Source organism: Chrysoperla carnea, chromosome 1, assembly GCF_905475395.1.
Source record: "Chrysoperla carnea chromosome 1, inChrCarn1.1, whole genome shotgun sequence".
In the NCBI taxonomy this organism is placed as follows: domain Eukaryota; kingdom Metazoa; phylum Arthropoda; class Insecta; order Neuroptera; family Chrysopidae; genus Chrysoperla; species Chrysoperla carnea.
The window spans coordinates 87,060,744-87,128,754 of record NC_058337.1 but is presented as its reverse complement, the minus strand read 5'-3'; the positions used below and the strand labels follow the sequence as shown (position 1 = coordinate 87,128,754).

The 68,011-nt window shown below is 30.3% G+C and overlaps 4 protein-coding genes and 1 non-coding gene across 5 annotated transcripts in view; 3 read left to right on the top strand and 2 right to left on the bottom strand.

Moving 5' to 3' along the window:
* LOC123305948 (ATPase family AAA domain-containing protein 2-like) overlaps nucleotides 1–5,283 on the bottom strand; it is a 17,249-nt gene extending 11,966 nt beyond the window's left edge. Inside the window, exons 1-7 of the mRNA XM_044887787.1 lie at nucleotides 5,157–5,283; nucleotides 4,653–4,685; nucleotides 4,346–4,544; nucleotides 4,113–4,284; nucleotides 3,918–4,054; nucleotides 397–492; nucleotides 125–258 (exon numbers count right to left, since the gene is read on the bottom strand). Coding sequence (XP_044743722.1) covers nucleotides 125–258; nucleotides 397–492; nucleotides 3,918–4,054; nucleotides 4,113–4,284; nucleotides 4,346–4,544; nucleotides 4,653–4,685 — 771 coding nt within the window. The 5' untranslated portion in view covers nucleotides 5,157–5,283. The remainder of the gene's footprint in view (nucleotides 1–124; nucleotides 259–396; nucleotides 493–3,917; nucleotides 4,055–4,112; nucleotides 4,285–4,345; nucleotides 4,545–4,652; nucleotides 4,686–5,156) is intronic.
* A 17,728-nt stretch (nucleotides 5,284–23,011) lies between these two features.
* LOC123300849 lies at nucleotides 23,012–37,198 on the top strand. The gene is made up of 10 exons (XM_044883506.1): nucleotides 23,012–23,139; nucleotides 23,463–23,753; nucleotides 26,079–26,396; nucleotides 27,042–27,308; nucleotides 27,592–27,793; nucleotides 33,463–33,609; nucleotides 33,680–33,831; nucleotides 35,138–35,376; nucleotides 35,559–35,754; nucleotides 35,832–37,198. Exons 1-10 carry the CDS (start codon nucleotides 23,085–23,087, stop codon nucleotides 36,116–36,118), a joined length of 2,154 nt encoding a protein of 717 aa, XP_044739441.1. The 5' UTR covers nucleotides 23,012–23,084; the 3' UTR covers nucleotides 36,119–37,198.
* On the top strand, nucleotides 27,394–27,465 carry Trnaa-ugc. Its single transcript has one exon. It is a non-coding gene; the product is annotated as a tRNA-Ala (tRNA).
* An 841-nt stretch (nucleotides 37,199–38,039) lies between the features above and the next one.
* Nucleotides 38,040–60,428, bottom strand: LOC123290394 (multiple epidermal growth factor-like domains protein 8). The gene is made up of 9 exons (XM_044870560.1): nucleotides 59,941–60,428; nucleotides 50,728–51,982; nucleotides 49,086–49,682; nucleotides 45,608–48,777; nucleotides 45,102–45,246; nucleotides 42,999–44,407; nucleotides 41,726–42,024; nucleotides 40,998–41,245; nucleotides 38,040–39,280 (listed from the first exon to the last, which is right to left on the bottom strand). The coding sequence occupies exons 1-9, from the start codon at nucleotides 60,310–60,312 to the stop codon at nucleotides 38,310–38,312; spliced, it is 8,466 nt and encodes a 2,821-aa protein (XP_044726495.1). The 5' UTR covers nucleotides 60,313–60,428; the 3' UTR covers nucleotides 38,040–38,309.
* Nucleotides 60,429–62,469: 2,041 nt separating this feature from the next.
* On the top strand, nucleotides 62,470–64,572 carry LOC123291864 (protein asteroid). Its single transcript, XM_044872299.1, has 2 exons — nucleotides 62,470–62,491; nucleotides 62,552–64,572. The coding sequence occupies exon 2, from the start codon at nucleotides 62,557–62,559 to the stop codon at nucleotides 64,570–64,572; it is 2,016 nt and encodes a 671-aa protein (XP_044728234.1). The 5' UTR covers nucleotides 62,470–62,491; nucleotides 62,552–62,556.
* Nucleotides 64,573–68,011: the final 3,439 nt, after the last annotated feature.

The following is a 68,011-nucleotide window of genomic DNA, read 5'->3' as shown; positions in this document are numbered from 1 at the left end:
TCAATAATTAAAATAAATTGCCAATTTTGTTTCTGATAAAAAAATCTTTTCCTTGAATATATTTCAGAAATGATTATATACACTAAAAAAAAGTCACTAAATTAAGGAAAAATAAAAACAATACCTTTGAATCATCTTCATGATCCGAAATAAAATCACGTTTGAATTTCGGATATCCACGAATCATTTGATGTTCAGTTATCCAACTAGTATTAAACGTATTATATTTAAACTTTCTCTGTCGTTTACTTCGCCGAACTAATTAAAAAGCATACATATATTTATAAAAATAAAAACTTCAATTAATGATTATATTGAAACGAAAAGAAAATAATTATCTAGAATATTTTTATTCATAATTCCTTATCTTAAATAAATTTATTATCTGTATCTTACTTTCAATATCAGGCTTTTCATCGTAGCTATTTCCTAAATCTTGCGAAAATGGAGAATTTGGATCTGCATAACTTTCCCGTTTCAATGGCCTTAAACCTAAAGTAAATAAAAATAATATTTTAAAAACTGATAACAACTTATTCAAAGGAGTGTTTTTCTTGTGCTAATGGGCCATCCAAAAATTACGTCACACCTTGAAGGGGGGGAGGGTATCATTCGAATGTGACATTGTGTGACAAGGGGTAGAGGGGGTCAAAAGCTTTGTGACATCACATTTCAAAATTTGCGATGCCCAAACACGAAATTTATAGGTAAAAAAAAAATTTTAAACATTTACAAACGCAATCTTTATTATATATCTTAATGATAAGGGCGCCGTAACCATCGGGTGCAGCTGTAGCTCAAGGAGCTTAATCTTCGATTTTATTAAAGATTATTCAATAAATATAAGAATAAATGGAAATAACTGTTTTTTTTTATATTATTTTTCGATAAAATTGGAAAATGTGTGACGCACGTCAGGGGGAGGGGTTTTTCAAAATGTGACAACTTGTGACAACGACGGGGGGAGGGGTTAAAAAGTCCTGAAATTTGTGTGACGTAATTTATGGATGGCCCCTAAAGGCTCTTATCCAATTTTTTTGAAACTTTTGATTGTATTTTGATTGGATTGATGCCAAAAGTGTATTTGTGGTAAATGTGATGTGCATTTTTTTCATCTCAATGACGTTTTTATTTTGTATATTTGTACAACATTAACGATGTTCCAGCATGGTATTTGCAGTTTCTATGTTAAAGCAATGGTACAATTTTTTTTTCGACAGAATTTAACGAAAAATTAAATTTAAGAATTTAATAATGCTTACTATTAATTCCCAAAGTTTCAGAAATTTTGACCGTTTAAAATGGGAAATAATTATGCCAACGTCCCAATTTCGATCAATTTACGTCAAAATTAATATCTCGAAAGTGAAAATTAATTTCTAAATTTTTTTTTTAGAATTGTATTGTATAAACATTTTTTTCTACTTTTTCTTCAATATATAATAATATCATAAAAAATAGTTGGAGAGACCGGACATTTTACATGCTTTAAATGGGACATGACCCTCAAAATCGCGAACTTTGTCTTTAAATATCTCGCGATCAAAACGGTCAAAAATTATGAAATTTTAGGAATTCATAAATAAAGCTATTATAAACCCGAGAAAAAAAATTCGGCCAAATCTGTCGAAAAGTGATTTCATGCTGGTACTACCTTAACCAATATTTAAACTTATTATTAACATCCCAATATAAACAAGTGAAAACAAACAATTGACTGAGTTATTTGTTGAAATACCATGTATAGAGAGTGTTGATTACTCTATCACATTACACATACATACATGTCACAAATATATAACTGATAATCCCATACTAATACATACTATAAAATTTGCATCTAATGTGTGCCCTCGTGAGCAAACAGTGATGTTTAAAAAAAAATGTTTCAAACAAAAGTTGTTTATTTTTTTATAAGGAAGATTTTTTACATTTAAACTTTTGTTCTATCTCTAACGTACATCTACACTATCTATCTACAACTATCTCTCTACAAGATGGACCCATAGGTCAAGACCCAATTGGCCTATGTTGCTCATTTACGAACTTGACCTCACTTTTTACGTTCTGAATACGTTGTAAAAATTTCAGCTTGATATCTTTATTCGTTTTTGAGTTATCGTGTTGGCAGACAGACGGACAGACAACCAGAAATGGACTAATTAAGTGATTCTATGAACACCTATACCAAAATTTTTTTTGTAGCATCAATATTTTTAAGCGTTACAAACTTGGGACTAAACTTAATATACTATGTATATTTCATATATACATGGTATAAAAAGTTGTAATCGGTCCGAAAATTCAAATCGAAATTTTCAACATATAAAGATTGCAAAACATTTCATGGTCAGAATGGTGTATTAACATTACTTTTAGATTGATGACTGTGTGTACGCATTTGTGTATTTATGTTCGGGGACATTTTTATGTTCACGATGTCTCGTGAATGAAAGATGACAGCTATATCGGATTTGAGCCAATTGTTGAATAATTTCTGAAAAGTTTCCCAAAAATGACGCGTAGAAATTGAGGCGTTGGGTGGGAGGAGAAAAATTATACTTTTTTTATATTTTTTTTTTTAATTTTTCTGTTACTTTTTAGGAACTAGAAATTTCGATTATTTCTAAAGCTATAGAAAATCACTTAAACAATAATTTATCCCCCGATCATTTTTTCTGTTCAACTAATATTTACGGTAATTGATTCTTTGAATTTTTATATACAATAACACAATAATAAGTTCGAATACAATAATTAATATTGAAGTATTTTAAGCAGTATAGAAAGTTGTTTTCATCATTTGGGAGGCTGAATGTGTGGACCATAGGCTCGCAGTCACATGAACAGCTTGTTTTTTTTATACAATGGGATCGAAAAACTCAAAAACCATTGTCGAGATATTATGCGACTCTGGCTATTCATAATCTGTTCTATCGGTTATTAATTTTTAACCATACATCAAATCAACATTTTTTGGTAAATTGTAACCATTGTCGATATATTGTTTTAATTTTCTGTATTGATAAGTAAACACTTTTGGTGCAACGATTTAATACCGAGCACTCCCAGGTATCACTTTTTTTAAATGAAATTATTTTAATTTTTTTAGAATTATCCTAAGGGCACTTTTATATATATAGTGTGTCCCCGGATAGAGGTAACTATACTTCTAAATTTTTTTATTTTTCATTTTAAGAAAAAAGGTCATTCTTCATAAAAAATTCTGAAAAGTATGTAAGCATATTTAAAACTTCTTAATAATGTACAGGGTAGCCAAAAAATTGAAATCACCTTGTTTCTTTTTGGTAAACTACCCTTCCTTTTTATAAGTTGACAAAATGTTATTCAGAAAAGTTGCTCGCAATTAACAATTATGACTCTATACAAAATATCAAGAAGATCCGTGTACTTTAATTATAGCATCATTTTTTATTTGAACAAAAGTTGTAATTACAAAAATACGTAATAAGAAAATAATAATAAATCAATTAACATGTACTATTCGATAGTATAATTTTTTGTGGACTAGGTTAGAAAATAAAAAAGAAAATTTATTTTCTCGGATAAACATTCACTAAATGCATTTGTCAAAGTTGGAAAGATCTTCTTGAAATTCAGTCATGAATTTGAATCTTCAGTCATAATTGTTAATTTCGAGCAACTTTTCTTACTAACATTTTGTCAACTTATAAATAGGAAGGGTAGTTTATCAAAACAAAAATAGTGATATAAAATTTTTGGCTACCCTGTGCATTATTTAGAAGTTTTAAATATGCCTACATATTTTTCAGAATAAGCAAAACTTTTTATAAAGAATGACTTTTTTTCTTAAAATGCAAAATAAGAAAATTTACAAGTATAGTTACCTCTATCCGGGGACACACTGTATATACAGAATTCTACAAAATATTTACCACTTCGACTTCTTGAGAACGGTTCACTAATTTTATCCGAATTCACTTGACGCGTGTTTCTTCTATTTTCACCAGAATAATTAATTTCTTCCGTCTGATCTAAGCATTTTCTTGTTTTGATAATTCTGCGCCTAGTCCTATAAAAATAAAAATTTGAAAAAAAAAAATTACCACATAGACTGATTGTAAATTTACCTTCGAGGGCTTGAATAAATATTAAAGCCAGACGTGTCAGGATCTAAATCATCAAGTATATCTTCTGAATCATCGTCCAACAAAATATTCCGTTTGGAATAAATAACTCGACGATCTTGACGACGTTCCATATCTAAGCGTTTACTTTGAAGGGGCCTTAAATGTGTTTTACCTACGGAAAAATGATCGATATTAATCTGTTTAAATCAAAGCTTACTTGCTTCATTAACTACCTTGCCGATTATAAGTACGTTCTGAAGAACAAACAAAACGACTACGCAATTCTCTAACTCGATTCGTCAGAACAGAAGTGGAATTATTGGCCCATTTTGGTGTCCAAGATTCTGTTTCTTCTTCGGGTGATGACGCAGGCTCATCAACATCGCTACTTCCACGATCTACACTACTTTCTTCAACGCTGGATTGTTTTGCCTGTTGAAAAATATTTTTGAATAAAGTAATAGGTATCTAAACTTTCCTCAACTTATGTAGAGGTACAATTTTCATGCATTCTATGAAATTTTTTTATACATCACTTACATTTGTCGAATAATGACGTCTTGTATTCACCATCTACAAAGAAAATTATCAATTCATAATAAAAAGATTGGGGAGATTCAAAATACTGTCAACATATTTCGAGAAAAAAAAAACATAAAATGGCTTTAACCATGACTTATATGTCACCAATATTCCTTTTCTCTATGATTTATGTAAATTTAATAACTAAATTAGTACTTAACTATTCAAAAATTTTAATGAATGTTTGCTTGAGTGAAATTAAATTATTAAAATATAAAATATTTAATATTCTTTGAAAAGATTGAATAATAAACTTATTTGAAAAAAAAATGTTTTATACGACTAAACAAAAAAGCTAAATTAAACCTATGTTATAAAAGCTTGAAGAATAAACTTGACATATTAAAAATTAGATTTAAAATTGTTTAAAATCAAAATTATTTAACATATGATTATTTTAACGGTTTTACTTTTATTCGTGTCCATCATAACTGAAATAAACATTGAAACAAAGGTACTTGCTTGGAATAAGGGCAAACCCAAACCCTTGTAATATTTAAGAAAATATGTAAAATTTAAATTTAAGAACTATAAATAATAAGACATTATTAAGCACAATAAACAAATATTCACAGTTTTCATAAAAAATTGCAATAAATTGTTAAATAAAAAGGTTTCATGAACTATGTAATTATACTAGTATATTACTATTGACAGAAACAAGCATAATCTCTACAAGGTTACGTTCTAAATTATACTTTTAAAAGTTGCTTTTAGTTAAAATATTTTAAGGAAAACTGTATGAAAATTCATTACAATTTTCAATTTTAATTCTTCTGTACGTTTTGTACCTTATATAAATTAATATTATAATAATTTGACTTACAAACATCAAAGTTTTACATTTTAATAAACTCTCATTTTTTGTAAGACAAAAATGCCGCCTAAATTGTTTTTTAACTTAACCTTTCTTTTATTTTGTTATTTTTAATATTTTTATTTTGTAAATGAGAAATTGATTTTAATGGATGATGAACTTTGAGATAATTAAAATGAGTTTATAATATTATATACATACAACATTAAAAATAAATGTTATGTTTTAGAACATAACTGATTATAAAACATTGCCATTTTCCTTTGTGCTTATATTATTTATTATATTAGCGCGCTAAAACATTAACATTTAAAAATTCAAACTCTTATCATTTATTAATATTGAAGGAGTTCCTTAGAATTAGTGAAAATACCGACTTCAAATGAGTATGTAAAAGCCAAAAGCACTAAAGGAGTATAAGGACCATTATTTATTTATTTATCTATTGTTTTTTCCTTTCATGTTTGTCGTTTTGGACGTTATATTTTTAATTTCTTCAAATTTAAAATTATGTTGAGAAAATCGATTGTTGCACCTTTTCATGATTAATAAATTAATGTAAGAGTCAAAAACGAACGCAAAAATCAGTCATAAATTTAATCAAATTTAGCCCCCTAGATTTTTATTTAAATTTTGAATTTTCAATCGTTAGCTTATGGTTTGTTCATGATTGTTAACCGTAAACAAATGTTTGTTCTTGAATTGTTTATTTAATAAACATGAATAATGAACTGTAATTTTTAATAAATTTTTTGTTATTATTTCTATAAATATACATTGATATTTCTTCTTTCATAAATTACGTTTGTTCAATCTTAAAATGACTTTTTGTTTTTTAATATTTGTTTAATTAAAAATTTTAATTAGCTAAACCAAAGAGGATAGTATATACTCTTTGAGTTAAATATTTATTCAAGAAATGTTTATTGCACATGCGCAATATTTTCATTTAAAGCGGCCTTTTTGAAAGTTAACCAAATAAAAAAAATTTTTTGGGCCATCCTACTATAAAGTGAACAAAGTACGTATGGTCTTAACTTAGATTTGATCGGGTAGAGGTTCGTAGATGAATGGTTGCTTTAATATTTTTATTTAAAATAGTTATTATAGTATAATTAATAGTAAAATAACAAAAAAACGATTTTATTTAACATTTTTATTTAAAAATTTATATATTTATGTGATAAATACATTTAAATAAAAAAAATGAATACAAAAATAAAATTTGATAGGTTTAAAAATTTTTTTTAATTATTATTAAATTTGATCATCATCAAACCATAAACTTGATGTTGTTCTTCGTAAATTATTTGCAATACGATATTCTTCCATTTGTTGATCAAAAACAACAATTTTTATTATTACAACTTCAACAGCACATAACATAAATAAAACCATAAAAAATGCCATATTTGCGACACTCTTTTGATCGAAACTCCCTGGCGGATAATCTGGATGTGTTGATAGGCCACATATTGGAGATATTATTTCCAAACACAACATAACTGTTTTGTTTATTAAATGGTATTTTCAATTAGACAATGAGCTTCGCATTTTTTGATCAACTTTTTTGTTGCATATTTACAAAACATTATTTCTTCATATCAAAATTTTTCTCTTTTCGTATAATATTATTTTTTAAGTGCACTCTAAAACTGAAAAAGTTTTTTTTAATTATATAATTGTCTTGGTCTGAGAGATGGGCGTGTACATAGATATTCTGTATACAAAGATTATTTCAATAATTAATAAAGCACAAATAGTTGCAACAAGTGAAATTTACAAAATTTAAAAACCCCCCAAAAATTTTCGGGTACGGAACCCTAAACTCGCACTTGAAACGTAGCTAAGAACACTCTTCATTAAATTTCCCTTTTCCTTATAGCCTTCTCCAAACTGAACCGATTTTAAAGATCACGTCTAATTTTTAGTTGTTCCTGGTACGAAACTCTTAACTCGCACTTGAAACACAGCTAAGAATACTCCCCATTAAATTGCATTTCAAACGAAACAAAAAAAATTTAAATCGATTTATCCGTTTAGGCGCTACGATGTCGCAGACAGACACACAAAGCGGTCAAACTTATAACATTTCTTTTATTTTGGTTCGGGGGCTAAAAAATACAAATCTGGACAAAATATCATCTTTTTTATTGAAATATCACAACCTGATCATGATGTTAACCATAAAAAATTTCCCGGGTGATCAAAACCTGTCAAAAGAATAACCCTCTCTCTTCTTTACATTTAAAGCTAAACACCAGCAACAAAAGGGCTATATTATGTAAAAATTGACTAATATCATTTTACTATGCTGTTCTTGCAAAGATTGCAAAAAGCAAAAATTGTTTTAAAATACACTTTGCACATACAGGATGCACCATTTTAATCTATGCATCTGAATAACTTTCCAGAGGCGCCACCTCTTAAAAAATGACCTGAACAAAAATTGTAGAGTTAAATGGAGTACATTATGTTCTGGCATCAGATTGGACCTAGATCTTCTGGTTTTTTAAATAGCCAATTCAGATCCTAAACGGTAAGAGAATATAAACGGTGATAGAATAACACCAACTTAGAAAGTTGAACCTCATAAAAAAAATTAACAATTTTTGTTTAAAAATTATTTTCCAAAAACGTTAGCTTTCGGACAAAATGAAACTTAAAAATATGCCATTATTACATTCGAAATAATCGAAAGAATATACGCTTAAACTTTATCAATAATTGTAGGTCAAAGTCATAGACACAGGCGAATGTCCTCTATTGCCCTTGAAAGCTTTTGGGTAAAGTATTTTTCGTTGTATAAGCGTGTTTTCTTTCGATTAAATGTAATAATGATATATTTTTAAGTCGCATTTATTCCGAAAGCTGACAATTTTCGAAAAAATGGTTTAGATGAAAAATATTACTTTTTTATGAAGATCAACTTTCTTATTTAACGTGTTATTCTATCTCTTACCGTTTAGGATTTACCGTTTAGGCTACTAAAGAAACCCGAAGAACAAGGTCCAATTTGATGTCAGATTGGAATTAGAAATTTTGATTCTATTGTTGAATTCTAGTTCGTACACCCGATTACATTTTATCAATCATAATAATCGAATTCTATAAAGTATATTTTGAAAACAAAGCAATTTTGGACTAATAAAGCTTTTATAAATATTCTGGTTTTATAATTTCGTAAGAGCAACACCCGTAGATATTGATGGAAAAAGTTTAATTCATTATTTATAATAAAGCTTACAATTCTCTATGATAATATTGATATAATATAATCTATGAATATGTCGATATTCACTCAAACATTGTTACATTTTTAAATCACTAGTTAAAAATCATTCAAACGTTTTTTTAAAATATTTTGTTTAAAAGACACAATTCAACAATTTACATTAAAAAATTTAAAATAATAATATCCCAACAAATAAAATAATGAACACATTTATTTAATGAATAAAGGTAAACTACATACTAACTGATATAAAATAATTAAAACAATGTATTACAAATAAATTAAATGCCGGTCTTCACTGTACATACATAAGTACGTCACAATTAAACATAAATTACAATAAATACACTTTATAATTTAATTATAATTAATAATATTTATGTAAGTTACAACAAACTAGTTAAGTAACGTATTTGAAACAATTGTTGTACAATAATACTAGCTGCATGTGTAGTTGTTTTATTTATTATCCATATTGATTTGTACAATAATACATAATTTTTTTTTAAGCATTCGTATGATGAAAGATTAGCAACCATTAATCAATAAAGTAGGTATGTTTAATTTTTTGGATTTTAATAAACGTATTGGACAAACTTCATCCAATCTTTTGCTGTTAAAAACTATATGATGTGGTTATGGTAAGTATTTTTATGAATTACAGGGTCATCTAGTATGCTTATATATTTTGAAATTATTTGTTTTTTATGAGGAAATAATCCAAGTTCAAGATAATATGTCTGAGGATTTTATCGTTTTCATCAAATATCCACTTCAACAGCCTTAATCGTTACTTATTTTATATTTTTATCGATAGTCGAGTGTTTCCTCAGAATTTCGAGGTATTTATGATGTTGTTCCAATGAATAATCCAAGTTTGTGACTTCGAGTGACGAACGCAACTTTGTGAATAATCGAAAAAACCTGTAAAAATTTCAGCTTTTTTTCAGATTTTGACGATTATAACCCTATAGGGGTAGTTTTTAAAGTAGATTTTTCGAGATGATTTTAAATTAGACCTTCCGAGAAAAAGCTATACAAAATTCATCATTTATTCTAACTTTGCAATTTTTTGCAATATTTCAGGCATCACTCGAACTACGCTAGCTGGAGGTAGTTCCACTTACTTCTGACGGAGTGTGCTAGCGTTGTTCTGGGTCAAAAATATTTCAAAACGACATAATATTGCAAAAAATTTCGAAGTTCGAAAAAAATGTAGTCTACTTTAAAAACATATAGAAAAAGTACTTCAAAAACTACCTGTTTAGGGTTATAATTGCCAAAATCTGAAAAAAAGCTGAAATCTTCACGGGTTTTTCGATCTTTGAAACAGTTGCATTCGTCGGTCACAAAATTGGATTATTTATTAAGACAACATCACAAGCAAGTCTGCTAAAAATCGAACTACCGGATTTGACGTTAACTCTGATGTATAAAATTACGTCGATAAATTTTGAAAGGCTTTACATCTCGGAAAGTAATCGGTCTACAAAGTCCACTCTCATTTCATATTGTAGCAAATTTAGCTTACTCTAAAAACTTTCTGGAAATATTTCATCAAAAAACAATTCCTTTAGGGTTGTAATCGCCAAAATACAAAATTTTCACGGATATTTCGTTTTTTGACAAAGTTGCGTTCGGCGCCCGATGTCACAAACTTGGATTATTCATTAAACCAACATCATAAAGAAGTCTGCAAAGAATCGGAACCACCGGATTTGATGCAGACTACCCCGTACTTTAAAACGACAAGGTTACTGTATTAAATATGATGTGCAGATTACCATAACAATATTAGATAGCTGTATGTCATTGTCTCTTATACTCTGTGTCCCTGAATGATTCTGTACCTATAGGTATATCTTGATGATACATTCAATTCACTTTCTACTTTTCTGTATTGTATTATATATTATTATATAAGTATTGCATAATTCCCTTTTTATCGTTGTTTAAGAAAAAGTATTTCTGTACAAGTTTTTTTAATATAGGTACCTAAATATTGTGAAATAGCAGCATAGCTTCAAGTGAGAGTGAAATAAAAAAATAAATTAACTTATTCATTGCATCATATTTATAATATTTTTTATGCTATGCTCGCTATGGCTAACCGTTTTTTTGAACTTATATAAGGTTATTTGTTCAAAAATATTTTAATTTAGTAACAGATGTTGCGTGTGGGTACTCTTTTATTCAAAATAATATGTACCAATCATAATGAATAAAATACTTTTGCATATACATACAAGATGATTTGTAAAAAAGTAACCACCATTGTAGGGGAGTGGTGAAAGTGCTATATAATGATCCCTCAGGGTAAAATGATCCCTTGTTGATTTAAGCGAACCATTAAAGCCATCTATTATATTTATCGATAGATGGCTTCCACATGATCACATAAATCGTTCAACAAAGACTTATGACAAAAATATTAATTTAACTGCTTATGGTCTATGGTAAGACAAATTTCAACATAAAATTTCTTTTTTTTATGTTAGTTTTCGCTGGCTGGCTGTTGTATTCTTGGCTTGTGTTGACTTTTAATAATATTATAACACAGAATGATCCCCATTTTGTGTATAAAATTATAGTAGGTAAAATGATCCCCCATCATGTGGCGGGTCTTGAATGTTTTGATTTAGATTATTCAATGCAATGTAAAAGAACAATTAATGTTTTATGTGAACTGCTTGGTAAAAAATGCAAGTGGATCATTTTACCAAACTATTCTTATAAGTTCAATAAAACGATCCCTTTTGAGAAATATTTAATAGTTCTAAAAATTTGAATAAATCAAAAGAAATTGGCGTACTAATATTGCAAGAATTTGAATAAAGAACCCAAAAATATTTTGACCCCAAAAATATCAATTGGGTCTTGACCTATGGGTCCGTAGGACCCATCTTGTAAACCGTTAGAGATAGAACAAAAGTTTAAATGTAAAAAATGTTCCTTATAAAAAAATAATCAAATTTTTTTTTTTTTTTTTTTATTTAAGGTCACTTTTAACGTCTAGGTCATTAGCGATCGCAGAGACTTATACATTATTTACATGTGATAATCAAATTTTGTTTGAAGCATTTTTTCGTAAACATCACTGTTTACCTGTGAGGGCGCAAATAGGGCTTAAATTGTATATGTATTATATAAATTGTATATGTATGTGCAATGTGATAGAGTAATCAACACTATTTATGCATGGCATTTCAACAATTAACTCAGTCAATTGTTTGTTTTCACTTGTTTTGAATAGAACTACAGTCAAAATCAGTTATAAAGACGAACTGGTTATAACGACGAAATTGGAAGATTTCGGCTGAATACCTATATGAATTTATACATGCATGTATCGACTATAACGACATCACTTATAACGGCATATCGGCTATAGCGACCAACATTCATTGGAATTATAAGCAAATATATCAAAGTGTGTTCCTGTTTTATCATGAAAGCCTCCGCGTACAAAAAATGAAATAAGTACTGTAATTCCATTCCCCTAAAAATGCGTTGGTTCGTGTTTTTGCGTTTATTGATTTTCTATGCCTATTCAAAATATAAGAATGGAAACTTTAAAAAAAATCATCCTGTGTACATATAACATATATGTATTTACAATAATATAGACTAGAAGATACTCTATTTTCTCGCGTCTGAGAGAACTGAAATTTGTAACGGTTTTGATGGAGTAAGAGAAAATTCTTGAAGTTTTGGCATTGCTAACATATTGAAAAATTCCATTTTTGTTTTCGAAATAATAAGAATTATGTTATTTCTTTTATGTTTAATGATTAGTTTATAATTAATAAATTTTATAATAATGAATTTAGCATCGAAAAAATGAAACTGATGTTTTAATGAAACAAGGCAATTTCTGGTTTTAAAAAAAACAAACTACGTTTTCAAAACACACAGTTTAATTTTAGTGGTTCGATCTTTTAATTGTGCTTTAAAATTCCTTATATTTAGTAAAAATAAAATTCGAATCAATTAAATTGTACTTTGTATTAAAAGGCTTGAAAATACACTTTGAAGTTCCAAAGGTTGGCCTCAGTAAAATAACTCAAGTGTATATACTCCAGTGTAGATACGGCCTGACCCAAAAGTTTGGGAAACTTGATTTTTTTTATTCATTCATTCAATAGGGGGTTATTATAGAGACCTTAAATTTGATTTTTCGTATTCGCAAAATTATTCGTACTTGCTGCCATTTTGGAAAAATAACTTTTTTTGCGTTTTGGCCCATATCTTGCGTTCTATTTATTAAAGTTTGATGATTTTGATGACATTATTTATTAGCTCATTATCTGATATATTTTTATTTAATTTATTATGTATTTGATTAATTTAAATATTTAAAATCGACGTACGATTAGAAACAAATAACCCCCTCTTCTCTTTTCAAAGCTTATTGAGCCATCTGAGCTTCGGGGCCCTAATGCACTGGACCACTTTGCCCTATGTAAGCCACGCCATTGTTTCAAACTTTAGTGACATGAAAATGAAATTTTAATTAAGATCTATTGATTAAAAAAAATTAGAAAAATTTATTAGATAAGTTTTTCTATAAGGTAGTACAAGCGCCAGGGCAAGTTTAGCCTTAGTTCAAATTATTTATACCTTATTTTCAACTTTGATGATGAATTTTGTTATAACTTCATAAATGTAGACCAAAAATAAGAAAAAAAATAAAAAAAAATAAAAATTTTTCGATTTCTGCCTTAGTTTTCGAAATATCGAAAGCAAAATATTAAAAAAAAAAATGTCAATTTTCTATATTTTGAAAATTACTCCAGATATACTTTTGTCTTATAGGTATTGTCAAGTTATAACATAATTCACCATTAAAATTACCGTCCTCATACATCCTTAATTAGTCGGTCACAACGGGTTTTTTTGTTTTAAATTATTTGTTAAGGTTTTAACTTTAATTATAATAACCCTCTTTTTTTAATTTCTTCGGACTATTTTTGGAGAAATCTATGAAAACATATCATCCACCTACCGTTTTCCCATGATACCGGTGGTAAATATGCCTACTTTTGAAATCATTTATTTATTTAAATAATCGGACAACCCTCCCTAAAATTTTCAGAATTGATTTAGACTTCAGTACAACTTCATATAAAATTATCAAGTCAAATTTTCTATTTTTAAAATCTGAAAAAATTGATATTTTTTTTATGTTGAAACAAATACTATTTCAAAAAATTTTTATTAAAAGGTTTTTAACACCCGAAATATTTTTTTATTTTTTTTTTAAATTGTATTTTAAAAGTTATTCTTAAAATACGTAAACTGAAAACTGCATATTTTTTCAACACTATAAATTTTTCTAGGGTGGATAATGAGTTTTTTCTTGCTCCTACTCTAGTTACGCCAATGCCCGTATACGTTTTGGGCATTATTACTTTGATTTAATGGTGTGAACACACACATAATATTTAAATAAAAGGGTTAACATTCATTGACCGATAGATGAAGGAAGGTGTTGTTTAACATAATTAATTCGATTACAAAATACTTTCACTTATATTTTATGTACTTATAAAGTATTATGTAGTCTAGGAGAAGCTGGCGTAAAAGATACCTCCATATGAAATGTCTAAATTAGAATACGTGGTAGGTGGTGGTATTAACATAATAAAATGTTAATATAAAGCTCAAAATTTTAGGAAGAACGCATTAAAAGTTTTTTGATCTCATGTAGATACTATAAACGATGCTCCTATTATTATCCTTTTCTCAATTATTAGTAGAATTTATCAATTAATAATAGTCAAAATTGCAATTTTTATAATAAGCATTCTTGTAGAAAATAACATTTATACAGTTTATTTTTGTAAGTTTAATATTTACCGATGCACCTTCAACCAAAAAATTATCATCATCCCTTATCATTTTGTACCAAGGGTTGAAAGAATAGGAAAAACATTTATTTTTATTTTATTATCTTAAAAAGTGAACGCATCAAGTACAATAATTACTTTGCATGATACAACACTCTCCATAAAATTATCTTTTTCTTTAAAGCCTTCTCCAAACTGAACCGATTTTGGGAATCATCGCCTATTTTTTAACTGTTTCGGATACGGAACCCTAAACTCGTACTTGAAACATAGCTAAGAAACTTCTCCATTAAATTAGCTTTTAAACGAAACAAAAAAAGTCAAAATTGATCCATTCATTTAGGCGCTACGATGCCACAGGCAGAAAGACACATATAGCGGTCAAACTTATAACACCCTTTTTTTTTTGGTTCGGGGGTTGAAAACGAATTTTACCATTGACAAGCTGCACATAAAAAGAAATACAATACATAAGGGCTTGCAAAATGACCAGGACTTTGATACGGGTCTTTTTTATTTGCTTCATTAAATTACCTAACATCGATATTTTAAAATACTTACTGATATATATGGTTGCCATCCCTGGTCGCCATATACATATATCTAGTCTCATCCTTATAAGAGAAAAAGATTATTAAGGTAGTGGAATCAATGATGCCCCGGTCTCACGGTTCTTATTATAGCATAAATTTAAAAAAGTAAATGTTCAATGACTTTCATTTCATATTTCGTTCGCATACGTGAAAATTATCACAGACAAAAAGGCAACCCCACCTAGACACAAATGCACCGCCATTTTTACGTTGGCTTTAAGTTTTCAGTGACGTAACAAAGTGAGTGCATTTTTTTTTATAACTTGGGCGTGTGAAATAATTAAAGGAAAATAGCTAAAATAGTTAAAATTATTTTATTATAAGCAGTGCATTTTCATACCAAAATGTTTATACAATGAATGAAAGGAAATATTCATTTTTTTATTTGATATAATTACTTTCTTACCAGGAATTTATTACAATTGAGTAAGGTTACGTATGATGATGGCCCGATGCGAGGTTTCCTTTCTAAGATTATAAATTTTGTATTTGATTGCCCTCCAAGCAATCATACATGGTTCAAAAATATTATGATTGAAAATATATTAAAATAAATTATGTATTCTAGCAATTTTGAGTTTTAATAAGACTTAAGATGGCCCACAATCCCTTTTTTCACACAATTCACAAAATTTTAAATTATTACAATCTTGGGTTACGTAGCCTTTATATGGTTCAAGTACCTTAGATTCTAAAAAGTAAATCTATTTTAATAAGCGTATTATGGACACATTTTGCTTCAATCGATAATTTTGCGCCTTTCTTACCCATACTAAACGTCTTTTTAGTGAATAAACATTAAGAGTTAAATTTTATTATTATTAGATAACCAGTGATGTTAGGTAATATAAACTAAACTCAAATTGGTTTTTCGTGGTTTTAGATTTATTTTCTAGTTTAAAGATTTTCCCAAAAAAATCACGTTTTCTTAGGATCGTCTTTAAATCGTGTATTCGTTGTGTGCGTAGTCATGGTAGGGATAATAAAATCGATGCCAGCGCTTTAAGTGAAAAATTTTGGAGATAAAGTGGGCTGTTATGACTAATTTGCAATTATTTACATGTTAATGATATAGAAACTGTCAAATTAAAATGATTGAAAAACACTAATTAATTAAACTTAATGCATTAAAAATTGTGAAAATAAGAAATCAAATTGTACAAATATTATTTTTCAAATGTTAATTATCGTAATTATTTATTTAAATTTGTGAAACAAGAATATTAAATTTTAAATGTAAGTTTTCAATGCAATCCACACAATTATATATGCATCCATTAATTCTATAATTAAAGTAGTGTATCGTTGTCATGGAAACGAAATTCACGCTCGGAGCGAATATGATGCATTCTCATTAATGCCCTATATAAGAAGGTAAATTAACATATAAATCCTATATTGAAGTGTTTTTAAAGGTATGCTTTAACAAGAGTTATTTTCTTAAGATTAATTTGGAAAACTAATTATAGTTAAAAACATGACAAATATATTATATTCTACTATAAAGGAAATTATAACAAACCGTACCCGGTTTTCCAAAAACATTTAAATTGATGAAATGAATGGCATTTGTGTTAAGAAAATTAGTATTTCTTTTATAGCTGAATTTTCGTCTAGTTTTCCCAAGTTCTAACAGAATCCACCTCAAAATTTGAAACGTAAGTCTCAAATATTTGCATTCACTCGTTTTTTTGGGTATGTGCTTAATATAAGCTTTGCAGTTTAAAAAGGTGTTTTCGCCTAAATTTTATGCATTCTAAGTAGTTTGAAAATGGAATTTGTATTTTTATTATATTTACCACATTTCATTGTTTGTAGTTCTTTATGTCTAGCAAAAATTTTATCAATTTTATTTTTAAAAATCGTTGATTATGTAAATAGTTTCCAAAAAAAAATAGTAAATTCCAAATGTTTTTCAGAGAATTCCAGAGATAGAAAAAATATTTGTTTTTTGTTTTTGAATTACTAGTATGTTTATCGATAAGCACGTTTCAGGACTACGGTTACGATTTACGACTATATTTTTCTTCTAAGGAAATGGAGCTATTGTTTTTTACTGGTGGATTAAATCAGGCAGGCCGGAAGTTGATCCGGGCCGGATCCGGTGGCATCCGGTGGCAACACGGCAGTTCCTAGATGGAAAATTGGATTTGGGACGGATCAGGGCCGGATAAATAAAAAGTAATTAAGAATTTTAAGGTCGGATCAAAATAACCTTAGTGGAATCCTAGTAAGAAGATCTTGAATTGAATTCATCCGGGCCGGATCTATTGGACTGAATGTTAAGCCTTAAATGTGCAATTCTGATCAATTTTTGGTCAGGCTGGCCTGACTAAAGTCGGAATAAGAAAAACCTTACATGGTTTTATCCGGCCCTGGTCATGTAGTTGTATTAGGGCCTTAACTAGATTATTCTTTTCCGAATTTGATCAGGACGGCCTGAGTATGATCTTAATAAGAAAATCCTGATTTGAATTCATCCGGGCCGGATCTATTGGACTGAATGAAGCCTTAAATGTGCAATACTGATCAATTTTTGGTCAGGCTGGCCTGACTAAAGTCGGAATAAGAAAAACCTTACATGGTTTTATCCGGCCCTGATAACGTAGTTGTATTAGAGCCTTAACTAGATTATCCTTTTCCGATTTTGATCAGGACGGCCTGAGTATGATCTTAATAAGAAAATCCTGATTTGAATTCATCCGGGCCGGATCTATTGGACTGAATGAAGCCTTAAATGTGCAATTCTGATAAATTTTTGGTCAGGCTGGCCTGACTAAAGTCGGAATAAGAAAAACCTTGCATGGTTTTATCCGGCCCTGATAACGTAGTTCTATTAGAGCCTTAACTAGATTATCCTTTTCCGATTTTGATCAGGACGGCCTGAGTATGATCTTAATAAGAAAATCCTGATTTGAATTCATCCGGGCCGGATCTATTGGACTGAATGAAGCCTTAAATGTGCAATTCTGATCAATTTTTGGTCAGGCTAGCCTGAGTAAAGTCGGAATAAGAAAAAGCTTACATGGTTTTATCCGGCCCTGATAACGTAGTTGTATTAGGGCCTTAACTAGATTATTCTTTTCCGAATTTGATCAGGAATGGTATAAACAATAATTATAATTATTATTTATACCATTTATATATGTAATATACAAGGTATACTAAGTTTAGTCCCAAGCTTGTAGCGCTTAAAAATATTGATGCTACCAACAAAATTTTGGTATAGGTGTTCGTTCATAAAATCACCTAATTAGTCCATTTTCGGTTGCCCGTCCATCCGTCTGTGGGCACGATAACTCAAAAACGAAAAAAGATATCAAGCTGAAATTTTTACAGCGTACTCAGGACGTAAAAAGTGAGGTCGAGTTCGTAAATGCGCAACATAGGTCAATTGGGTCTTGATCTATGGGTCCGTAGGACCCATCTTGTAAAGCGTTAGAGATAGAACAAAAGTTTAAATGTACAAAATGTTCCTTATCAAAAAATAAACAACTTTTGCTTGAAACATTTTTTCGTAAACATCACTGTTTACCCGTGAGGGCGCAAATAAGGCGTAAATTGTATAGTATTTATTATTATATAAATTGTATAATATGTATGTGCAATGTGATAGAGTAATCAACACTATTTATACATGGTATTTCAACAATTAACTCAACCTCTACAACAATTAACTCAGTCAATTGTTTGTTTTCACTTGTTTTTATATTGTATTATTCCAGTCCTACGCACAGGTAATATTAGTTACCTCTTAGGGACTTGTTGTAAATTTTCTTTCTGGAAAATATATTATTATTATTATTATTATTATTATTTAATCCGACATATTTAAAACCATATGATCATGGTACAATACATTCCAAAAGATTGGCCCCAGTATCGAACCCTGCGATATTATGTTTATAAACTACGATCGTCCGGATTTGATTATTATTTTCCCCTCAGTTTCCCATCGAAATGCATTTATTACGTCGCATCTTATTAAACTTAAAGATGATTATTGCACACAGTCTTTTTCAAGAAACGAAGGAATAAAGTTCAAAAATTTGACCAGTAAGTAGGATTTGAATGCGGTTTTCGGCATTCGATTTGTTAGAGCGTCAGGATATTTTGTGACCTAGTCTGATTTATAAGAAATTAAAAATATGCAATTAGCATAATTAATATGCATTTTATAATTGCATTTTAAATTGACCGTTAATATTAAATTCACAATTCGGTTAATAGTGATGAAAATTATTTCAAACTTGTTAATCGGGGGTTTTTGGGGTCTCTGAACAAGAATATCGTGGAACTGATCTCGGAGGTACCTGGTGCAACAGTATCCCTGTCGTCTCCAGAAATTTTCGAGAAATTCGTCATATAATCAGTCCAAATTCATTATAGGAGAATTTTTGGGAGTCGCTGAACACGAACTTTGTGACAGAATTAGTTTCAGAGGTACCTGGTGCAACGATATCCTCGTCGTCTCCTGAAGATTTCGAGAAAATTGTCATATAATCAGTCCAAACTCGTTTCTAGAGAGTTTTTGTGGATCGGTGAACACGACTATCGTGACAGAATTGGTCTCAAGGGTACCGTCGCTTTTTGGAGTTTTCGTCACGATATTCTTGTTTAGCGACCCTAAAAACCCACGAGTAACGAGTTTGAAATCATTTTCATCACTATTAACCGAATTGTGAATTTAATATCAACGGTCAATTTAAAATGCAATTAAAAAATGCATGTTAATTATGCTAATTGCATATTTTTAATTTCTTATAAATCAAAGGTCACAAAATTTCCTGACGCTCTAAAGAATCAAATGTCGAAAACCACATTCAAATTCGACTTAATGCTCAAATTCGAGCTTTGATCATTTTTGTGCTTCGTTTCTTCATCCAACAGGCGAAGATACGGATAAAGCTGAGCATCTTTTATAAAAGTTACAATAGATACTTTTTACGTATATTATATTTGTTATCTATGATAACTCATTATAACCATTATACTAACTATTTGTAAATGTATTTCAAGGTTTCATTTTATTATTTAATAATAATTTTTATACGAATGATTGGAAATTGTTTTTTTTTTTTAAATTTTTTTTTTTTTGTGTTACAACATTCATTTTTAAATAGATAACATTTTGCATTTTGTTTCATATGCAAGTTTAATTGTCATTCTAATTAGAATTATAATATGAACTACCTACCACCATGTTTAGATCATAAATACAAATAATTTACATCACAATATATATTTACAAATATTAATTAGATTTATATTAATTGTTTATGATTGTATATATGAATGTATATGACTAAAGTAAGGTGACTATCAGTCATTATATGCAATTCTAGTGTAATAATTTTCATACAAACATTAATCAACATTTTAGTCTGTTTGTATATATAAACAAATTTTGTGGTAGGTTCACATCCATACATATACAGAATGCTCGATTTACATCTAGGGATCTAAATATCACGAGTATGACAGAATACATGCATTAAGCAATGCATCTAAGTGAGAGGTATTATATACATTTGTTGAAGCTTCGATATGCGTTGAGATAGTTGTAAGACGTTTAGAGAGTGGGAGTTTCTTAGTTGAATAGATGAATTACAACAAATAAACCACGATACAAGTCACTTTTGCAACTTCATATAACACAAGGTATTATACTCTTACTTAGATGCATTTCTTAACGCATGTACTCTGCCATATTCGTGATATTTATATGTCTAGATGTAAATCGAACATTCTGTATATATTATAAAATATTATATATAGAGAACGCGAGGGATCCGCTAGCCTGTAAGTGGATGCGATATGATGAATGACAGAGAAGACTGCCAGTGTGTTTCCCTGTGTCCTTGTCATAGTCATATGTCATAATTATATGATGCTATAGAATCTCTATGTATGATGCATAGAGATTTTGTATCTCTCCAATAATGTAAACAATATGTAGCCAATGACATATAGATTAGACAATGATACATTAGAACTCACGGGCATTCTTCTCTCTCATTCATCATATTGTAAGTTTTGGGCCATGGAGATCTCTAACTTAATATTCTATGATATATATAAAAGAAGAAACTGACTGATCGATAACGCTTACGCAAGCTGAAGCTGCTGGTCTAGAAGCATAACATTTTGTACAAACGTTACATAAATTTTGTTAGTGGGCATTAAGAAGGGATTTTTCGTAATTTATTCCCTAAGGGGTTAAAAAAGGGATGCAATTTTGTAAATGAAAAACCTATGTAAATAAGTTTATAGACAAATATACAGGGTGTCTACTTAAGTTGGCTACCTATGTAAAACTTTTTTATTAGAAGATTTTCGAAAAGAAGTTGTTCTTTATAAAAAATCTCTGCTTTCGAAAATATTAACATTCGGTTATTCACTTTTCATTTCAAATATACAGAGTATCCACAAATTGAAAAACTTCGATAGGAATGTTAATGGTCGTTTAGAAATGTAGATTGTAGACCATTTTAAACAGATAATAAGGGAAACGGTTCAAGAAATCATTCCCGAGATATGTAGAATTGTATTTAAACAATTTTGTAAAATAACAATTACATGTATGGAACACGAAGGTGGATACGTTGAGGCGAAAACGAATTGAAGATAATTGTTGTTACTTACGTCAACAAATAATATGATATTTTAGAAATGTTCCGTAGCACAGCAGCCAAAACTCGGAAAATAATGGTAAAACTAAAAAAAAAAGTTCATACAAAAGTACTCTTCAACTTTTAAAATAGCCCGGGAGCTCGTGACAGTAAAACTGTACTTACAGGGATTTCGAAATTTCGCATATATGAGTCATTAAATTGTAATCTCGAAAACGGCTCTAACGATTTTCATGAAATTTAGTATGCAGGAGGTTTCGGAGGCGATAAATCCATCTAGCTAGGTTTCATTTTTAGAAAACGTCGTAAATATAATTTATAAAAACACGGTTTACCAAAAAAAAAAAATAGTAATGTCGAATAAAGCTCGGTCATCCAGGTACTTAGTTATTTATTAACAGAGGAACTTGTCAAAATTCAGATATTCACATCTCTTTATTACGGCTCATCAATAAAATATATCTACTATTTCAGTGAAAACTTCTTCGACTCTTGAGAAAAATACAGAAAAACATTTTTTAAGAGACGTTTTTATGGACAATTTTACGTTGTTCAAATTTGCTTATTTGTTTTATTTCTATATCTCACAAGGGTTCCGATCAAGGTAATACTTTATTAAAAAGTATGGTCTTGAAAAAGTTAAGTATGAACATTTTAATCAAACTTTACCTAAACCCAAAATTCAAATTGACTACCATATTTGCAGTTCATAATCATATGAAATCTGCCCAGCCCTGGCTTAGACAGATACATGTTCAATTTATTTTGCAGACAAATATATTATGCAATGGATGACTGCACGCATCATACAAATTCATGGCTACTAATTTGTGGGTGTAGTAATCATAAAATACAATGCAATATACTATCTCTTTAATCATAGACTTTTAAAAATTTGAAAATATTTAATAATACAAATTAATATTATAAAGAAATAAAAATGTATTATATTTACAAATACTTACTAAAAAAAAAATTATTATATTACGATCCTGAATTTTCCTTCAATAGAATATTAAATGTTAAACTTATGACTAACTCGCGACCAATCAGCAAATAATTAATTGCATAATACCTTTACATTGACAAATACTAATGAACATTGTAAAAAAAAGAATTATTTTTCATTATTATAAGTGAATCCCAGTCAACGCGAATACATACATTCATTATATACGTATATACTTATTTAAAATATATTTAATTATTTAATTTAAAAATAATGAGATTCAATTAATAATATTTTATTGTTTACCAGCTGAAAATGTGTGTATTAATCACTGTTACATTGATACTAATTACAATGCAACTCACTAATGGTACTAATTATTTACATAAATGAGCACTTTTTATCATTTTTACACCGATTTCACTTTAAATTTGGATACTTAAAAAATTCATTTTGAAATTTAATCATAATAAATTGATTTTTTTGAATGATAATTTAAAAAATAAAAATTTTTAGTTAGTTTTACCAATTTCATATTTTTAATAAAAGAAATGTAACGTGTTTCGAATTTTAGAAGATGATCATATAAACTCGAAACATGTCACCACAAGTTTTTGTTTATAAATAAAACACACACAAATTGTATGTTTCATTAAATAAAAGATCCAAATGCGTTTTTGTTTTAAATTTTAGGAAATGGATGTGGAATGGAGAAAACAACCTTTTTAAAAACGTTTGGTTCACGACCAAGTGAAGTACAATTTTATACGTTGTTGTATAAAAATAATGAAATTACAGGCATTACGGAAGAATGTTTATTACATTGTAAAAATGATTTAATGTGTACAAATGTTATTGTGTTTTATAATAATTCAGAATGTTTTCAATATCGAAATACCAATGATTTTTATTCGTTTGAAACGAAGGAGTTTAATCTAATAAGTGATCGAAATGCTGTGTTTTTTGAGAAAAAATGTCTTCCAGGTAGGACAAACTTTTGTTATCGGTTTTCTAGTTTCACAGTGCTGAATTTACGAGCTTCGGGCCTATGTAAGGCCAGCTTTTTTACCATTTTTTACACGAGCTCAAGGTCTCCACAAACTTTGATTGTAATGAAATTATTCGTGAAGTATCTTAAGAATCATATTTCATACAATTTTGTACTAAAAAGTAGAAAATAATTTTATCTATGAGTCACTCATACCCGACTATTTGTAAAAGCTTGAGGCGCTTAATATCAAGAATGAATCGATAATTAGACATGTGGAGTAGATGAAGCGGTCCGATTCATTTTTACAAATAGTCGGGTATGAGTGACTCATAAATAAAATAATTTTCTACTTTTTAGTACAATAAAAGCTTGTCCCTTAAAAAATATTTTTGATTAAAATTTTTTTAATAATTTTACTTATATAACTTTCAAAATAAACAAAACGTCCTAAAAATTAATTAATTAGTTGAAATAGGCTCATTTAAAAGTTACCTTCACATTCATATTTTTCTTTATAAAATTGACCTATAGATTATCGAAAGATTTTTAATGAAAACTTAAGAATCTTTATATGTATTCACAACTTGTTTGAATAAAGCAATATTTAACTACAAATAAATCTTAAAAAATAATATCTATATGAAAAATTATAGATGATATTGATTTAAAATACATTTTTATTGTTACTCACTCAAATTCAGGTTTCTTTTAAATATTTAATCTACAAACTTTTATGCAAAATCAACTTACCTATATACAGGATTTTCCTAAGTTAAATAGCTAAACTGAAATATTAGGTATACATAATTTAATTTTTATTTTTTAAATTAATTTAATAAACTTTTAAAATATTAATAAATAATTTTATGGTTAATGTAAAACAGTATAATAGCAAAGATAAAACTAGATTATTTAGGTATTATTAATTTTTACAGCTCTATTTAATCCAAGAACAGCCTATATAGTGATTTTACAGGAAGAAAAATTTTAACATTATTATTTTGTAATTTTTAACAATCAAATTTTAACATTCGGTTTTTGAAATAAATTAAATAATCAATTTTAAACAAAGAAGTCCAACCTTAGTTTTTGAAAAAAAAATTAACAATATAAAATTTTTAATATTTTTCAATTCTGCCGGCAAAATTTTCAAGTTCAAGTCATAAATATATTTCTTATTTTGTAAAAAAACCATTTTTAAATTTCTGGTTACCTTACAGTTGCAAAAACCACAAAAATTTTTTTATTTAACAAAACAACGATTATTGAATTGCTAGTAAATTTTTCTTTTTTAACAATTAAGCGAAAATTCTCTTCAAAAAAATCGTGTTCAGAAGGAATTACGTAAAAAAAATTCTGACTCTATTATCGCTTTATTGCCACAACTGCTAAAGAAAGTGAAGAGAATGGCACAGAATTCGCTCATCAATAGAGTGAATCCATAGTGAGAAGATATAGATTTTCCGCTAAGGGCGAATCTATACATAGATAAAACCATAAAAACTAGTACAAATGCTGGTATTGTTAAAGATATTGACAATAGTAATATGGCGCCGATTTCTTTCTGTATCTCAGATCTATAATATCTTAATAATTTTTTTAACACTCTGTGATTTATCATAATTTCAAATAGTTTAGCTATTTATATTAAATAGTTGATATGAATAGTATTTTAAGTACCTACAAATGATATCTAATTTTTATCGTTCTATTTAATTTTATAAATTATTTCATTTTACTTTGCTTTTATATCGTATATTATCTATTAAAATTATTTCAAATTATGTTGGAATTTTATCTGTTCAAAAGTATGAAAAACGCTGCCTTTTCCATAAACTTGAAGTCGAATACAACTTTATAGTTAGTCGCAGAAACGAAACACTAAAAACGATACAAGTTCGAAAAATTTGAACAGTAAGTCGGATTTGAATAAATAATATGCATTTTATAAATGCATTTTAAATTGACCGTAAATATACTAAATTCACAATTCAGTTATTCAAATCCGACGTTTTCAAACGTATTTAAATTCGACTTACTGTTCAATTTTTTGAACTTCATTGCTTCGTTTCTGCGATTATAATATAATGCGATTATAATGTTAACTTTGGGCTTAAAATACTTAATTATCGGCATAATGTTAGGAATTAATTGATGGGCACCACTAGCTGTACACATATTCGAAGCCTCTAGGTCTAAAAAGGCAAAAGGTATTTCCCTATGCCCCCAACTTTCTACGTTACCTTGAACTAAACGTTAATTTGAACAAAAAATTTTATACATAAAATATTTCTTTAATTTTATTTAAAATTTCCTAGTTCCAGAAAATTGTTCTTCAAAGTTATGGGCTTTTGAAAGAGTATTAAATTACACCCTTGTGAGCAATGGTGTAACACTACCTGGTTTATACACAGAATTGGAGTGTGTGCAAAAGTGTTTAGTCGAAACCCGTTTTCCATGCCATTCTATAAATTACAAATTGAAAATTGATAGCCAAAATGCGATATATAGTAATGTAACACAAAATATGGGCACTTGCCATTTAAATGATGGAAATGATCGACATACGCTACCAAATGCATTTCGAGTTAGTACTTATGGAAACGATTATATTGAAAATCAATGTTTAAATATTTGTAAGTACAGCTATTCAGTTTTTATCCAATCGCATTTATTTTTGACAGAACAAAAAGATGTGAAATTAGATAGATACGATTAAAGCCACAGTAAAAAATATTCGATATGTGGAAAACATTATAAAATGTTTACCAAACAGTATACACATGCATGTGATCGGATTAGTTGATGGGTATATAATATTCGCTACATGTTAATCACCGGACAATCCGTTCACTTGTTTGATTAACCCAATTAATCTATGAAACGGATGACAAAATTGCTATCAGATGACAAAAAATACGTTGTTATAGAAGAAAACAAGTCAAGAAACATAGCGTTTTTTGTTTACGGCTAATCAATGGTTAACTTAACCGAAAAAATTCGCAAAAGTAAAAAATAAAAATTTTTTTTTTGCGAATAAAAAAAAAGTTGGACGCACAATACAAAAAAATTAAATAGGAAAGTTCTATTCAGACAAAAGTTGTTGGGTTTAAAAAGTGGGTGTCATCCTTAATTCTCCGTAATATCTGTTTTAACTATTTTTAGATGGCATATTTAAGGAGATATTTAGATAAAAATGGACCACCTTGCGTGTAATTCGCTCAAAATTCAATAACTAAAATCATAATTTTGAATATATTTTTTTTAAATGTGTATTTTAGCTACTGGCGAACATTGTTTTTATGAAGAATATAAGAACAAAATCTTTCCAAATACAAATATACAATTCACAGTGCCATCCAAAGAATTATGCCAAAAAAAATGTGATATGAATACAATATTCAATTGTTATGGATTTAGCTTGGTTCCATTCAATACATCGTCCTACATTTGTTTATTACATAGTGAAGATTTATATTTAATTGGTCCAAATTCATTATTAACAAGTTATAATTCACAATATTTTGAACGATCTAAATGTTTAAATTGTAAGTATTAAATTATTTTTTGAACGCTTGTCTGAAATAAACCTTCAACAGAAATTGTTCTTCTAATTTCTATACTACATCACAAGGGGATGTAGCTCAGTGGTAGAGCGTTCGCTTTGCATGTGAAAGGCCCGGGGTTCGATCCCCCGCATCTCCAAATTATTTTAATTTTTGTACAATGATTTCTTTTTTTTTTTTAAATTGTAATCGGGAAATCGAAATTGAAAAGTTATATAATACTTCACGAAAATCGTTAAAAAAACTTCTTTCGTATCTTTTTCAGTAACAGTTTCGTGCACCGATGTGGATATGTTCATTAAATATACTCCTGATCGAAAATTTGATGGACGAATTTACATGCAAGGATACTCAGAAGTAAAGGATTGTAATGAATATGGCCACGGTAATACAACTATTGTACTACATATTGGAGTTTTGAAACGAACATGTGGATTAATAGAAGCAATGTCGTCAGATAAAAACAGGTTTAATATTTCTTTCATGCTTTTCAAGTCAAATACAAAATCTCATTTTAATCTTATTATTCGTACTGCTAAAGTAAGCAATCCAAAACCAATAACAAGTGAAATTTACAAAATTTACAAAATCCCCGACAAATGCGATTTATTCCTTGTAAACTGATTTTTGGAAACTTAGCTATAAAATGTTCCCAATCGAGTTGGTACGACCGTTTAGGGGCTACGATGCCACTGAGAAACATACAGACGCACAGATAAACACTTTAAACTTATCCTTAAATCCTTAAATCAATATCAAAGTGATGGTCAAGGAAACCAGATGAGATGAAAAGGAGACTTAGAGAGCTAGCTATCATTTTTTCGGATAAATTTTTGGAAATGTTTTAATTGAAATTGAAATATTTGAGTTGACTTTGTTCTTTTGAATTATTGTTTTGAATTACTTAATTATTTTACCATTTCACTTTTCGAAATGAATGGAGCCAGGTTTATTTGACCATTCATTTCCATAGTAATTATTAATATGTTAAAAGTATATGTCATGCCTTTTTCAAACCGAATCGATTTTGAAGATCATCGCCAATTTTTTAGTTTTTTCGGGTACGAAACCCTGATCTCGCATTTGAAACATAGCTAAGAACACTCTCCGTTAAATTACCGTTCAAATTAAACAAAAAAAAATTAAAATCGGTTCATCCGTTTAGGCTATCTTTTTAGGATGCCACAGACAGACAAACACACAGATACACACACATAGGCGTCAAACTTATAACACCCCTTTTTTTAGTTTTTTAAACTAACTTTTAATTGGGGATTAAAAAGTAAAATAAAAGAATTGGTCAAATCTAATCTAATCTAATCTAGTGCTAAAGGATTATTATCTAGACAAAGTTGTAGGGGGTGGCAAGTTGTTAAATTTTAATAAAAATCCGCAATAGCTGTTATTTAGTACTGAGAATGTCAAAAATATTATAAAAATCATATAGCACAGCAGTGCGAATCGTAGATTAATTTAAAAAAAATGGAAAATCGAAAATTGAAAGTGTAATGTATGCTGTATATGTGAAATGTGTATGCTTTTGCTGTGACTATATATACAGGACGTAAAATAGCCCTTTTTCACACCCTTATATCTCAGAAACTACTTGAGCTATAATGTTGAAACTTTCAACTTAAGTAGATATTTACCCTGGGACGCCGTAAATCAAAGCTCACGTTCACGGCTCTCATCGTTTCCGAGCAATAACGCGTCAAAAAACGGCCACGCCCCGAAATTTTGTTACTCACTGACATAAATTCACAGCAAAACTGAGAAATGGTAGAAAGATGCGGTTTTCATTAAAATAAATTAGAGAAAAATCATACCCCAGAAAAACTTCCAAATATCAAAATTTTTAACGGGAAATGGGAAATTTCGCTAATTGAAGGTGCATTTTTTCCCTATTTAAAAATACATGGGAAAATATGAACCAATCAGAAGGCTAGTTTTTTTTCCTATACAATTTGTATGGTAAAACTTAAATACGCTTAAAAATTTGTTATTTATATAATTTTAATTAAATATTGATTAAATTTGAATAAATATTATATAAATATTCAAAAATTAATTGTGTATTTCAATATTTCCAACTTAAAATATTATAAAAATTAAATAAAATATATCTTATTACTAAGACCCTATGAAATTCAAAGTACCATGTAGAAAACATATTAAAATTATTATGTTACATTAATTAGGAAAATTTTAATTTGCTTTTATAGCGAAAACTGTAAGAGATAGAACAAAAGTTTAAATGCAAAAAATGTTCCTTGCATAAAATTAAACAATTCTGTATGAAAAATTTTGTTGTAAAGGTAATTGTTTTCCCGTGAAAAGCAAATAAAGTAAAAAATTAAATTGCAATTTTCGGAAAAAACGGTAAGAGATAGAACAAAAGTTTAAATGTAAAAAATGTTCCTTACATAAAAATAAACAACTTTTGTTTGAAACATTTTTTCGAAAAAACAATCATTTTCCCTCGAGAAAGTAAATAACCAGTCCTGTTTTTTTCGTTAATGCAAAATCCACCTATTTTTGTCCTTAAATTTAAAAAAAGTATAAATATAATTTTACAAGAAGTTTTAAACCATTTTGCTTAAATGGCTTGTAGTGTTTACTACTAATTGTTGCAATGACAACGAATTTTATTTTCTTAAAAACAATGGTATTGTTATGTTCAACAATAAATAATCTTGCAACCCAATTTTGAAGCCGACACCCTCAATCGATTACGTTGAAATTTTGTAAGCACGCTGACTTTGAATGACATTGAATTTTTATGGTTGACTTGATCAAATTTTCTCTTCGCTTCCGCCATATTTTGTTAAATGGGGGGGGGGGATGTTATTACTCAATTTTAAAGCAGATATCTTCAACCGATTGAGTTGAAATTTTGTATACACGTTTAGATTTGATAACAAAACATGGTAAGGTTAGTGGCGTTATTATTTTTCCATCACTTCCACTATAATTGATTTATCTATAAATGATTCAGCTATACCGATTCTAAGGGACTTCTAAATTATAGAAAGATGCGATTTTGGACATTCGACAGAGACTTGCTTAAATTGAGGGTCAACCTATGCGCAGTACTATTACATGTAATCCTCGTGTGCGCACAAGCAATTTTTAAGGCCTACATGTGCGCAGTAACAAAATATAAATTTAGCGTATGCGCAGTTGCAAGATTCAAGATAAATGCATGCGCACAACTATAATTATTGATTAATCTGTGGGCACTTCCCGGATATAACACCCAAATATGCGCACTAACAAAATATAAAGTCCCTGTATGTGCAGTTGTAATATTCAGGATCAACCCATGCGCAGTATTATTACATGTAATCCACATGTGCGCACATGCAATATATAAGGCCTACATATGCGCAGTAGCAAAATATTAACCAAGCTAATGCGCAGTTCTAAGATTCAGGTAAAATGCATGCGCAGAACTATCCTTTGTGATTAATTTATGCGCATTTTCAATATTTAAGGACCAAATATGCCCATTTACAAAATATAGGGTTCCCGTTTGCGCAGTTGTAATATTTAGAATCAACCCATGCGCAGTACTACATCATGTAATCCACATGCGTGTACTAGCAATATATAAGGCCTATATAAACGCAGTAACAAAATATAAATTCAGCGTATGCGTAGTTGTAAGATTCAGGATAAATGCATACGCACAACTATAATTATTGATTAATCTGTGCGCACTTGCCGGATATAATACTCAAATATGCGCACTAACAAAATATAAAGTCCCTGTATGCGCAGTTGTAATATTCAGGATCAACCCATGCGCAGTACTATTACATGTAATCCACATGTGCGCACTAGCAATATATAAGGCCAACATATGCGCAGTAGCAAAATATTAATGAAACTAATGCGCAGTTCTAAGATTCAGGTAAAATGCATGCGCAGAACTATAATTTGAGATTAATTTATGCGCATTTTCAATATTTAAGGACCAAATATGCCCATTAACAAAATATAAGGTCCCTGTTTGCGCAGTTGTAATATTTAGAATCAACCCATGTGCAGTAATATTTCATGTAATCCACATGCGTGCACTAGCAATGTATTAGGCCTACATACGCGCAGTAACAAAATATAAATTCAGCGTATGCGTAGTTGTAAGATTTAGGATAAATGCATGGGCCGAACTATAGTTTGTGATTAATCTGTACGTACTTCCAATATATAAGACCCAAATATGCACACTTACAAAATTTAAGGTCAATGTGTGCGCAGTTGTTGTATTCCAGATTATCCCATGCGCAGAACAATTATATGGGATCAAAGTGTGCGCAATACCAATATATAAGACCCAAATATGCGCACTTACAAAATATAAGGCCCCTGTATGAGCCGTTGTAATATTCAGGATCAATCCATGTGCAGAACTATTTTATGAAATCAAGCTGTGCGTATTACCCATAAATAAGGCTTAAATATTTGCAGTTACATAATATCTGTCTGTCCATATGCACATCTGTCTGCCAACACGATAACTCAAAAACGAAAAGAGATATTAAGATGAAATTTTTATAGCGTACTCAGGACGTAAAAAGTGAGGTCAAGTTCGTAAATGATCATTATACGTCAATTGATTTCTGGGTCTGTGGAACCCATCTTGTAAACCGTTAGAGATATAACAAAAATTTTAATGTAAAAAATATTCCTTATAAAGAAATAACCAACTTTTGCATAAAACATTTTTTCGAAAACATGACTGTTTACCCATGCGGACGCAAATTAGGCGTAAATTATATAGAATGCATTATATAATAATCAATATCAGTTATATGAAAAGGAAATTTTCATTATAATATTTATAAATAACACTATTTTGATGACATCTTGTTCGGCATATTTCTTGACGTACGAGGCTCAGTATTCAACAGTAATTCAATGTATGCATAATGGTGAGTTAAAATTGTTACAAACACTTTCAACTTAAATACTATTGCCTGGCAAAAAGAAGTGATATCCCACCAAAAACATAAATGTGTAAAAAGGCGTAGATGAATTCCAATAAACTCAATTACGTCAGCCCAAAAAAGTTGTGAAATCCCGTAGAGAAAAAAATTATTCGAAAAAAAATTATAAAAATGGCATAAATTTATTGAGTAACTTTTCCGTAAAGAAACATTAAAGTATTACATTAGCAACTTTTCGGTGACTTCATACCTACACGCACCTGTATAGGAGAACAAAAGATAATCGTTAACCCCCTACTATCTCCCTCCTCCCCTCTAATGTTATGACGTTATAATTTTTTCACAACTTTTATTAAACATCAAAATTTAAATTTAAACAATCAAAGTATTCTTTAGATTAAAGTCAAGCACCTACTTAACAAAGGCCTAATTTTTTTACTAAAGTACGAAAATTGTTGGTTTAAATTTCTTGTGTAAGTTTCTCCTTAGTACGTATTTATTTAATATTTTACTTCGCAAGTTTTCGGAATACAAAAAACGAATCTAAAAATAAAAAACTTGCGAAGTAAAATATTAAATAAATACGTACTAAGGAGAAACTTACACAAGAAATTTAAACCAACAATTTTCGTACTTTAGTAAAAAAATTAGGCCTTTGTTAAGTAGGTGCTTGACTTTAATCTAAAGAATACTTTGATTGTTTAAATTTAAATTTTGATGTTTAATAAAAGTTGTGAAAAAATTATAACGTCATAACATTAGAGGGGAGGAGGGAGATAGTAGGGGGTTAACGATTATCTTTTGTTCTCCTATACAGGTGCGTGTAGGTATGAAGTCACCGAAAAGTTGCTAATGTAATACTTTAATGTTTCTTTACGGAAAAGTTACTCAATAAATTTATGCCATTTTTATAATTTTTTTTCGAATAATTTTTTTCTCTACGGGATTTCACAACTTTTTTGGGCTGACGTAATTGAGTTTATTGGAATTCATCTACGCCTTTTTACACATTTATGTTTTTGGTGGGATATTGTTTTACGTAGATATTCTTTTAATATTTTGATTATCTGCAATATAACAAGGCTTTGTCTGTGATCAAAGCGTCAGGATTAGACTAGAGATCTCACACTGTTTTTGCAATATATATGTAGGCCTAACAAATAAATAAAAATAAATATTTTTTGTAGATCCCTTGTATACGGCTATTTAATAATTCAATATAATCCTTTAATTCAAACTCAAGGTGATCGATTAGTTAAAGTTGGATGTTTAATCAATAAGGATGATCAAGTCGATAATGTAACTCTCGATTCAACGATTCACTTAAATTCGAGGTACGTATTATCTTCTAATAACTAATATTCAAACAAAAGAAATCAATTAAATTTAGGTACTATAATTTAGTTTTCCCGATCAAGGCGAAATAATCATTGCTAACAGTACAATAAAACCAGTAATCAGAATAATGATTGTTGATCCGATAACCAATATGGATGTTAATGAAGTACAAATTGGACAAGAAATTCAACTTAGAGTTCAAATTGAACCAGCAGATGGTAATATTTATTATTATAACTAATTATTAGACTGCAAAGCCCATGCTAAAATTTTTCGGATGAAATGACTCACCAGGAATCATGTTGAAAAAGATGCTCCTATATGTAAAAGTAACTTTAAAAACCATGTCGTTAATTTTGCGCGGTACAGGTGAGTACAAGTGAGAATATGAATGTCACATCCCTTAGTGTCTCACCCCTGCATCAGCAAATATAGCATAGGTATATTTGAAGCGAATTACATAAATGCCGTACAGAAATAAATCCGGTAACCGCGATAACTTTGGTACCGGAAGTTAAAAAATACTTTTAATCTCCCGTCAATTTCTAAAGCACCTATGTTCTTATTTCTGTACAGCATTTATGTTATTTGCTTCGAATACTTATGCAGAGTTAGTATCCAACAACGCCGTTTATATTGGCTGGTGCAGGGGTGTGACTTATCCATGTACCTTGACCTCGCAAAACTGACGCCATGGTGCTTAAACTTACTTTTACATGTAGGAATATCTTTTTCAACATGTTTCCTAATGGTTAATTTCATTCGAAAAATTTCAACATGGGCTTGTGGTCTATGTCTCAATAGTGGCGGATTGAAGAAGAGGCATTAAATCATATGCTATTAATACCATCGTAATGAGATTCTTTATCTTAGGGATGATGGGATTATTATAACATCTGCAAACAAAACCAAAAGATATAATTTTACGAGATATTGTTTCTAGCGCGGCCTTCTAGATATTCGCACAGAGATAGCTTTCTACCCGATTAGGTTATATCACTTATCAATATGATTTACGTTAGAACATTATTTGCCTTTTCTATATGCTTCAATCTATGCGTACTTTTTCCCGCATATATAATCATCGTATGGGTAAATGAAAACAATCAATTTCTTTGTATTGAAGTCCATTTTCTTTAGGAAAAGAATCACAAACTAGGTCGCTATATTACTCCACCCTGTAATTGAAATAAATGATTATTTTTTTACCATTGCTTGAGGATAATGGTTGTTAGAGTAACCAAAATAATATATACGAGATGGCAACTATGGATCTAATTGAACTTGATGTACAAAATCAATGCGAGAAATAAGAACCACGAGATTTCAACAAATCCATGTTTATAAAAATTATAAAAATTGATTTTAAGTTTTATAGTCGAGAATATTTTAAGGCCTTCTTGTAGAAGAAGCCTATGAGATTCGTCTGCTAGTTCCATTCGAGTAGCAATTGATTTTTGCCTTATTCCGCTTAAATTATCCAATAATTATAAAATAATATATGAAAATTTAATTAATTTACAGGGCCTTACGATATTTCACCAGGAAAACTTTGGGCAATAGGCGAAAACAATTCAGATTCGATTCTGTTATTGGATGATTCAGGATGTCCTGTACGACCAAATATATTTCCGGGGTTTATTAAAACACGATACCCCACCAAATTACTTTTAACATCTAATTTTCTAGCTTTTAAATTTATAACGTCAAATACAGTGAAATTTAAGATTATGATACATTTTTGTATTCTAAAATGTCCTGAGGTTGGTACTTTAAATTTTTGTTTAATAACTTTTAAATAGTCAAACCTGAACTTTAGGTTCTTTCCCATTGGTTTCCAATTAAATAATTTCAACAAGAAATCTATTTCAGTTTTTAATAAATTGCTAAAATTGCCATCTTGTTTACTGTTAATATTTTTCTTTTTTGTATATTTTTATTATAGGTAAACTGTACTTTAAATCGACAAATACGCAATACAGATTCTGACGATGATAACTTAATGAATGATGATAAAAATTTCAGTCCATCCTCGAACGATACCGATGCCATGATACCTATTGAATATGTAATAATTGTAAATCAAAATATTTCATCGGATAGGTATATGGACGACGGAAGAATTTTAATAGCTGGTTACGGTAATCCTAAATTAATAGAATAAAGCAACAGTTTCAAATAGTTTTTATTGTTTATAATTTACTATTTTATGTTTTAGATATTGGTCGAAACGAGGTTTGTTTGGATTATTATCTTTTATTGGGTCTTTTAATATTATGGTTTGTTATTCAACTGATTATCTTTGTCGGTTGTATTATGGTCGTACGAAAGTATAAAAAACTTTATGGTATGACTTACATTGAGCCAACATCAGCTTTGAGCGATACACAAAGTAGAGCACAAAGTAATTGTAGTTGCGGAACACAAAGAAGCAATAATTCTCAGCGAAGGCTTCAATGGGATGACCATTTGTATATTGGACCATCTTCTTCCATTTACGATTAGAATTCATTTAACAAAATTGCACATATAATCCATTTTAACAAAATTCACTGCAGTTAAAGTTATTGATGAGCTAATTGCTGTAACGTGCATTAATTATGGATATGTTTTTGGAAATATCTGTCTCTAAAATCTTTTATCGATAATATGATTCACAATTAAGAGACAGTTTGAAATGAAATTATCTCATTACATGGACAGTTACAATTTTTTCAAAGAAATTCAAAATGGGACTTTTTGTTTATGTGTATTAATTTGCAAAATTAGTATCGTTTGAAAATTAAGTAATTGGACACGAGGAATCACATGACCCTTTATATCGTAAAAAGGAACACAAGTTTGGCTAGTAATATACTTAATTATATAAAATAAAGCGGAAATTGCGTTATTCTTCTTTCCTTTTCTTAAATAAAACTTGTCCATATTTGGATCTGACTAGTACGCGTTCCAGATATATTATTATATTGTTGTTTATAAAATGATTGTCGCTACATTATGTTATTTAGTACAAGTTATCATACCAAAGTTTCATTAAGATTCATACAAATGTTCCTCTATAATAAGATTTACAACGACGCATAATTTTGTACATAATTGAAAGAATGATGTTTAGATAAGCAAAAATGCTGACGGAGGCTCAAGACAGAATAACGCTTCAACTAAAACACTTTCATTTTCGTCCAGAATAGTTTCTTTCATAAAAATATTTTATTCTGATTTATTTTCTCCGATTATTTGCATCAAGTTTTCATAACTTATTTAATAGATTAGAAATAAAAAATTTCTATTTGACAACTGAATGCTTCTAAAATTTCCTTGAGCTTACAGTGCTCCAAGAATGAACTATATCATCAATAACTGTTATACTTCCCTAACTTTATAAGAAATACTATTAAAAAAAAGATTTGTGAGTTACTACTGATACTTGCGCAGATTTTTATTTGTTAGGTTTTTTTTGTGTTCGATACTATAAATTAAGAATCTATAGTATCCTGGTTCATCCGTTAGTACATGGTAAGAAAGTACATTTATGTGTCAGCATTGTGTTAAGTCTTAGCTCTAATGAAAGGAACATCATTTACATGATCCCATTTACTTCTACTTTTATTTTTAAAATTTGTATTAATTGTTGATAATAAACTATTTATTAAGAAATTTCGTTATTTTTTATTTTAAAATCCTTACATTTAAAAATAATAAATTTGATGCTACTGAGATTCGGGTCCATTATATTCCCTCATTCAGAAACTTCGAAAAAACGAAAGTAGATATCTCAAACAGTGCAGTAGAGGAAAGATACATAAGTATCTTGAAGAACAACGATACATCGTCATTGATGAACAACATACATCTCCATATGCTCATGCTTATATATAACCCCGATGGGAGCTGCCGTAAGTTTCTATTCGGAGGTACTCGATATTCAAGAGTCGTTTATAATGACATACCACTGAGTGATGTCATAATTTACTCAGTTAGCCAGGCTGCAATTAATTACATTATATCAAATGTGACAACAAGATCAAAGATAGTGGTGAGCTGCCTAGAGATGCTATGACAAATGACAACTTTTTCGAGGAATACGACGCAAAAGTTGGAAATATGACGAGCAAGAAAAAACGATAGAGTATCTGGTGTGTCTATGCCTAGCACAAGGAAATCGGCGTTCTATAATTTTTGGGGAAGGTTTTCTACATGGCTTTGGAGGAGAGGTGGAAATGGACATCAAGAAAATAATGAGCTTTGATAAAACCTGAAAATGCTTCAAAGGTTTAAGAGTGGTGATTGGGTTTTTATTCTAAGCATACCGAATGAATTTTCCAACCAACCTACCTACTATTCAACTTTTATGTGGGTCAAAAAAAGGATGACATTAATGTGGCCCATCTGGGACAAAGATTAAAAAAGATAACACAAACAGAACTTATGTAATAAAAATTATTGAAACAATCTTTTAAAATTTTATTAAATGTTTTTTTACGTAACAAATCAAGTGAAAAAAAAATGTATAAAACAAATAACATGTCATGGATTTTTGTTGTTGTTTTTTGTCGTTTGTACTAAGGTGTACAATAATATTCCTTTAAAATATATTATTTTTAAAAACAGGTATATCTCACATTTAAAATTTATAATAATAATTAATGAATTAATAATATACATATATAAATAGAATATATAAAATATCTTGTGTTTAGGATGGTGGTAGCGCTTGTTGAGCACTACGTCGTCTGAGGAATGCTCGTCCACCAGGCGGGAATTGTCTGGCGAGTAGGATGAGCGAGGAGGCTAAAGCAAGTCGGACGGGAGCCTGTCGCCCACCTGGAAGTTTTATAAACACTGTAGCAACAGCAGCAACATTATCTTCAGTCGGTTCAATCGCAACAGGACGTACATCACCCACTGTTGTATAAGACGCACGTCCTCTACTTTTTAGGCGACGTAACGCTACCGGTGTACGGGGACCAATGATTAATGATACAGAAGCAAATGGACGTTTTGCCATATGTAACATTTCAACGACATGACGTCGTCGTGCTCGACGTATATCAGCAGCTTGTTTTGCTTTCCATGCAACCACACATGCGGCCAAAAATAAGAAAAAACATGAGAAAAACACAGAAAAGAATACAAACAAATCAATATGTAATTGATCTTGTCGGAAAAAAACCATTCCATAACTGGCACGGCCTGAATGATCACCATTCAATGCTTGGAGTACTAAATAAAATTTAGTTGTACTTAATTCATGTTTATGTTGAGGAAGTGTTAATACTAAACGATCACGTAGACCACGTACAACTAACATTGTATTACGACGTTCAATAGTTACGTAGGTACTTAATCCACGAATTTCACGCTCGATCCATGGAAAATCTGGTTGATTGTTTTTATCAAATGATGAATTATTACCATGGGCAATTAGTTCAACAAAATGTTCTTCGCCTTTTCGTCGATATCGTGGATCTAACTCGACTTGATGCATACCCATTGAGTTATTGTAATTGACAATGAATGTATCCGATTGCGGACTTAAAAACAAATCCAAACTTCCCTGTGTCACATCAATAATAATTCGTATATCAACATTCATAAAATGTGGTTGTACTGCAAAGAAAACTGTTTCGCCTGGATTCAATGGTTTTGGTTTCATTTTACATTCATCTAGAATTTAAAAAAAAATTATAAGTGACATCTAGTTGTGTTTAATAGTATTCAGATATGAGAACAGGCAAAGCTTTGGAAAAACGACACTATGTACTACAAGTATTAAAAAATACCTGATCAATTAAAACCTAAACTAATAAAATTATTAATTTAAAGTTTTTATCCAATGAAATGCACTGGTTAACATTAACATTATAAAATACCCCTCTGCTGATGGGACAATTTGAAAGTTAAAAACAAATGAGGAAAAGTGTAAAAAATTTCAATAAAATGTGTTTCAATTTGAAGCTGGAATTTAATTAGGAAGATCCTCGAGGTATAAAAAATCATTAAAATTGGTTCACAATCAGAGAAATATCTGTTAAGACTCAGATTTTCTGAGCCGGAAAATAACTCAGTTGAAGAACAGTCGATACATCATATGTAATCCCGATGGGAGGTGCCGTAAATATATATTCAGAGGTGTTCGATATTCAAGAGTCGTTTATAATGACATACCACTGAGTGATGTCATAATTTACTCAGTTATAGTCATAATTTACTCAGTTATAGCCATGCAATTAATTACATTATATCAAAGGTGATAACAAGATCAAAGATAGTGGTGAGTTGTCTAGAGACGTTATGCTGTCGGGATCAACTTGAAAAAATGAGGAATCACAAATGACAAATTTTTCGGGGAATACGACGCAAATCAAAGAAATGTGATGAGCAAGAATAAACGATAGAGCATCTGGTGTGTCTATGCCCAGCACAAGAAAATCATATAATGAGCTTTGATAAAAGCTGAAAATGCTTCAAAGATTTAAGAGAGGGGATTGAGTTTTTATGGAAGTATTTTACACAGAAAGTTCAAATCTCTGAAGTTGAATGGGTTTTTTGTATATTTGTTAAGCATTCATAGTACATTTGTGGAGTTTTCTATGCCAGAATTTTTATATTTGATATTTTAATCATGGTAAGGTTGTAAATCGTGGTAAGATATTTGGTTGCTTTTTAACGACTTTAATAAACCCTGCCAAATTTATTTAAATTAAAAAAAAATCGGATGCCTGTAGTTGTCCATGATTATTTAATAAAAGTTCCATTTTGGATGCGAAATGATTGTTTAGCAAATAGTTTACAAGTTTAATCGGTGTCAAAGTAGTTCTATCGGCACCCGCTAGTTCTGAAGTTGGGTAGATTTTCATGTAAAATTTTTTAATTTTAGGTAAAATTTTTTTATTTTTACCAATTTTATGGTCATAGAGAATATAATGCTAAGCTGAAATTCTTGAAGCAGAAGTTTTAATTCCATGTACGATTTTATTCAAAATAAACCTTCTCAGAGTTTTGTATTACAAAAACTAATTTTGATCATATTTCAGCTTAAAAAAATTACATAAAAATATCTTTAAAAAAAGCTTATTACAAACAAAACGCAACACCATAATACATTATTTATTGTAAATTGAAGTAATAATATTTTTGTTAATTTAAATAATTGATAATTTTTGTTTTATTAAAAAAAAAACTAGCAAAAATTTTGTTGTTAAATTCAAATTCAAGCGAAATTTATACCTTAATGTATATATCTGTAATTTGTATATAGAACTGGTTTCCAAAAATAGGTTGCAATCAGTAATCTCTGTAAAGCATATAAACCCTTTTCTTATATTACGAAGTGATTTTTTCTGCGGGAACTACTAAAAAAATATTATACAAAATATATTACCAATTGGTTTTGCATCGAAACACATTTTATTATCAGCAGTCATTGTTTTATAACATTGATGTCCTCCGGTAGGCGTACCAACATATGTATCACGACATTTTGCACACTGTACCATCCAACATTGTTGAGCTGCATTTTTACTTGCTTGATTTCGACAACCTAAATTGTCACTCTCCGTATTATTTTGACAATTACAATTTTCCCCAGTTATAGCGTCACATGTGTCACCGTGGCCATGGCATTCGCAACTAGAAAAAAATTTAAACAGATTTTTATGAAAATCGCTTGTACTTTTACATTCGTGGATAATTTACTTTTTTGCATACGCTGGGGAAAAGTCTCGAAAACCGGAAACTCATTATCATAGTCGGAGCGGTGACATCACAAGAGCTTGGAGAAGGTCATGTGATGATAACCTTTAATTTGATCTTGTATACTCTATCTCATTAAAAACGCTCGAATTAAAACATTCTAAGTGTTACTATTATAACATAACATATGATGAGTACGCTTAGAATGTTTTAACTGTTGTGATTTTTATGGAATCAAGTATACTTGATCTTTAAGGTCATTTCAAGGGCAAGTTGAATTTTTAAATTATAAATAGAATTTTTAAATGTGTATAAGTGGTTGAATTCGCATTTGACTATAAGTATATGCATGTGTATATTAACTGCTACCAGCCATAAACAATGAAATATGTCCATAAAGTCTAATAATATACTTACGGTCGGCATGGATCACGATGATCATCTGAACCTCTAAATGTTCCAGTTTCACAATCTTCACATTGATTGCCACTTGTACGATTTGCACATCGAACACATTTCGCTTGAGTTTTTGGTCCTTCTATTAAATACGCTTCCAATTCCGGTATAGACATATTCGATGGAGGATCAGGAAGAGTACTATTTATATCCATACAAACATTTGTGTGTCCATTACAATAATCAAAGCATGGTACACATTGTCGACCATTACTAGGATCACCAACAAATAATGGTTTACATTTTTCACATTGTGATCCCTAGAAATAAAGAATTAAACCCTTAATAAATAATCAAAGAAAATATATCTAATTTTAATAGCCCAATTAGAGTATCAAAAAGCAAAATGACCTAAGATTGTAACAAATTGATTGAGTTAAAGACGCAGAAACTAGCTTAGTAGTTACTAATCACGAAGCCGAAGTTGAAGAGTAAAATAATTTTGTTATAAAAAATTTTTCTATTCGTTTCCTGATAGTTCTATAATAATTTTTGCTGTTTTCAAACTGTTACTTCTTTTGATCCTATTGTAGAGATTGAAAGTAAACTAACAAATTTTTAATGCAGAACCTCGTTTATTATACTCTGTATATATGAAACATTTATGTATATAAGAGCATATTAAGTTTAGTCCCAAGTTTGTAACGCTTAGAAATATTAGCGCTACAAACAAAATTCTGTTATAGGATTTCATAAGATCACCTAATTAGTCTATTTCAGCTTATCCGTCTAATCGTCTGTCCCCACGATAACTTGAAAACGAAAAGAGATATTGAATTTTTATAGCGTGCTCAGGACGTAATGGAAACCAAGAGATAAAGAAGATAAGAAATGTTCCTTATATTTAAACTTAAAAAAAAGAAACTACTTTTGTTTAAACATTTTTTTGTGTACATATCATTTTTCCCCACGATAGCGCAAATTAGAGCAAAACATTGGTTTCCATTTTTTCCAAAAGTAGAAAAGATTTGGTTGAAAGTTTGTAGATAGCTTGAAATAGAGAGTCTATTGATTCTAATTTCATACCAAACACATTCCGAAAACAAAAAATATGGAGGCCGGAAAGCCATCGTTTCTAAATTCTACGTAGAAAATTTTTGGGACATCTTCAATTTAAGTTTTTATTGTGATGTTTATTTCTCGAAATATTAGATTTTATGTTTCAGAGTATCTATGTTTCGAAAAATTTTACCGTCATTTAAAAATATTTTAAAAATTGGAAAAAATTACTTACCATTGTATTATTATGACATTCTAAACACTTATCTAATTTATCTGGTCCAACACAATTAGCATGGCCATTACATTGACACTGTATACTACAATTGGCACCTACATATCCAAAATCACATTTACATATATTTGGTTCTGTGCACACACCTCGAACACATCCTTGCGAACAAACTGGTACACACACAGTCCCATTACGTTTATAACCTGCAGCACATTGACATTTAAAACCAACATCTAAATTCACACAAACTTCAGATACTAGATCACATGTATGATGTCCATTGGCACATTCATCTTCTGGTGGACATTGTACATAATTCCATGAGAAATCAGCATTTGTTATATTCTCATCCGGTTTAACATTCGCATATAAAACATCACACGAAGATAACGCTGGGTTCTCAACTAAACTATCTAATGTACCCTCTGTACAAATACCATCTCCTTCTTCCCCTTGTCGAGCACACCAACCACAGTGTGCATGTCGTAAACATGTTGAACATTTATCAAAAGATGTACATGGCTCAGGGCAGTATTCAATATCACTTGGATTTAATACTAATCCACAAACACCCCCGACACAGTAGAGGGGTTGATAACTAGGTGATATACATTCCATTAATTGATTTGACCAATGGCATTCTCCAAAGCCACCTTCACCACTAGAAGCGTTTAAACATGTATAACATGTCGTATAGTCACCGCAACGTGGAGGACATTCTTTTTTCTGTGATGATTTTTTATCTTCTGGAATACAGCTCCATTCGGTAGTATATTCAATATTACCTCCACCAACATTTCCATAAATTGATTGTTTGATTTCATTTGCATGTGTTTTTTGTGCCCAAACACATCCTTCAATCTGTTGACAGTGTTGGCAATCGGTGGCAATACAATTGCGTTCTGGACATTGATTTACACTTGTGATATTTACGTCAGAGAATTTACATTCTTTTTTTGTACTAATACATTTATTATCACACCAATAACACTGTGATGACATGTCTCCGTAGACGGACCATGTCGCTATACATGTGGTACATGTTTGAAATTGACTACAATCACGATTTGCTATATCGGCAGTGCAGGATTTACCCGATAAACTTGTTTTTGTACCGTCAATAAACTCACTACATATTTCAGCATCTTCATGAATATTTGTATGACATTTGGTTACATTTTGTCCAGTTGTTGAATATATACCACAAAATCCACATCCGGGATGTTCGAGACACTTTGATTTACGATAACTCCATAAACTACATATATCAGATGGTAAATGTATTTGACTGACTTGACAATGTTGTCCAGTACCCCATCCGCCTACGACGTAAGCTGCCATATTTTCAATGTCTAATGTCATTGCGTGAGCATATGTTGCTGGAGGGACGTGCCCAACTTGTTCTCCATCTATGGAAAATTAAAACACTATGTATTATAGTCTCGACGAAACAATTAAGGAAGACAGATTAAGTTAAATAGTTCTACAAATTGTATTTGTTTTGTGATTTAGATAGTTCTACAAAAATAAATGTATGGGAATATTTGAGACTACGGCTTCATGTTCTATTAGAGCTTAGCAAAATTAGACGAGGAGACCACAAGGGGTGGATCTACACTACAAATTAAGTAGCGGGCGTAAGCAGTCACGCCTAATCATTGTCAGAAACTACTGCAGCTACGACCTGGATAACGGTAATATAACATTTTTCATCCATAAGTGCAATAAAGAAAATCATATATGAAATTATCTCGATAAGATAAAAGAAAGGATTACAGCCCTAGATAAATTAGGACAAACTGTTAGCCCTAAAAAACTGTTGAAACACAAAAATAGTCTGTTATTCATCATGAGCGAATTCACAGGAAACTATGCAGTTAGGCAATTTTCCATTATGATAACGGGATACTGTTTTCTAAACAACTTAGCTAGAGAAAAAAGTATTGCGAACGTCAAAAAAATAATAACTTTTACACAAAGCTAAAATGCTGCTAGCCAAATGATTATAAAAGAGTTTAAGGATTGTCAATCCCAACCCTTAAACGTGGCCTAACCTATCTGAGATGTTATTTTATTTTACATGATTGTATTGAAGTTTCTTACCATGTGATACAAGACGAACCCATAAATTACAAGCATAAACATAAGCTAATAATATATCGTTACTGATATTTGGCTTAGCTCGACCACCAAAAACCAACATGAAATCATCTGTTGTTACTGCTGAATGTAAAAATCTTCTTAAAGGCTAAAAAATACATTACAAATAACAACATTTTAAAAATTAAATAATTTTGACAATAGATCTTTCCACAGTTTTTCCACCAATCAAATAAACTGATAATGTCTAAATAAGTTTTCTATGTTCAAGCATATGATCCTAATAAAAGTCAATTTTACTTACTGTAAGCAATGAAAAGAAATGTCCAAAGCGTTTTTAAAAACATTTTTAGAAAGTATAACTGACACATTAAAAAATCCATGCTTTGGAGCAACTAGACTTTTAAATTATTAATTTTTGATAATTTTATTTAGTTTTATTATTATTATTATTATTATTATTTTATTTTTGTGGACAAGATCCTTTACCAAAAAAGAATTAATCTTACCATCATTTGATACGGTGGATTAAATAATAAACTCCACACTTTTGTTGGATAATGAAACGTATACAAATTATTGGACAATTCCACAACTCCATTTTCAAATGAATAACCACCAAAAACGAAAAATGTCTGGGAAGGACTATGATATACAGTACTATGCCCAGCCAATCCTACAGGTACGGCACCTTGTGTTTCAATTAATAGCCACTGACCTTTACTTATATCCCATTCCCAAATATCACCCAAAAATCCACTATTCGGTGAAAATCCACCAATTAAAATCAATTTTTCTTCATCGTCAGTCAATTTTAATGTTAAGGTATGTCCAGCCAAATTTGGTGGCCATTGTTTATTATCGTCAGGCGTATCCACTTCACTCCAACGTTGATTGTGGATATTAAACTGCCAAAAATCATTTAATGTGTTGTTCAATTTACGACCAGTTAAACCACCGTAAACATATATGGACTGTTGAGATGGTACAATTTCTGCAGCATGAAAATATCGCCCTAAAGGCATTTTTGCGTCGGGTGTCGATTCTACAGTAACTTGCATCCATGTAATATTTCGTGTGTCAAACAAACGCAAATCATTTAATGGTCCATGGGACAAGGAGTATCCGCCAAACATCCATAACGAACCACGTCGATCGGCAACTAGCGTATGTCCAAAACGAGGTAAAACATTACGTAAATGTTCTAAATTATCAGCTAATCGTTGTGTATCGAATAGTTCGGTAAAAACTAATTGGGTATTTGATAATTTCACCGAGCAATCGGCTCCACCCCACCCTTTATTACACAAACATCGACCATAGCTTAAATCACACGTACCTTGGCTCAGTTCAGAGCTACAATTATTCACGCACAGCTCTTTTTCACACTTTGAGCCCCTAAATCCATCCGGACATGCACATTGTCCGTTTTTACATATTCTTGGAGCAGGACAATCTTCATCGCATACCAAAATTTCATATGTAGCACTAAAACCTTCTTCTGGAGTACTTTGTTTATAATGTACAGTTAGGTAACCAGATCGACCTTCAACTAACAACGGTGGCTCAGCATCTTGACTACAAAATACTCCTACCAATTGATTTTGCTGTCCATTGACATTCCCAGTCAAATCAGGCAAACCGTCATACACATAAATTGCATTACGGCCACATGTAACATTCAACTCGCTTGCATTTATACTTAATTGAATGATCGTAGATTTTTTCGTGTCAGGGCTAACAACCCATAAACATTCACGGGTGGGTTCACCACGTAACGGTTTATGTGACTGTCGCGACCCTATACCTTGACTTTTAATTCCGCTTAACATACCACGAGCGTGGCATTCATAATAACATTGTCCTCCATTACGAGGATCCCCATAATACTTATCTTTACACTTTTGACATCGATCACCTTCAGTATTTCCCTCACAATAACATACACCAGTTATTGAATCACAATATCCGAGATCAGCAATACCGTGCCCATTACAATCACAACTATGGCATCCTTGTGATGTGGTTGCATTACCATAACTACCTGGCAAACATTGTTCGCAAAATTCTCCTGTTGTCCAATTTTGGCAGGCATCACATTTACCGATACCTTGAGTACACGTTGAATGATTATTACATCCACAATTTATCGAACAATCTGGCCCATCCCATCCTAGATCACATTTACATGTATAATCAGGAGCACCTAAACATTTACCATGAACACATACGTTGTAACATGTCCGTATACATGAAGATTGACCATCACCGTAGAAACCACGTTTACATTGGCAACTGTACGAGCCATGAGTATTTGTACATTCAGCTTCTGGGTGGCAGTTATGCAAGCCTAATCGACATTCGTCTACATCTGGACATTGTGCATAGGACCATAATGCTTCGGCTGTATTTAAAACCTCAGAACATTGTGTGTAGGGTTGATTAAAATCTCCAGATACACATGCACCCTGAATGGGGTTTGTACGGCTATAACACCAACCACAACTTAAAGATCTCAAACAAGTTGAGCAATTTAAATTATGTGAACACGATTTGCATTGTTCAACAGGTCTGGGAGATGTCACACCTGTTGATGAGTCTGGTGAAACAGTTAATAATGATTGATCCAACCATTCTCTGCATAGCCCGAACTGATATTCACTTGTGTATACGGAAAAACTAAAACATTGCTGAGTTGCTTCACACCAAACACATCGACCACGTTCGTCTAAACAAGCTGAACACGTTTGGCGAGCATGGCAGGCTACTGGGCATGCGTCTAGAGTTTTGACAGCCCGTGGTGCACGTCCTAATCGAGCACATAATGCATCTTCAGCCCACCATTCACATAAGCCCGATGATATACATTTTTCACATGAAATATAATTCGAACAATTCGCACAAGAACTTGGCTGTAATGTTAAATATCGCCAATCACCGTCCACAGCACAACTTTCAGTTTCATTTTCACTTCGCAACAAACATTTATTATTTAATTCACACCATCCGCAAGAAGAATCTGTTAAACAATGTAAACAGTTATCGTATTGATTGCACGTACTGCCATCCGATGCAAACGGTTCTAAATACTCGAATGTAAATACTTTTGGTGTATCTTGTGCTTGAAAATGCATTAATTCCATTTTACTTTGTTGATGTGTACTATAAGGTCCAGATTTATGCGATTCGAAATCAACAGCAAAACGTTGATCTTTTTCCACAAGGGGTATTTGTGATGGCCATGATTCATTTTTACAAATATTTCCACTGCTTAAATCGGCTGTTAAATTTGTGGAAAATGTATTAGTACCATGCGTTAAACGTAATATAGCACTTGAATAACTGACACATATACGTAATACTTCTGTATTCATTGGATATGGGAATGGAGGCCGTAAAAATCCACGTAATCTCGCAACCATTTCCCCGTTTAATGCTAACTCTGTTCGTGTTGCTGATTTTGATGCAACATTAAAATCAACTGTGGTTGCATTTATAATTGCTACATAATCTGGTTGTGACCAATTTGCTGGATATAAGTATTTTAAGAATGTTAAACCGGGACGTTTGTCTAATTCACGACATTGTCCCGGGTATATTACTTCGGTACCTTTCATACCCCACCAACCGGGGACTTGAGCTGACGTATCTTCACGTACTCCGCAAACGCCATAATTATCTAAAACAAAAATTTATATATAATTATCTTTAAAAGATTGTTGACTTTTCTATTGGTTATTTCTTGGAATTTTCTCTATGTAAATCTCTATTCTATTAGGGGAAAGTAAACAAAAATTCATCCAAATTAAATAAATAATAATTTCATCTAAAGTTATGGAAGAAAAACGATTTCAAAATTTCAACTTCTATAGCGCCAAAACGGAGCAACTTTTATTATAGCAAGTGTAGCTAAATCGACTTATTTTGAGCTAAGCTATATGTGGTAAAGCGTTGTGAAGACCTTTTAAAGACTTAATGACTACTTACCATCTTTATGATGACACCTTGCGTTCTGTACACACCAAGTACAGTGACTTAATCCCAATTTATTAGCAACGGATAACGGTGTTACAAAAGTAGATAATGGATTCCCATGTACCAAACATGAATGACAATCACCTAATGCAGGACAAATGCCTGGACATCGTGTACTTTGTAAATTTGTGGTACAATTATTTGCACCCACCGTACGACCATAACATAATTCATCGGCTGAACACCAACCACACTCAGGATCAGCTGAACATTCAGCATAGCTACGATGTTTTGGGCATGCTGCTTCCCAATCGGCTGATTTACCCTCACGTTTACCAACACTAGGTGGTACAACATATGCAAATAAATCACCATTTACATTACCATGATATCCACCGACAAGAATTAATGTGTTACCACCACGTATACTTGAAGCATGCGCAAACATTCCTTGTTTCTTGGGATAACGAGAATCATTGTTACGTCCCAGTACATCTGGATTTACCCATGCATGGCATCCCAAATGGTACAAATACATTTGATTGTCATAACATATTTCTTCCTTATTGTGACGATGTGAATATCCTCCAAATACGATTAGATAATTTCCTAAAAAGTTAAGAAATTTTACATATAAAAAGCCTGCTAGTAAAAAAAAAAACAACTGAACCTGGTTTCAGGTTGGCAACCTTGAAATTCCGATTTAACAAGCCACAAAATTTAAAAATACCCAAAGTTTTCCCGCCTACCTCTACCTATATAAGGTGGACCATCTTAATCTATTATGGCTAATAGCTCGTTTTGTAGTTAAGCAATCAAAAAATAATTTAAATAAAAGTTGCAGACTTTGATGGGGGGACATCATGTTCTGACATAAGATTGGGCCTAGTTCTCCAGGTATTGCTTTAACAGTCAATTTAGATCTTAAAAAGTAAAAGATAGAATAGTACTTTAAATTAGAAAGTTAATCCTCATAAAAAAACGAATATTTTTTTATTTAAACATTTTTTTCGAAAATCTTTCTTTCGCTTTCCGAGAAAATGCGAGAATATGCCGTTATTATATTTATTCGAAAGAAAATACGAGATATAGAAAAATTTTTTAAACAGAAGTTATCAAGGACATTAAAGGTCATTCGTCTGTGTTAATAACTTTTAAGCTCAGGTAAATTTTCATTCATTTCATCATTAGAAAATCAAGGTCAAATGACTTTAAAATTTAAATTTCAGATCAAAGTCATGAATACAGGTGAATGTCCTCTATTGTCCTTGACAACTTTTGGCTTAAGTATATTTATCTGTAGTTAGCGTGTTTTCTTTCGATTAAGTGCAACAATGACATATTTTTCCGATAGCTAACGATTTTTAAAAAATGTTAGTTAGTTTTTTATAAGGATCAACTTTTTAATTTAAAGTGTTATTATATCTCTTACTTTTTAGATTCTAAATTGACTATTAAAGCAACCTGGAGAACTACGTTCAATCTAATGTCAGAAAATGATGACTCCATCAAACTCTGTATCATTTTTAAAGTTATTTTTTGATTGGTTAATTAAAGAACAAGCTATTAGTCGTAATATATTAAAATGGTTCAATCTGTATAGTCTACTATCATCAATTTCAGGAATGCATTAATTGATCGTTTTAATATTTACCTATAATATTTGCCGTATGAAAAGCTCTCTCCCTGGGCACATATCGTTCACGTAAATGTTCGCGTGGGTAATGTAATTCACTCCAATGACGATTTTCAATATGAAACGTTAACATACGGTCTGATAATTTTGAAAATCGTGCTACACCCGCTGCTACTCCACCATAGACAATTAATGAATTTGTTGCAGCATAATAAACAGTTGAATGTGCCACTAAACGTATATCCAAATTTTTACCACCACGTGAATAAACAATTTCCCAATTTTCATCAATATCAACATTATTAGTTTCTAGATCGATAAAAACACGTATTTTAAAAAGTGTGGACGAAAATTCTCCATCTGAAGTACTTCCACCAAACAAATACAGGTAATCATTTGCCAATGTTAAAGTGTGTCGAGTTAATGCCGGAGGTTGTAATTTTGAATTAACCGCTTTTAACTCCCATTTTTTCGTTAAAATATTGTACATCCACAATTCATTTGATAGATTACCACTAGATAATTTACCGCCATATACGACAAAAGTATTTAAAATTGCACACGCTGCATGACCATATCTTGCTTCTGGACGTTGGATATCGTCTTCAAGTATACTCCGTGATTTTCGTTGTTGTCCTAATATATTTGTTAAATTACTGTTAATTGAATATATAAACGATCGAAAAAAAGTATTTCGACCAACAACACCCCAATTTTGTTCATTTTCTGGACGAATTTTTTCAAATAAAGCCGATATCGATGACGGATCAGATGGATGTGATGAATCAGAATTATGTACGTGCAACGGCTCTCCATTTTCATCTTCCCAACGACTTGTGTGAAAATTATACACTTCTAACGAATCTAATACTTTATTCAAATTATATCCACCAAACACATACAGTGAATCAGTATAATTTATATAAACAGCGGTATGAGCAGCTCTTGGTGATAAACCGATGCCAGATTGTGTTAACCAATGCCATTTATTACCATTTGTATCATGTTTATGTAAACTGCATGCTTGGCCTGAATAACCATTTATACACTTACAATGAGTTTGATTACAGTGGCCTCGATTTTCGACGCTACCACAACCGTCAGGACATAATTCACGCGAACAATCTGTACCACCCCAATTATTGAAACAATAACATTTATGATCAACACATACGCCATGTGTTGAACAATTATTTGGGCATTCCGTTACAGAGAATTCAGCACGAAAACCATGTAGGGCATAATTTGTATCACTGTAGAGTAATATCAGCATCTGGAAAAAAAGTATACATTTTATTAGTTATTATCATTTAACAACTTTAATACAGGTCATTCTTAGCATAAATTTTTAGCAAAAAGTATTAATGAATTTCTGCGTTTTTAATGGACTCGCCACATTCGGTTTTAGAAAAAATGTTTCAAACAAAAAATTGTCGTATTTCCTTCGATAGCTAACGATTTTCGGAAAAATGTTTTAAATAAAAAATGCTAATTTTTTTATGAGGATCAACTTTCTAATTTAAAGTGTTATTCTATCTTAATATAATTAATAAGCCGCAAAAAAGTGTCGAAAGTGGGGAAGCAGCACCGATTTGAATGAAACTTTTTTTAACATGTTTATAGGACTCCAAGGAACATTCAGTCAACTTAACCTAGTCAGAAAAGATTCATAGGGCTCTAGCGGGGGGCAAATTTGCCCACATATTTTTGAAATGGTTATTTTGGCTAAAAAACTGTTATCTAGTAGGTATTTTTGGTCGCTGAATACGAATCCGACGTCATATTACACTAATTCTGTAACGTATTTCAAAAATCATGCCGTTTTTGACCCAAAATTCCTTTCCTTCTTTTTGTCACAGAAACGGAAAACTAAGTATTACTAAACTGTTTTCTAGGAGGTATTTTTGGTAACTGATTATGAACCTGAAGTCAGGTAAACGGATTCTGTCACGTATTCCGAAAACCGTGCCATCTTTTGCCAAGAATTTTTCTTTTTTGACATAAAACGGCAAACTTTCCAAACTTTGCTCAATCCGATGTCCGATTAAATTGATCCTGTCCATCTTCCGAAAATCGTGACATTTTTGGACGAATTTCACTTTTTTGGCACAAAAACTGCAAATTAAGTATTTATTGTGTGTATTAGGAGGTATTTTTGGTTGCTGATTGCGAATCCGATGTGTTATTAGTTGTACTATCTCTTACTTTTTAGGATCTAAATTAACTATAAAAGCAACCTGGAAATCTCGATCTAATCTGATGTCAGAACATAATGTCCCCCATCAAACTGCAACTTGAACAAATTCGACGATAGAGTACAATGAATCTGTCAAAAATTTCTTAAGTATGTGATTAAAATCGGAATGGCAATGTTCGGTATAATTCGAGCTCTTGGGGACAACATTGTAGTATTTATTTCTGAAATACAGGTATAACTAGTTGTTTATCAAAGGTGTTTAAAAAATCGTGAAAAGCAAGTAAGTTAAATTGCTTTTCAAGCAAAAATATGAGGAAAAACCATTATGAAATTTTTTGGGCTTGATAAATTTTTTTCTAAATATGAAAGTTATAAAATTACAAAATTTTCTTTATCGTCTAGTACTTAAAATGTATAAAAAATATTTAAAAAACCTTGGAGTAAGGTAGTTTAATTGAAAACTAATTATAAATGCATTGTTTTTTTCATTATTACCTATTATTATTATTATTATTATTATTATTATCGTGACGGTGAGGCGGCCATATCTAGCCTTTGGCTATATTTGTGTAAATTCATTTCCATAAAGTGATTTTTTTTATGTTCACTAATTGACATATACCTATACTGATACCTACCAATATGATATGCTGTACAATATTTCAAATGAAATATAGCACAAGCAATAGAGAAAAAACTAATTAACTCATCTCAAAAATTTTAGCACCTCGGAGACAAATTGTCTCATTTAATAAGCCATATAGCAATGAAAGGGTTATTTTTTCAGTGAAAGTGTGCATTACTTTTAATGATATCATACTCTTTTCAATTAAACGTACGATTTTCGTGTTATCAAACTGTTAAAATTAGCTTATACAATAACATGATAAAAAGTATATATCATAAAATGTAGCATATCTCAGCTTATTTGGATGCTAGAAAATCGAATAAACAAGTGTAATAAAAAAACAATTGACTAAAAAGTTAAATTGTTGAAATACCATGTACAGGCAGTTTTGATTACTCAATCGTTTGTTTTTTTACGTCATGTAAGTAACGAAAGATAGTCACTCTTACACACAAAGTAATAAGATTTTTAAAACAGCGCAACGGATTTTGATTCGGTTTTTTTTAATAGACAGAGTAATTCAAGAGGAAGGTTTGTGTAACATCAAGGTTTGAGAGATTAAAAGAAATTGTGAACAAAAGGAGGGTAAGTGACGGCATATGAAGTGAAGGTTATAACACAATAATATTTTTATTTGAAATTGAAGTTGCGCAACGAAGTGAGTAGTTCACAGCTAGTACTTGATACAATACAATACATGTATACATACAATATTTGTTCTAACCTAATTAGCGCTTTCACGGGTAAACAATGATGTTTGTACGAAAAAATGTTTAAAACAAAAGTTGTTTATTTTTTTTTATATGGACATTTTTTTCATTTAATCTAACGGTTTACTAGATAGGCCTTACGAAATCCAAGACTTTTATCTATGTTGCTCATTTACAAACTCGACCTCACTTTTTACATCCTGAGCATGCTATATAAAAATTTCAGCTTGATATCTCTTTTCTTTTTTGAGTTATCGTGTTGACAGACGGACGGACGGTCAGACAAACATTTAGACACACAACCGGAAATTATGATCATCTATACCAAAATTTTGTTGGTTGTATCAATATTTTTAAGCGTTACAAACTTGGCACTAAACTTAGTATACCTTGAAATATTTCATTTATACATGGTATAAAAACGAAAATGTACAGAATTACAGTCAGATACATTTTTTACATTTAACTTTTAATCAATTAAAGTATAGCTTTTAAATTGTTTGAGGAAAATGTTTTACAAATTTTAATTTTTGAGTTTCTAATTTTCTCAAGCTCCACGTGAACAAATTAAAAATATTATTTTCAATTTTCAGCGAATTTTTTCAAAATTTTTAAGCTCAAAATCAATATTTCTTGAACTAATATTAAATTTAAAAAAACAACATCATTAACATAAGCAATTAAAATATAATTTATTATTTATTTATGCATAAACAAAAGCGAGATTTCCTTATTTCTGCGCAACATTTAAATTGCAAGATTTATACAAATATTAATGATAAAAATTATCACAAAAACAAACACAACATTGGAAATGATTCCGCTAGAGCACATTTTCACATTTGACATCCTATTTTTGACCTTAGTCATATTATAGTATATTACATATTTAGGGAGTAAAAGTAAAGAATGTCTCAGATCTCATGTTCATTGTCGCCCGAAGCGAAGCCGAGGGTGACAAACATGAAATCTGAGACATTCTTCGTTTGCTCCTGTGGTGTGTATACTATCTTTTCCCCGATGGCTTCGGAAAGCGGCAACTTTATTTTGCCCAGTGGGCAGAAAGTTGACACTTTCTGCACTGAGGTGAGAAAATCAATTTGTACATGGTTTAGAACACATGCTTTGAAACGAATTTTTAAATTTTTTTAATGTAAAAATTTAGAATGAAAATCCAAATAGAGAATGATGAATTTTTCTCAACTTTTTTTTATAATCTACATACTTTGAATCGAATCTATAGCTATAAAATTTTTTTCAGGAGGCTTCCTTGACCTTTTTTATACAATCAGAAAGCGTTTGGTATGTAATTTTGATCAATCGTTACACATTCGAAAACATCACACATTTTCCTAATTCTTATCATTTATAGTTTCAGAAAAAAGCTGAGATTTAATTTTTACAGGTATTTATGCACCCTGTGTAGAGCCTCCATTTATTTCCCAGATATTTCTGTAAGTGGAATCTAATTAGAAATAAAATACTGCGATTGGTGTATCGAAACACGCCATAACTATGACTTCGAAAAATTTTTTTGTAACTGAAAATTTTTTGGCGTCTGACCCCACTAATTTTGAAAGAAACGCATTCTTTATTATGTACTGATTGAATAACTATAAGACCTTTTTTTGATCGGTTCATCGGAAAACTTTGTAGGACCACTTCGGGAAAAAAATACAAAATTTTTATATCAAATTATTCCTAATATTGCACTTTAGTAATATTTAGAAGAAAATTTCGATTGGTCGATCGGAACACGGCCAATGTCGACTTTTTAATTGACAATTTTTTGGAGTCCGACCCGCTAATTTTGACAGAAATACATTCCTTATTATATACTGATTGAATAACTATAAAACCTTATTACGATCGGTTAATCGGAAAACTCTGTAGGGGCACTTAGGGAAAAAAATTTTTCTATTTAATCTAAAAGATAGAAACTGGTTGCTACAGGTTACTGCACGCCAAGTATCGTTGTTTGTTCTAAAAACTCAAGGTCGTAGTAATATCAAAATAATTAAAATAACAGCTTTTCATTTTATTGAACGAAAATGCGAGAATAGCTAAGCAAGTATTAATTATAAAATTTATAGGATATTTAGCAACAAAAACCTTGAAATTCATAAAAATAATAAATGTTTTGATTTTATATAAAAATGAAAGATTTTCTAGATAATAAAAATAATTCAAAAATCATAATTTTTATTTATATATTTTTCTCTTTAATTAATTAAATTAATTATTATTAGTCACTCAAATAGCATAAACTTAATATTAAAACAATCGTTTTAATTACATTGTGAAAAAATTTGAAATTAATTGAGTAGAACAAGCATTGGATCAGGAGTTTATCATAACGAAGTCATTCAGCACTGGTCTTATAAGAACTAAATCCAGTTCTAGCTGTGCCTTTACATTATCACAACTTGAAAGAGATCTTCAATCAGTTTTGTTGGTAGAGGATGTTCGCAGAGTGGAGTTCTTTCACCGTCGCATCGTCGATAACTTACTAATCGGTCTCAAGGAATTAGGGAATATTTGATTTTTATGCTGATGACATAGCCATTCTTGTCACAAAGACGATGGCACTATCTATGATTTGATGTAACAAGTGCTCCCTTACGTGGAGCGTTGATGTATGGACATAGAACTTTTTGTCAAACCGGGAAAAACAGACTGTACCCTGTTTACAACGAGACGAAGAATTACTTGACGAATAATCAGCATATCTGGCATTCAAATGTCACAAACCGTAGCTAACCAGATATTGATCATCTGGTCGTCATCCTAGATGTAAAATGAAACTGGGGTGATCACCAGACTAGGCAAGGCAAATAATGTCTTCCAATGTGCAAGAGCCAAGATCGTAAAGCAAATGCACATATTTAACTGTGTGTATAGTGGACAAGAACGGAGTCGTAGCCAAAAAAAAAGAAGACAAAAAATGACAAATGCAGGTCATGTGAGTTTTATGAGCAGATTAGAAACTGTGCCACATACTTGTGAAAATTCCGCATACTCCGATTTAAAGTTAAGAGCGAAAATTTTGGGAAATTGTTTCTTTTCGCGAGGATTGGGATCGAGATGTATCTAGCTTTCCACGTTCTCCCGGACCGTTTCTTAACACGGATGTGTCAGGGGTCGGAGATATTTCTGATGTGGAGAATTATGGAACTAGAATAAAGGAACCGATTTTTTTTTGTCAATACGTGACGGTTTTTCAAGCAAAAATTTTGGGTTGTACCAAAACAACAACGAAACTATGAATCATCTATGGAATCACCAAAAAACGATTTTATAGTTCAATGATTTATTCGGGAATACAAAAATCATGAATTACATATTCACATTTTCTCAGATAGCCAGACCATATTTTGACCTCTTGAGGCTTCAAAATTCAAAACAAGGATAGTCAATAATGCTTTGCGGATCCACCTGGCACTGAATAGCACAATCAGGTTGATTTGAGAATCGAGCCCCTCTGAGGTTAAAGGGGGCGAAGTACGGGACACGTTGGCAAGAAGACAGGGATTGCCCCAAACTCCCATTCCAACTGAGCCTGTCATATCTATAGCAAGATACTCCGTAATTTACCGAACGAAAAGTGGTTATGACAAACCCACCTTTATTACTGGAATTTGGCGAAAGGCATCCGACAAATCAGCATGTACATAAACACAATTAGATTATTTCTTGTGTTCGGTTGAAACTAACTAGATTACAGTTGAGAAGGAGGTGGATCTCTTGACAGGATATTGTCGATTGAACTATACCATCTACTTGGCGATCTCTATTCATGTTATTTGCAAAAGTCTGCGAGGAGTCAGATAAAGAATATTTGGGTCCGAAACCTTAGACCTATCGATCCTACTTTTAAGCCCAGTGAAGCGGGCGGGTATCAAGCTAGTTATTATCATAATTATATAGATAGGTACGTCAGAAATCGTACAGTTTCGGAAAAACGTCTGGAACGGGATCTTCTTTAATAAATATAAAGATTAACTCAATTTTAATATTCATTGATATAATTTATAGAGAAGTATAAATAAAATATAATTTAACTACTATGATGCTCTGGTATATATCCACACCACTAATTTGCATAATTGTTTTATTATATATTTAACAAATATTTCTTTTATCAAAATTACATCTCGCCATTATTTAAAATGAACATTGTTTGAAAGTATTATTATCTATAAATATTAATCAAAAGGGGGTCATATCAACTATGTATTTAAAGTTTTAAACTATTTACTTTTTTTAAAAGCAATGTACTAGTGACCAGAACATGAGTTATCAGTTATAACTTTTAAAAATGCTTTTACACTCATTGATCAATCTCGATCAGGTTAAGTTCGTTATCGAATGAAAAGAAGTCGTGATCAAAGTGTGGCCTGTGCAGTAAGATGTTACTTTCTAACAAAATAAACGTTACAGATTAATAAAAATAAATAAATAACGATTATACCGTTAGATTATTATAGAATTGTCCCATTTTCAAATAAGAGTTAATACTAGACGATTTATATAAGAAGGTATTGTAATTTTTGATTTAACTAGTGACACCAAATTCCAGAATTTTGATAATGTGTTAAGTAAAAATAAAAATGGCCACGTTATTTACCGGGTGTATCAGAATAAATTATCAATATTCGAGGGACTTATGGGAACGGATAATAAACATGTCCTCGAGAACTGCTTCCTTCGGAGCAACTCACAGAACTTTTTTGAGATTTGTACCGAATCAGTCGCATTTTGGAACAAAAATGTTTCGAACAAAATTTATTGGTATTTTGATTAAAAACATTTTTTATAAATAAATGTGTTTATATAACAGTGTTTATACCTAATCCGTTGCGTTTTCGAAAATATAGTTTTTGAACAAACTAAACTTTACAAATTTATAAGAGTAATTACGATTGGCTAATTGATCTATGAAATTGGGGGAAAAATAAAAATTTCTCTCTTAAAAATATTAAAATTAGAGCAAAAAAGCTGCACCTTTAACAAACGGCTGAAGATAGAGCAAATAGATTAAAATGTTTCCAATAAAAATTTCGAAAATTTTTTCGAAAACGGAACAGATTCGGTTTCCGGACACATGTTTATTACACCTAAATGTTTGTTTAGGCATACCCTATTAGCTCCTCGAATAATGGCCATTTATTCTGATACATCCAGTATAAAGCACCAAAAATTTAAAAGAGTGTCCATTAAAGATTCGTTATCTGAAAGAAATGAATACGGACATCCAGAAAATCACATACCAAATTATATTTAACAGAATTGAGATCGTCTAATTTTCATGAAATGCATATTTTTCTCAAATTCCGATTTGAAAGGTTAGGTATGCAGAAAAAGAAAATTCAGAAAAGCATCACTATTACATCACTCAAAATCAAATTATGTTAGAACACCAAAGAAAAATCTCAGGACAAATAAAAGTCAAACGCAAATTCTACAATCTATAGACCTACAAAATATTGTGCAATTTCATTATTACTTGGTGCCTTGCACCTTGCACTTTCATGACAAACCGTGCGGTCGAATATAACTAGAGCCGGCTGTGGAATTTTATATGTAGGTACTTATGCAACAATAATCTAGCAATCTACGTTTAACATCAACAACTATGTAAATCAGTTTGAACAAAAAATAATAAACAAGTTTTAATGATAATAAAAAGAACTTACATAACCCGAGGTGGCTGAAATTTGTTGTGGATCAGTTTTACCACTAAAGCTGCCCAATAACGGGGACTTAAACGAATCACCATCGTACACAAACACATAATCATACGAACACTCAGTACCCATATTATGAAAATTAAGTGTTATAAATTGTTTACTATTATTAGCTTTTATCAGCCATTCACAATGTGAATTCTCTGTATAATTTGAGCCGGATGGCCCATCTGTAATAACACCCCATGAATCCGTAAATATTCTACGTGATTTATCACACGGTGCCAGTGCAACAGCTGCACAACCCGCCACTAAACATAAACATGTTGCAAAACCAATTCCAGGTACATCCCAATATTTTCGTCGTACTCTAGGACGCATTATACTTATGAATTAAAATATCACTTAAGAAGAAAAACAATTTTTAAAAACTATACGAAAACATATTAAGGTACATCAAGGTCGTTACACACAATTATCTGATTAAAAATATATAATTATTTATTAAATTTTACAAAATGTCTCATATAACAATATCATTTAGAAAATAATTACACATGTTTTGTTTACAAATATTACTTTTTGACATTTTATTATCATTTATAATTTGACATTTATCTGATAACACAAAAATAATTTATCAATCATATTTGAATCAATAGAACCAACTTATCAACTTAACAACTAAATTTAAGCATAATAATAAAAACACTTTATTGTGTTCTCCTGACATCTTACAATTGTTTTATGAACTAATTACTAATTGTTACATCTTTTAAATTCATTTATATTGTTGTTAATGAAAATAGATAGACTTATGTAAAATTATTTCTTTGCAAAATCTAAAATTCATGAGAAGATTATACTTATTTGAAAGACGCTTTAAACTTTAGATTAATTAATGATTAAATTTTAAAATAATTCAAAATTTTAGTAAATAATAAACAAAAAATGCGTTTTTCGCAAACTTAAATATTGTTCTTTTGATATTAAAATAATAATAATATTTATTCTTTCATAATTAAAATAATTGGTCATGGTATGCCACACTCCAAAACGCTTTGCAAAATTATTGCGCGTCTATTCGATGTCGATAAATAATAAAAAACATCAAGTTGCTGTCCGATTTTTGAGGTCAATTTTCTTTTGTTAATTCATATATTTTCGAGATAATATTGCTATCAATCGATGACACATCTTCGAAAATATAAGCTTCAAAATTTCGATTCTATCAATATTAACACAGTAATCAGTCAATAAAAGTCAATAATTGTGAACCCGGACACCCGTCAACAATAAAATGTATTGGTTATGGTTTAATGAAACCAGACACAGATTATGGATTAATGGCTCGAGAATATGATAATAAATTGTGGGTTTATCAGTGTTAAAAAATCAATTATAAAATAATCTACGGGGAGATCAATTGTTATACCTTGTATATATAAAATATATATCAAGGTATATTAATTTTAGTCCCAAGTTTGTAACGCTTAGAAATATTGATGATACGAACAAAATTTTGGTATAGGTCTTCATAAAATCATCTAATTGTTGTATTTCCGGTTGTCCGCCCGTGATCACGATAACTCAAAAGCAAAAAAAGATATCAAACTGAATGTGAATTTGAGTTCGTAAACGAGCAACAAAGGGCAATTGCTTTTGTCTGAAACATTTGTTCTTAAACATCATTGTTTTCTCGCGAGAGAGCAAATTAGAGCAAAATATTTGGTGTCCATTTTCTCCAAAACTATAAAATGTAGTGAGTCGAAAATTTGCAGATAGCTTTTACTAGTGGTCTTGTTAAAAATTTTCTATATTTTCCAAAACCAAATAAATGGCGGACTTAGAGCCGCCATAATTGTTTGATTTATTACATTCTATTAAAACTAATGGAAAAACTGACATTCAACACTTTCTATACAGGGAATTTCAACAATTAACTCTGTCAATTGCTTGTTTTAACTTGTTTTAGGTAAGATTCGTTTTTATTTCCAACAGAATATCAAAAAACTAATCTGTAAAAAATAAAAAGCATCTTCTATCTTTTATAAACCCATATTGCTTGTCAAAAATAAAAAAGATTTTATACTTTTTTTTAGAATTGTTTAAAAAAATAATTTTTTGGAATTCGTAAATATCTCTTTGCCACCTGAAACATTTTTTCTAACTATCAAGCACTTTAAATATTCATTCCGGAATTTATTTTACAAAGCTGAAAACTCAAAATTTTATCTTCTACTGTCCAAATTATTTACAACTAAATTATAATTCTAAAATTATCGTTATTCAAAGTTTATTTATTTGTAAAGTTGCGCGTAAATTTTGTTATCTATGCCCCATCAAGGCCCCATGCGTGTATTTTGTACATAATGTACATAATAATAACATAACCTAAGATATAATATATTATTTTATTTACGGATATAATTAAAAAGTAAGAAATCAAAGGCAAAAGTATTAATATTAACATAATGAATTAATTTTATCATTTATTTATTGAAAATATTAAATCCATACAAAAAATTATTTTTTAAATATACTTTACACTTAAAAATAGGTAGTTATTAACAGCCCTTAAATTAAAAACAAATTTTTATCAAAATATAACATATTTCAGTAAAAATGGGTATTCGTGGCCTCTCTTCTTTTATAACCAGATATTCCGATATTTACTTAGAAGATTTCGAATTAAAAGATACTTATATAGTCATTGATGGATGTAGTCTTGCCGCACAACTTTATCGAAATTACACCAAAGCAAACGATTCGTTTGGTGGCGATTATGATAAATATCGAAAAGTTTTAATTGAATTCTTCACAAATTTAGAAAAAGCAAACGTAAAATCAATGGTAATTCTTGATGGTGGTTTTGAATATAAAAAATTAAGTACCTTGTACTTGCGAATGAAAAATCGTATATCCACCATTCGTAGCCTAAATCCAAGTAATCAAGGCTACTATCAAATAAGTCCTTTATTACAAATGGAAGTATTTAAAGAAGTCTTACGTGAGCTGAACGTAAAAATGATCTTATGCGATTTCGAAGCGGATTATCAAATTGCATCCGTTGCTAGATATATTAATTGTCCAGTGTTAAGTTTTGATTCCGATTATTTCGTTTACGATTGTTTATATATTCCTTTAAATACAATCGATATACGATTACATTCTTCGAAAGGATATCACTACTTTCCATGCAAATTATATCGTGTGGATACCTTTTTAAATCATTTTGGAGGACTAGATAAGTCGTTGTTACCGTTACTTGCGACATTGTTAGGTAACGATTATGTAAATAAGAAAGAATTTGAAGCGTTTTTCTCACAATTGAAATTGAGACAAGGCCGTGCAATGAATGACCAACAACGTACTATTGCTGCATTATTGGATTGGTTACGACCACATACATTTCAGTCAGCAAAAGAACGTGTTTTGGGGCGGGTTAAAATGCATTTACGACCACAAATATCAAAAATTATTGATGAATCAGTTGAAGGATATAATTGTTCATCGGAATATATACTTGAACATTTTGGACTAATAAAAGATTCACATAAACCTGTTAACGAAAATTATTATGTACTATGCGATTCGAGTGATAATAAGCTGCGAAAATTTAAGGTTCCAAATTGGTTTATCGAAAAATATCGTGTTGGAAAATATCCATCATCATTTATAAATTTGATAACAAAACAAATGCAATTATGTACGCCTCAAGTTGAGGACGTTTCATTAATACATTCCCAAAATATAATTATGGATGTTTTAAAAATATTATTTGGAATATTAACAGCACCGAAGCGGTATCCATTAATCGCGTACCTAACACGTTCTGATCGACATGTTGCTAAAATATACCGTGAAGAGTCCATATATGAAATTGAAGGAATTTGTAATTTCCCTCCATTCGAGGAATTCCCCTTATTAGATTGTGAAACAAAAAAGAAAATTTTTTATTACGCTTGTAAATTATTACCAACGGATTTTGATGTTTTAAATGAATTTCCTGATGATTGGAAATTAATTGTGGTATCAATTATTTATTGGATACGCACAATTGAGGATTTAAAAGTGTCTAAAGAGCATTTATTGGCTTTTTTATTGTGTATAGTGTATTTAAAATGTGTTGATCCTATTGGTGGGTTTCACAGATCTCAAGAAATGTTTTTAAATAAATTTAAACAACAAATTCCTTTAATTATTGAAGAAAACAAGGAAAGAATCATTGAATTTAGTAATAACGATAATTTAATGACTGCTATTAATTCAGTAACGAAGAATGATGCAATATTAACAATTAATTTATTAATTACGTATTTTAAAATGAATGAAAAATTATTTACAAATCCTAAAAATTATTCTATTCGAACGGTACATTATTATGCTGAGTATCAAGCTGGATATCGACAACTTTCGTATTTGAATTGTTTACTTGATGAAGTATTTAGTCCAACTAGTGCCGCTTACTATTACAATGGAACGTTTATATATAATGCTTATACAAATATTTATAAACGTAATGATCCCTTGTTGTACATACAGAATGTTTTAAAACCTTGTGGTACCATTTTAAATGTATATAATAAAGTTGTAGATATGTTTCATAAACTTACACCAAATGTATTTGATAGTAATTAATAAAAAATATATATTTGTTAAGTTTTGTAAAAAATAATTACTTACTAATTTACTCGAAAATTCTACTGAATGCTCGTGTTGCCATAACGCTTTGTTCCTAATTCAAGGTACTCATTTTATTATGAGCAAGAAATTTTGAATTTGATTTGCAAATTTTATGACCAAAATGATGCCACAAAATAAAAAAACAATTGACTGAGTTAATTGTTGAAATACCATGCATAGACAGTGTTGATTACTCTATCACATTAAACATACATACATGTCACACATACGTAGCTCATATCCCCATATAATACATACTATACAATTTACGCCTAATTTGCCTCTAACGGTTTACAAGATGGGTCCTACGGACCCATAGATCAAGACCCAATTGACCTATGTTGCTCACTTACGAACTTGACCTCACTTTTTACGTCCTGAGTACGCTGTAAAAATTTCAGCTTGATATCTTTTTGAGTTATCGTGTTGGCAGACAGACGGACAGACAACCGAAAATGAACTAACCAGGTGATTTTATAAACAACTATACCAAAATTTGGTTCATAGCATCAATATTTTTAAGCGTTACAAATTTGGGACTAAACTTAGTATACCTTGCATATTACATATGTGCATGGTATAATTATAGCCGCTAGATTGGCCATCTGTTTCTAACAAATTGGCATACAAATCTCCCGACCTTATATTTTTCAATTAATATTATTAATAATTTCCAGTCGCAAAGGTTTCAATTCAAGCTATTGACTTTTTATACATTCTGCATAGCATTATTTCTAACTCCAAAAAGTGGTCCAAGCAGCACTGTGTTAACTGTCAAAAATATGTACTTCGAGTTTATAAAAGCTTCGGAAGATACTATTTCAGGTGCCAAGAGTTTGCGGGAAACTAGCATTGTGACCAGTAGTCTACGAAGTAAAAGTTTGGAAGCCTCTGGTCTTAAATAAACTTTTATCAACTTTCACGATAATTTGAGATAATGAAGTTCATAACTATATTGGAATGATTCTCTCTAGGTAGTACCGGATTTGGGTAACAAGAAAAGGGATACAAGGCACTCTAAACCTGTCTAAAAAGTTAGGATAACGCTCTACCACGTATAGAAAACCTCAAAATATGTCGATTTTTAGCAAAAACTACCTTTATAATATTTTGTGTGGAGGCATTGTTTTATCGGACACAAAAACCCATATCAAAATTATGATATCAAATCATTGACGGAAATGTACGGTTTATAGTACTAAAACTTGCCAAATTTAACTAGTTTGTTTACTATAAAAAAGGTACTGGTGATAATTGACGTTGGCCGTCATGATCTACTCGAAATTTGCAGTTTTAAACATTGGAAGCATTAGTTTCAACACCAAAAATTGATCATTGAAGATCTAAATATATAAGTAAAGACAACACTGTACGTTCATACATTAAGCATCCAGTTCAAGATCTCTTAGCAAATCATTTTTAAATGCGCCTAAATTTTTGTTGATTTTGATCAAATGTGATGGTAAATGGGTTTAGACTGTTTGATACACAAAGTACATTATCTAAGTAGTCTACCCTAATAAAGATATATTTTTAGACTTAAGGATGTTCCAGCATGGTATTTGCAGTTTCTATGTTAAAGCAATGGTACAATTTTTTTTTCGACAGAATTTAACGAAAAATTAAATTTAAGAATTTAATAATGCTTACTATTAATTCCCAAAGTTTCAGAAATTTTGACCGTTTAAAATGGGAAATAATTATGCCAACGTCCCAATTTCGATCAATTTACGTCAAAATTAATATCTCGAAAGTGAAAATTCATTTCTAAATTTTTTTTTTTAGAATTGTATTGTATAAACATTTTTTTCTACTTTTTCTTCAATATATAATAATATCATAAAAAATAGTTGGAGAGACCGGACATTTTACATGCTTTAAATGGGACATGACCCTCAAAATCGCGAACTTTGTCTTTAAATATCTCGCGATCTAAACGGTCAAAAATTATGAAATTTTAGGAATTCATAAATAAAGCTATTATAAACCCGAGAAAAAAAATTCGGCCAAATCTGTCGAAAAGTGATTTCATGCTGGTACTACCTTAACTAATATCTGGAACAATTGCACATAATATTTCATAGTTAAATTTTTGTGTTGCAACTGCTTCCACTATGAGAGTAAATGAATCTTATCCCCACTACCTTGTTTATGATAAACAGCTTACTAAAGGTAGTTTGTTTAGTCGTAAACATAATTTTTGTAAGAATTTGATGAAATTAAAGTATAGGGTTAATCTAGGTGAATTAATTTGTTTTCTCAAATTCAAAAATTAAATTTTTCAAAAAATTGTAAAGCGAGATATTTACGTAAAATACACCTTATTTTAAAATTACGATTCACTTTTGTTTCGGACTAAATTATTTATAATCAATGTGTTTAAACTGAATAACAAATATCTTCTATCTTATTCCAACTTATTGCTGTGTGCTCGACAAAATAAACTCTGCACTTGCGCTTATGACATGATGAAAAGGCCTATTAAAGTGCTCATAATTAACATGCAATGAAGCGATAAAGTATAAAAAAGGTATATTTTCAAGCATATCTTAAAAACCGTTTTAGGAATGCTCTAAAAAAAACTAATATTTGATAAAACAAAAATTAGAAAATTTAGAAATGAAAATTCATTTCTGTATCGATTTTTTGAAAAGATAAACAAACAAACTTTTAAATATGCAGTTATGTGGGAGCATTGAGCATATGTATACACATTGCGACTAAACAACTTTTAAATATGCAGTAAACTTTTAAATATGCAGTTATGTGGGAGCATTGAGCATATGTATACACATTGCGACTAAGTATTATATACAGTAACATGACTGTTGCCACGTATACGTACATATTTTATGAACTCGATTATGGTGCCCAAACTACATTAATCTGAATTTCATTATAATCTTTTATCTCCATTGGCGTAGAAATTTTAGAGTTTTTAGTACGAATACTTTCCTTCGATATTCTAGGCCATTGAATTGATATCAATCATGACTTTGGTATGCATTTTTTGTGTCTAATAAAATAGTGCCAGTATATCAAATTTTAGCAAACAACTGTATTCAATTTCAACTATTTTTTTTAAAACATTTTCAAATTTTTAGCTGCATAGCTCCCAAACGGAGCAATTATGTACTAAGATAAGTTACGATAAATCAACTTATTTTTAGGTGTACTATATATGGTGGAGCGTTCTCTCAACCTTTTAAAGATATGCTGTATACTTCACATTCGTTATATCGAAATGAATCTATTTTCATCGGTTTTATGTGGAAAACACATTTTTTTAAATCAAATTTTTGAAATTGGAATTATCCGTAATAACTCAAGAAACTCTTGAACCGACGAACTTAGTTGAATTTAGTGAAAAAGTTACGTTTATTCACCATTTACC

What these genes read in the sequence shown, in the direction of transcription:
- LOC123300849 (XM_044883506.1), top strand. Translation starts at nt 23,085, where the DNA reads ATGTGTGTATTAATCACTGTTACATTGATACTAATTACAATGCAACTC. An exon ending in TACAATGCAACTCACTAATG is followed by an intron (nt 23,140 to 23,462) that starts GTACTAATTATT and finishes TTTAAATTTTAG; the next exon opens with GAAATGGATGTGGAATGGAG. An exon ending in ATGTCGTCAGATAAAAACAG is followed by an intron (nt 27,794 to 33,462) that starts GTTTAATATTTC and finishes TATTTTTTGTAG; the next exon opens with ATCCCTTGTATACGGCTATT.
- LOC123290394 (XM_044870560.1), bottom strand. Translation starts at nt 60,312, where the DNA reads ATGCGTCCTAGAGTACGACGAAAATATTGGGATGTACCTGGAATTGGT. An exon ending in AAGGTGTCATCATAAAGATG is followed by an intron (nt 48,778 to 49,085) that starts GTAAGTAGTCAT and finishes TTTTTGTTTTAG; the next exon opens with ATAATTATGGCGTTTGCGGA. An exon ending in GGTTCGTCTTGTATCACATG is followed by an intron (nt 44,408 to 45,101) that starts GTAAGAAACTTC and finishes AATTTTCCATAG; the next exon opens with ATGGAGAACAAGTTGGGCAC.
- LOC123291864 (XM_044872299.1), top strand. Translation starts at nt 62,557, where the DNA reads ATGGGTATTCGTGGCCTCTCTTCTTTTATAACCAGATATTCCGATATT.